At 45.6% G+C, this 72,089-nt stretch overlaps 1 long non-coding RNA gene across 1 annotated transcript; it reads left to right on the plus strand.

Annotated features, from left to right (window-relative positions):
• The first annotated feature begins 26,468 nt into the window (after positions 1-26,468).
• LOC146867752 (uncharacterized) lies at positions 26,469-34,349 on the plus strand. The gene is made up of 3 exons (XR_014962165.1): positions 26,469-26,626; positions 30,707-30,793; positions 34,108-34,349. It is a non-coding gene; the product is annotated as an uncharacterized LOC146867752 (long non-coding RNA).
• Positions 34,350-72,089: the final 37,740 nt, after the last annotated feature.

Here is a 72,089-nt window from a genome sequence, read left to right on the forward strand (position 1 = left end):
TATAAGGCTAATTGGCCTGTAATTAGAGGGTTGGAGCGGAGAGCCCTTTTTATATATTGGGATAATCTCCGCCCCAAGCCAAGTACTAGGCAATGGTAACCCCTGCAATATCGCATTAAATAGAGCCAAAAGGTAGGGGCCCCAAATTGTTGGTTCGTCTCTGAATAGATCACCCGGGATTCTGTCAAGACCCGGTGCTTTATTGGGCTGGATCTTAAGTATGGCTGACTTTACTTCCTCCAGTGTGTATAGTTGCACTGACCAAATAGGGATCGAGGGTAAAGGACTCAGAGGGACTTCACTAATACAGGAAGGAGAGAGAGAGTAAAGATCTTTGAAATAAATGGACCAGGCTTCCTCAGATATATTTGGGACAATTGCAGATTTTCCTTCTGAGTTCCCAGTATGGACAAGGATCCAGAAGGACCTTACATCCTTAGCGGCAAGTGCAGATGAAATAGCAACCCAGCGGTCAGCCTCCCATTCGGTTTTTGCACTGTGTGTCATTTTCTTGTAAACTTGTCTGGCCTCAATGATACAGTGCCTATTACCTTGGGTGATTGCCTGAAGTAGTGCGGATTTTGCATCTCTACATCCTCTATTAAACCATGGATTGTTACCATGGCATGATTTGGATTTAACTAAGCCATCTTTGTAAAAGGTGTCCTTTAATAGAGTAACCATTTCATTATGGATATCGCTGATTGCGATCACATCAATGGTAAGAGGATGGGTAAGGGCAGAGTTTGCCTTTTCAAGCAAGGGAATTACTTTTCTATATAGATTGGACATAGTTTCCATAGAGGATTTTGCTGCCGCCCATTGAATTCTTCTCCCACCTTGCTCTAATCTTAGATCGCAACTGGGGGTTGTGATTATAGCGCTATCCCCACAAGTTAGTTGGAGATCCATCTCTATTATCAAGGGATTGTGGTCACTTTCAGTACGGCGACAGACGGAAAAGTCTATAATTTTAGACCAAAAAACTAGACTCACCAAAAAATAATCTATCACCGATAAATGTCCCAAGCCACTATAGGTAAATTGGGCAGGGGTGTCGCTCTTAAAGCGACCATTGCAGGCTCTAAGAGAGAATGTGTAGGTAAGGGAGGTCAACTGAAGAACTAGGACTGACCATTTTTTTGCGGGGTATGCAATTGGGGGTGGGACTGACCATGTTTCATCTTCAGCCTTGGTGATTGAGGGGACCCCATGTAATGGTTCGAAGTGACAATTGAAGTCACCTCCTATCAGCAACACTGCGTCACCCCCTATCGTGTGCAGTAGAGCAGTTAACATATCCATGGTGTTGGATGTCCCCCCAAGTTTTACTGGCCGCGAATAGATATTAATTAGGGCCATCTTGGGTGTCTTATTATGGGACAACAGGATGCACGTGAGATCGGGACTGTTAGTCTCTATCCTTTTCGACGTGAATCCAAGGTGAATACCTACCCATATACACAACCCCCCTGAGGGTCTGCCTCTTAGTCCTTTTACTGCGGGTTCCGCAAAAGTTACATATCCTACTCTATGGGTGGGACCTGCTGCCCATGTTTCCTGGAATAAGCAGATCCCATGGGAATCCACAAATGTACACCAGTCCGGAATTTCTAAGTTAGATACGAGGCCCGTATTGTAATTGTACAAGAGCGGGAAAAGGAAACTGTGGTTTAACCTTGGACAAGGAGTCCACATTAATACATTTTGAACACAATGGAAAGGGCGATGTCCTAAATGAGATTCTTTTTGTGAACGATTTAGGGTTTGCAAACACTTTATGTCAACCTGAGGTTTCGTTCTCTGCTACCTTTTGTGGCAGGGGACTTTCCTCCGTAATTGACTATGTTTTGATCTCCTCGTGCTTTAGGGGAAGTGTTGGAAAATAGGAAGTATTAGATATATCACTCAGTAATCATTTCCCTATTAGGGTGGAAATTATCAACCCCCGTGTCATTCCCGATAGTGTCCCTAGGTTGCAATCTAGAGACATCACTATCTCTAGACAGAATGGATATGCCCTGAAGTGGTCTAAAATTGTACCCGCCGACTTTCTTTCGAACCTAATCAAGACTTGCAATTCATGTTTTAATACTTGTTTGGACATTGCGTCCAGGGATTTTGAAGCATTAATTAACTTCAGAACTATTATAACATGCAACAAGGAAAATCTGTAGGTCAGTTTGAAAAAGCATAATAATAATAAAAGCGGAAAGAAAGGATGGTTTGACCATGAGTGTACCTAGGCACACTCCAAACTTAAATTGACACTGAACGGGCATGTTAGAGATAAGAAGCAGATCGGGGAACTTCGGAAATCCTATAAATTGGCAATTAAGAATCGGAGGTCCAGAATAAAGAGGGAAGCATGGGAGGATGTATTAGGTGCTTCTGAGCGGAGAGACATGACAGCCTTCTGGAGGGCAGTTAATGCACCATATTTTAAAGACGACACCAAGGCGCGGATTGAGATTGCCATTGATGAGGATGAATGGGTAAGCTATTTTGAGTCCCTTTATAGTCCTGTTGCCCCTTCGAGCGAACTGAAGAAGCAGGATATGCCCAAGATAACCACAAACTTTAAGAGCTTGAATCTCTCTTTCACTCTGTGTGAGGTACTGAAGGGTATTAGCTCGAGTCAGGGGGGTAAGGCACCGGGTCCAGACGGCGTACCGGTTGATGTTTTTAAAAATAACTTAACATTATGGGCCCCCCTACTAACTAGATTCCTAAATGCTGCCTGTAAGTTTGGCACGAATCAATAATAGTACCTATTTATAAAAAGGGTGATAGGGCAAGTTGTAAATGTTACCGCCCTATATCCCTACTCGACTCAACTGTTAAAATCGTGGGTAGGGTTATTTTAGGTTGCAGTCATGGGCAGATGAGCATAAAATCATTAGCGACCTGCAATATGGATTTAGAGAAGGGGTAGGGACTGTTGATCAAGGACTCAACTTATCCATTTTATTGAAAAAGTATACCAAGGCTAAGGGTGGTAGATTGTTTTTAACTTTCGTGGACTTAACTTCCGCTTTCGACTGTGTAAATCACAGTAAACTATGGGTAATTTTAACACGATTGGGAGTTGAGGACAATATTATTAGTTTTTTAAGGGAGTTGTTTAATGGGGCTAGGGCTACAATTAGATATGGTTTAAAAGGTGAATGCACTAGAATGTTCAATATTGCAAGGGGAGTAAGACAGGGTTGTGTCCTTTCCCCGTTCTTATTTCTAATCTATATTAACGAACTTGAGGATATCCTGTTGAGGGATTGCACAGACATGCCTACGGCATCACAACGTCATATTCCGACATTAATTTATGCCGATGATGCCGTTTTGATGGCAAGGACCCCTATTGCTATGCAAACCAGGATTACTTCCTTTTGCACCTTCATGACCAGTTTGGATCTGAAGGTGAATTGCTCTAAAACCTTTTCCATGAATTGCGGCACCAAAACAAAACAGAGGAAAAAAGTTATGTTCATAGACTCCAAACCATTAGATTATATCTCTACCTTCCCTTATTTAGGAATTCTGTTTGACTGCTCAGGTCAGTGGAATCCTGCAGTTAAGGTGAGGAATATGTTATTTACTAAGTCTATAATGGCCCTTAACCTTTTTAGCAAAAAGATGGGCAAGAAACCAGTTAATGAGTTACTGTGTATTTATAAATCTAGCTGTGTGGCAGTGGCAACTTATGGTGCGGGAATTTGGGGCATCTCAAATGTAACTAGCTTACAGTTGACAGAGAATAGTTTTCTGAAATTTCTCTTAACTACGCCAGAGAGCACTTCCACTTATAACATCCATGCTGAGCTCGGTATGACATATATTGAGGACATTATTAGAATTCAGCCTGTCCTTTTGTGGTACAGGGTATGGACCGTAAATGACTGCCATTTGAATCGTCTTATATTGAGGGACGCTTTAAAATTGGAGGGCGTGTATCGAGTGAAATGGCTGAGGTACATTAAAAGTTTCTGTGACCTTATTAATCATCCAGAATTTTATGCTGGCCCTGAGTCTATGGTGAAGATCACAAGAAAAGATTTAAAGGTCTATGTATTATGTACCTTGTGAAACTAAGAGAATATACTGAACTGTCAAAAAAAACAGTGATGTCCCATCAACTGACTTTAACCTCGCAGACTATTCAACCATATTTAACCCTGCGGTTGACGGAGCATGAAAAGTTTCTACTGATACGTTTTAGACTTGGGTTTCTTTTTACGTCTGTGAGTTTTCCTGTTAATAATGATTGGTCAGCTGGAATAAGCAAATGCCCCTGCGACAACATATCCACCCAATCGGATATTCATATTTTATTTTTCTGTAAATATTATTCTATACCTAGGGAAAGGTGGATTAAGCCAATTTTAAAGTATTTGAAACTCAGACAGTGCCGACCTGCTTTTCTTATTATTAGGAAACTCGAAGATATCTTTACGGTGGCATCCGTCTCTGTATTTCTCAGAAATGTTTTTCACCTAAGAAAATCGATTATGTTTTAATGTTTTTGAGCTTATGTGCTTTTAAAATTTATATTTATTTTATATATTTGAAATCGTCTGAAATGTGTAATAACATGTTGTATGTACTTTTATGGTTATCATTGTTTTATAACCGAATAAAGTGTTTTGATTTGATTTGATTTGATTTGATTGACCAACCATGTGAGCTAACTAGATGCTCTCCCTAACGATGCATATCCTACCAGCCTATAAGTTTTCCTGCAATGTTGGACTACTTTCCTTTACAGAAACGTGATAATGTAAACTGGAAATGCTACTGACAACATAATTAAAAATGGTAACTATGAAATAAATGATCTGTATGATACATAGAATACTTAAAAATACCGTTGAATGCTTGAAACTTCCGTGATACATTGAACCTTTACATTGATAATACACATTACTAACAAAAAAAGGCTCAAGAATAAAAACACTCATCAAAAATAGTCAACATAATTTATAAGAAACACGCTATTTCTATTTTGTCATTCAGAATAAACGGTGTGAGTGTGTTAATTGTGCGTATCCAATATGTTTCCCTTTGTGCCAAATACTTGTGTGCGTCCATATGAGGTGCTTCTGCTATTTTCTCAAGTATGGTGTAACGCAACTGTAGTATGGTATATTTTTGTTCATTCCAATGAGTTGCAATACTTGATTTCACATTAGCAGTCCTGATTGTGGTTTTATGCTCAGTTAGCCTAATCTTTATTTTGCGTGAGGTGCACCCTACATAAACCAACCCACAGGGGCGGCATTTTATGGCATATACAATCATTTCTGAGTTACAGTCAGAAGTGTGTCTCAACCTTACAGCTTTACCCATATGTGGGTGAGCAAAATAATTCCCTGTGATCACATTCCCGTATGAAAACACAGTTATAGCACTTGCGCATCCCTAAATCTTCCATTTGCGGTTTAGCAATCCTACGTTTCTTCAATAATTCCCATACATTTTTTGATCTAGAGTAGGCAAACATTGGTTGAGCAACGAATACTTCCTTAAAATCATGTTCTTGTTCAATGATTTCCCATCTTCTCAGAATGCTTCTTTTAATGGCTGATTCTGCTGTAGACTATTTGATTACACACACTTCTCTTGTTGTCTTTGTTCTCATGGTTTTCTTTAACAAGTCATCCCATTTTAACTGCAATACTTTCTGTTTTGCTGTTGATAAGATTTCAGCTGGGTACCCCCTTTGTTCAAATTGTTGTGATATGTCCTCGATGTCTTGATTACATAATGCCTCGTCAGAAGTTATATGTTTAATTCTGATGAACTGTGACACTGGTAAATGATTTTTTTAAGAATGGTGAGTGAAAGCTTTTAAAATGCAACGTATTATTATGATGAGTAGGCTTCCTGTACACCCATGTCTTAAAACCTTCTTGTTGTAGTACAAAGTCAATGTCCAAATAGTTGATGCGCGAATTACTGATAGTGTGAGTAAATTTAATGCGGGAGTGATGAGTATTCAAAATCCTAATATTTTCTTTGAGATGTTCTTTTTGGCCCTTCCACAATAGTAAGATAACATCGATGTATCGAAGATATATATTTTAAATGACCAATCCTGGACAGGCCACCTAATGTTATGTGTCCTCATATTTAGCCATGAAGATATTTGCATAAGTGGGTGCCCCCGTAAAACCCATTGATGTGCCTGTACGTTGCAAAAAGAATTTGTCCTTCCATGAAAAGTAGCTATGGTAAAGGCTGAACTGTATCAATTCAAGCAAAAAGATTTTCTGGGATTCCTCATACTCACTCTTCAATAACATCCACTCTACTGCTTGCACACCTTCAGAGTGCGGTATCGATGTATACATCGCTACAACGTCAATCGTACATAGCCATAAGTCTTCTACATACTGAACTTCCACATTTCTCAACTTGTTGAGACAATCAGTAGTATCTTGCACGTAAGATACCCAACTCTGTACAAGAGGTTGCAAAAATTAATCGAAGTATCTCCCTATTGGTTCATGCATCGAACCGCATCCCGCCACAATAGGAAGGAAAGGTGGGTCATTTGGATTCTTGTGCATTTTAGGCAGCATGTAAATATACGGACGTGCTGGAAATTCCGATATTAAATATTGCCGAGTGCTATCATTTATCCTTCCTAGCTCCAAAGCTCTTTGAAGAATCTCTGCCAGTATTTTCTGGAATTCAGGCGTGTTATCAGAATCCAGTGTAATATAGGTGTCATTATCCATCACGTGTGCCTCTACTTTGTCTTCATAGTAAGTAGTATTCATTACAACGAGGGTTCCCCCCTTATCTGCAGATTGAAATGTAAGCTTCCCATTCTTTGCCAATTTTTGTAAAGCAGTTAACTCTGCTCTGGTTAAATTCTGCCGGGTGTTAGCTGTCATTTGTATATTTTCCAGATCTTTCTTGACTAAAAGTTCAAAGAGATCCAAAGGTATGTGTGAGATAGGGGCTAAAAACGTGCTCTTAGGTTTAAAGACCTTCTCCTCTGTTGTAGTTGGTGCAGCATTTTGCTTAGAAAGGTGGTGAAAAAACCATCTCAATCGTAGTTTGCGCATAAAGTTAAATAAGGCCACCTCGGAGGCATGGCTTAGCTGGCTACAAGATGGCCGTACTTTGAGTGGGCTCTGCCAGCCAAGCCGATAATCCACCAGTTATCCTGCAGACTTACCCAACACTGCTGCTTGACTCCATGCCATCTCGGCTCACCCTGTCCCGGGGCCTCCTGTGACGCCGCTGAGCCAAGTTCTGCTGCCGGGCATGGGCCTCGGATCCTGTGCCCTTCTGCCGCTGTGGCCTGGCCTTCCTGGTGCAGCCTTCGGCGACCTCCTGTGTCCGGATCTTCGCCCCATGTACTGCCCCCGCCTCTCCTCCATCGGATCCGGTAAGTGCCGCTGCTACGGGGGTGTCTTGTGGTGGGATTGGGAGCGCATGAGCCGCAACGTCTGGTCCCTGCCTTCTCGCTGTACGGGTGCCATTCACCAGCTACGGGAGCTTGCTGCGAAAGCCTATCTCCATCGGGCCTGGCGACAGGGGCAACACGCTCCCCGCGACTCCCCGCTACTCGCTGCCCCCCACTGCTGCGGCCTGCTGGCTCCCTGAGGTGCTTCGCTGCCGCCACTGGGGCAGTTCTTGCAGTCCTTCAATTCCGGCCTTCCCACTGCCTGCTTGCTGCCACCACCTGGGAATCGACCCTCTGCGGCCATCATCTCGCCTGCCCGGCCCTGGATCCTTCGCCTGCCACCATGCATCCTCTGTCTGCCAGTACCAGTTGCTGTGCCCGGAGCCCGCCTCGCCATTCCTGCTGGGCTCGGCGCCAGCCGGAGACCATCTCTGCGGGCGCCTCAGCCCCTTGCTGCCTGGACGCGGTGTCGGCGACCGCCTGCTTCTCCTTCTCTGGTCTTGTGGTGGCCCACTGGGGGCCTGTCCGCTGCCTGCCGCCCGGTGGTCCCAGTGGGCGCCAGTGCTGTGGGTGCTCCTGTGGTGGTCCAGGGGCTTGTGGGCCGTGCTGCTGGGCCATACCTACCTCCATTGCTGCTGGGACTTCCCAACGATACCTTCTCCCGTTGTCCTCGTTGCTGTGGCCCCGCGCCGGGGCTGAACGCCCCCCGTGTTCCCCCTCTGCCACCGCCCGTGCAGCTCCGCCGTCGTCTGTGGCACCTGTGCCTGAGGCTGGCACCGCTGCGACCATACTTCACCAGGCGTCCTCCTACTCCACTAACGTTTTGCGCTGCCTTGCCAGCTTAGTGGCTCTACCACGTCCCAGGCCTTGCCACTCCTCTCAGACGCCTGCCTCGGCCCGCCACCCTGACGGGTGTCACCTTCAGCTCTCTCACCACCCCCTCATCTGCCCTGGCCGCTACCTGCTGACTGTGCGACTGTATCTATGCCTACATGCCCTGACTGCCCGTTTTACCTCCTCTCACCGTGACGTATCTCACACATTTCCAGGTGCTGCCACCTTTTCCCCTAACCACAGCCTCCTCTCTGCTGCTTGGCTGCATCCCGCACCAACCTCTGTTCGACCATGAGGAAAACTGACCCTAAACAACCTAAGATCGCCTTCGACCAGCGCCGGCAAACATGTCAGGATGGTGCAGTCACTGATGGGGGCGACCCTGCTGCCCTGACAGATATGGCCTCAACACGGGAGGATGATCTTAAATCTTTCATGTTGGAAGTCAAATCCACAGTCACGGGCATAGCGGCCCAGCTTGACCAGCTGTCGGCCCGTCTGGACACAGTCAAGGCCCGAGTTGACTCTCACGACGCACGCCTTTTGCAGTTGAAACAAGTGTCTCTGATGCTGAAGATGCCGCCACACAGGATCACCAAAAATTACTACAGATGGACAAGATACTTGAACTCATTCGGAACAAAAATGAGGATTTGGAGGCGTGTTCATGTAGGAGCAACTTCCGCATTACAGGTGTACCCGAATCCACCAATATCTCTCGAATGGAGGACTTTGTAGAACAGCTCATTCGTAAACTCTTTGGTGATGTCCTCTCCTCTGTTTTCATTGATGAGCGGGCCCATTGCTCCCTCGGTCCTCGCCCCGGGCCCTGGCCTGCCGGCTCGCCCCATCATTGCCAAAATCCTGAACTTCAGGGACCGCGACACTATTATTCGAGCAGCCAGGGAGAAGGGCGAGATTCGCCATCAGGGCAACTCCCCGTCGTTCTACCCCAACTACACCATGGAGGTGCAGGCTGCTCACCATGAGTTTCTCCCGATGAAACGGATCCTTCAAAAGCATGAAGTCCCGCCAAACTGTGTTTCACGCAAGGCTCCAAGATGCTTGTCTTCCCGGATCCCAAGGACGCTCTGGCCTTCGCAAAGAAACTAGACCGGTCACATTGTTCTTCCCCTGCCAACTCTCAAGCCACTGCCGATTTCAACCTGAGCCAAAATTACTGATCTGCTGTGAACTCTTGACTGGTTAGCTGGTTGTACTTTATATTGCTGAGTCACCTGTTCTGAATGGTCCTCTTTGTTTCTACTGTTTCTGCAGGGCACTCCATTCCATAACTATGCTCCAGGCTTGGCGCCCTTGATCTCCAGGTGTCATTTTCTCTACTGTCTGCCACAACCTATGGCTTGGCCACCCTGCCTCTTCGGCAGGGGTGTATGCTGAGTGACGCCATGCCTCCACTGGATGATTCCCTCTTTGGACACAGACTTTTCTCTTCCCAGTTGCGGGTCCCTGGGGTGTGTATGGGTGGTATCTCAGCCTGATTGGGGGGTTGGAGTGGGTGGTTGGGGGGAGGGTCCCTTGGTTTTGTTGCCTCCTCCTGAGGCTCTATTGTTTGTCCTGATGTACGTTTTTCCTTTTTGTCTTTTAATGACATGTCATTCCCTGCGCACCGGCTATTCTAGTGCACACTTCTATTCCGCTGTACTGTGTCCTCATTGCTAAACTGTTGCTATTTGCCTTAATGGGGGCTTTTTGCTGCTTGGGTTGTTACCTCCTTATGAGGCTTATGTTGTGCGTTTGGCTTTGTTGTTTCACCACGCTTCCAATGTCATTGCTCTGGGCATTTTGCTATACTCCTTTTGGCACTGCTCCATCTGATTGCACGAGGTTTTACCCTTGCTTGTAGCCTCCCTCGACATTATTTTCATTGACAAGGATCCATGACTAACACAACGTTTTGGACCTGGAACGTCCATGGTCTTAACGACCACCGCAAGGAATGCCTGGTCCGCGCCCACCTCACCCGGCAAAAGGTAGATATTTGTTATATACAGGAGACCCACCTGCTACCTGCGATATCCTCCTGACTTTTGTCTAGGCAATGGGGCAAAATACACTCCTTCTTCTACTCTAACTACTCTCGGGGGTGTCTATCCTGCTGTGCAGAGGGCTCCGGAGGCAGCTTTCTCAGGTAATTATTGAACCCGGGGGACGCTTTGTGATCCTGCACGGCACCCTTCAGGCCCAACCTTTGACTCTGGCTGCACTTAACAGCCCCAACACAGACGATCCGGACTTTTTCGTGCTAGTTTGGCATCACATCTTGTCCCTTGGCCCTGCTGCACACCTCTGGGGGGTTGACTTTAATGTAACAGTGTCCCCAACATTTGATCACTCCGGTCCTTGTGCCCCCCACCCGCGCTCAGCTTCACTACTGAGTGCCATTCTTACTGACAACTCCTTATATGACGAGTGGTGCCACACTCACCCAAGGCACGCGAGGGCACTTGCGTAACTGGCTCCCACGGCTGCTGGACCCGCTTGGACCTCTGGATCGCCACCCCGGATGCCCTTGCTTGGCTCACCTCTGTTGAGCACATGGCGCGCACTCTCTCAGATCATGCTCCCGTCCGCCTCTGTCTGCGCCTCCCTCACTCTCCTAGACGTGCGTTCTCCTGGCGGCTCCCCCCAACGTGTTACCCGACTTGGTCTTCTGCGACGAGATACAAACCGTAATCTCAAATTATTTTGAGCTGAACGAGGGTTCTGTAGACTCCCCCTCCACACTTTGGGAGGGATTTAAGGCTCTTATCCATGGAGAATGTATCTCCAAACAGTCCACTGTCCTACGCTCCATCCTCGGCACTCTTGATAAGTTAGAATTGGAGATTAAGGCTCTGGATTCTTCCTACTCCCAAGACTCCAACCCTGACACGCTGGCTCAGATCCGGAGGAAGCTCTCCGACTTTGCTGACAAGGCCAACAGGTAGCTTGCTTTTCTCGGCAGGGAGGCATGGGCGCGCCGCTTTGGCGAGGGAAACCACCCTGGAAAAACCCTTGCCAACCTCCTCCGTCCGCCCCATGCTGCGTCCGACATAACCGCCCTCCAGGATGGAGGCCCTGATAGAACCAACTCCCCTGAGTAAATCAAAGCGCAATTCACTGAATTTTATACAAACTCTACACAGCCGGGAGTGTGCCCCCGTGCGAGGTTATCGATCAATATTTTGATACCCTGCAGCTTCTTTGGCTTGGTACCCCTCGTCGTGAATTTCTAGATGAGCCCTTCTCCAAAGATGAAATCCTTGTTGTGATTAACGGTATGCCCGGCCATAAGGCCCCAGGCTCGGACGGCTAGTGTCAATGCCGTGTACATGTCAAAGAACAACATCTCCCATAATGCTTAGGGTACACTTGCTTGTCCTACCTCTTTTGCCTGTTTAATCCCCTCCCACACTCAACCCGGTGCTTGTCACCTGATTTCAGTCGCTAGCCCCCGAAGGTTGTGGTGCCTTAGGACCCAGCTTCTGTCAAGATATTATTGACTACCCGTCTCCTCTCCGCCATTGCCGTTGTTTTCCTTTGATGCGGATGGAGAGAGAGACGGCTTCAAGCCGACTTCGTTCTGCCTTTGCTGGAGCGCGGTTCCGAGCCGCGCTGGGATCCGTACCTTTTTCTTCTGAGCAGTTTTGACATTGCCGCGCTGGAGCGCGTACCTGTGTGTCTCCGTCCAGTTCTTTGTTGAGCCGGGTTTGACTCACCGTGCTGGAGAGCGTACCGGTTGGGCTCAGAGTAACTCTCTATGGGCATTGTTGTCTCGCCTGTGCTGGAGCGCATGTACGTGTTCCCGTGGGCCAGGCCACGTTTTTGTTTTCCACGCTCTGGAGCGCGAGTGCCAGCCGAAATATCCTGCAAGGGCCGTTGTGTGGCGCAGAGCATCTTCTCCCTAGTGCCTTTTCCTTGGGTGTTGTTTTTTCACACACGCTAAACCGTGCACCTTTACTGGTAACCTTTTTGTTGAGCCTGGGACCTCATCTCTCAGATGCCAGAAGACCGCCTGCTCTAAACTAAGTACCTTACTATGTATCCTTGCAGAAGAATATGCCTGGACATTTATAGAGATTAGTGCTTCAAGCTTGGAAACCCCACAGAAGCCATGCTTTGATTTCTTTTTATTTTATTTTTGCATTTTATGCCTTTTTTACATCAGGAAACGTGCAGCAGTATTAGTTGGAAGTGCATACACATACTGCAGATATATATGTATATGGTGGGTGCTTAGGGAAGTGTCCTCATGTGTGTTGGGTTTTGTCTCACTTACAGGGAACACGGGGCTATCGTAAGAGTGAGGTCTTCAACTCCTGTACAGTACTCCAATGATTGGTTTCGCAGCTGCACCTTTATTGTTTTGTTTATCCCTTTTTTCCCTTTCCCCTGTGGTGGAGTTGCCTATGGAGTGGTTCTGTAATACTCACAGGTGATTCCAAACAAGGGGAAAAGGTTATCAAGCATCATCCATCGCTCCTGCTGTATCCGGCTTCCAAGGTTAGTGGTCAGCTAGTCTATGTTGTGACAGCCTGCCTGTCTCCTTCTATAAGGCCTTCGCGCCCCTTCTGGTTCCACACTTAGCTGCCATGTACAACGAATCTTACGAGAGCGGTCAGTTTCCCCTCTCGCTCCGCGAGGCTTTACTCACTTTACTCCTAAAGGCGGACAAACCCCCGGAGCTGCTGGACTCATATCGTCCCCTTTCACTAATAAATCCGGAAAACAAAATCTTCACTAAGGTCCTCACCTCCCGCCGTCTTCCCCTCATGCCGCTCATTGCCCGTCCGGACCAGTCCGGATTCATTCCCGTCGTGCAACCTCTCACAACCTCCGAACTATATCAAATTAACCCTGCACTCCCGGCCATGGCTGCCCTGCTCGACGCCACCAAAGCTTTCGATACTTTAGAGTGGCCCTTTCTCTTTTATCTCCTCCCTCGCTTGGGATACAGCCCGGTATTTATATGTAAAATATGTCTTCTCTATACCTTTAGCACTGCCTGCCTTTGGATCAATGGCCACATTTCTGAGCCTATTCCTATCGAGCAGGGTACCAGGCAGGGGTGCCTGCTGTCTCCCATGCTTTTTGCTATTGCAATGGAACCCCTCGCAGCTAGGCTTCGCCAGCATTACACCCAGAGGGGCATCGGTTTTTCAGCTCACGCCCTAGTGGTCCAGGTTAATTGGAATAAGTCCATACTTTTCCCCCTCACTGATGCCACGATGCCCTTTACTCCTGATCACCCTTTCGTGTGGGCATCGGGTTCAATGCGATACTTAGGCATCTGGCTGAGCAGGGACATGGACGGACTTTGGAGAGCTAACTTCGGCCGTACTGTAGACTGGTTTGAGTCCAAGATCCCCCTCTTTTTTTTTTTTTAAGTTTGAGTTTATTGAGGAAAAGAGAGGGGGAGGAGAAAGGGAAGGGGTACAAGGTAAATCATCATGATAAGCATATGCAAAGATTAAGCAATTCAATAGAAACTCTCATTAAAAACAAAAATTACAAGCATGCGGACTACATGAACAGAAACTATTATAAGAATGAAAATACTATAAAATATATTGTAAAGAATCGTAACAAAGAGGCAATAAAGAAACAAGAGTATCATGGTGGCTTACGCACCTCAACTGTGTCAGGGTCTGGAGAGGTAAGGGTTGGAGCAAAAGAGGAGAGATAGGATACTAGAGGGAGCCAAAGCATGTCACGCTTGACTGCTAGGGAGATGGGAGAGACATAATTAGTATCTAAGCGATGGTGGAAGCAAACTGCGTTCCACCACGAGTTGTAGGAGACATTTGCAGCCTGCTTCCAGTTAGAAGTAATGGTATGGAGAGCTACAGCAATTAGGAGGTCAAGTAATAAATAATGGGGAGGAGATTGCGAGAGGGACGGTGATAGGGAGCCCAGAAAAATTTGTACAGGAGAAGAGGGGATTTGAAAATGAAATATCTTTTGTAGGTGTGTCCAAACTAGGCGCCAAAATTTGGAAATGGGAGGACATTCAAACAACATGTGTTTGAGATCCGCAATGGGACAGGAACAGGACCAACAAGTGGGGGACGAGTCAGATGAAAAACGGGACAAAACATGTGGAGTACATAAAGTTCTGTTATAAATAAAGTATAAGGTTTGGGTAGTGTTAGCAGCTCTAGAGGTTTTATGAAGCTTGGCCCATATCTTGTCCCAAAAAGGTATTGGCCAGTCTTGAGAAAGATCCAATTCCCATGCAGTCTCGATTTTAGATTTTAGTCTGCCAGTGGAGTATCGAAAGGAGTTATAAAGAGCAGAGGCTGAGGGAGACTCCTCCAGTAGTAAAGAGGTGACTTTGCACTCTAGAGGAATGTCGGTAGATAATGCTAAAGAGCGAAGATATGAGATCAAGACTGGGAGAAGAGCATTATATTGCGATCGAGCAGAAGAGGGCAGTGAAAAAGAGGATTGGAGTTCTTGGAAAGAAAGGGGAGTATTTTGAGAAATTAGTTGAGAGATCCAACACAATCCTTGAGAATACCATGTCTTCCAAAATATGGTGCGATTACGAATTTTGATGAGAGAGTTGTGCCATATCGGTTGTTCATGAATGGAAAGGAGGGAAGGATAAGATGATGATAGGTAAGGGAAAAGAAGAGTACGAGAGTAAGAAATAACAGGTGTACGGAAGCGAATTAAAGAAGACGTGAAGAATAAAAACTCGCGAAAGGTAAAGGGAGACAGAAAGAAAGCTTCCATACTTAACCAGAGGGGAGGGTAAAGTGGACGAGAACCAGTGAGATGATTGTTTCAGGGAAAAAGCTCGATGATACTCTCTGAAATCTGGAAAACGCACACCAGATTGAGCCTTATCCTTACGCAACGAAGTCAAAGCTATCCGAGATCTCTTACCATTCCATAAGAATTTCAATAACAGGGAGTCAATCCGCTTGAAAAGGGAAACTGGAATGTGTACTGGGAGCATGGAAATGGTATAGAGAAGAAGAGGGGATAGCATAATTTTTATAGAATTGAGTCGACCCCACCAGGATAGAAAGAGCGGATGCCAGCGTTGAATAGCCGTATCCATTTTCTTGAAAACATAATCAAAATTAAGTTTAAGCGTATCTGACAGGAGAGGAGCAAACCAAACACCCAGATATTTAATCTTAGACGGCTGCCATGAGAAACCAGTTTGGGAAAAAATATGTTTTTGACAAGAGGGGTTTAAAGGTAAAATCTCGCACTTATCAGCATTTAGACGATAACCAGAGACCGAGGAAAAGGAAGACACCTGATTAAGAAAAGAGGGAAAAGAGGAAGCAGGATCAGAGCAATAAAAAAGAATATCGTCAGCATAGACCGAGAGTTTGACCTGACGTGAGCCAAATTGAAAACCAGAAATACTATTATCCAAACAAATTTTAGTAAGGAAGGGTTCCAGGGCTAGAACAAAAAGTAGGGGAGAGAGAGGACAGCCTTGTCGGACTCCTCTGCGCAATGAGAAATAATCCGAGGTCATCCCGTTAACAAAAATGGAAGCCTGAGGATGAGAGTAAGGAAATAATAGAGATGAATTTGGGAGAAAAACCGATCCAGCGCAGGGCTTGAAACAAAAAGTCCCACCCGATCCTGTCAAAGGCCTTCTCTGCGTCTAAAGAAATAGCCGCAAAGGGAAGTGGCAGAGAGGAAGCCTTGTTAAGTATATTGAGAAAAACACGAGAGTTGTCAGATGAGAGACGACCCTTGACAAAACCTGATTGTTCAGGGCCAATGAGATCGGGTAGAAGTGAACCCATGCGTAATTTTGTAGTCCGTATTAACCAGGGAAATTGGTCTATAGTTTTTGCATAGTGAGTGATCTTTATCTTCTTTGGGAATTAGACAGATTAAAGCCTGTTGGAAGGAGCCACTGGAAGAGCCCGCAGCATGAAATGATTGGAATAATAGTAATAGTTTGGGAAGAAGTAAAGAGGAGAAATGGCTGTAGAATTCAATAGTGAAACCATCAGGGCCTGGAGATTTACCGTGGCGTAATTTAGAGACAGCGTGGGAAATTTCAGAAAGTGAAATGTCCTGGTCCAGGGCAGCGAAGTCAACGTGAGAAGCCGGGGGAGAAGGAAGCGAATGGAAATATGAGATAAGATCCGCGGTCTCCGGGATGTGCTCAGGAGTATAAAGATTGTCATAGAATTTAACAAACTCAGAGAGAATGTCTTTATCTTTAAAGCATGAATTCCCAGTGGAAGTCTTGATGGATTCAATCTTTGTACGTTCCTTCCTTATCTTCAAGTAGTTAGCCAAAAGCTTCCCCATTTTGCTTTTACCCCCATAATACCTGGAATTACATTTCAGCAAAAGATTTGAGGCAGCATCAGTTGTAAACCTATTGAAAGAGATTTTCGCATCAATAACTTTTTTAAGGGAGACCTCAGAATTGGAAGCATGATAATCAAGCTCTAATGTCTTAATATTAGCTAGAATGCATTTGGACTTGGCTTCTCGAAGCTTCTTTCGCCGGGCTACAAAATTGATAATAAAACCCCTAGAGGCTGCCTTAAAAGAATCCCAAACAGTGACAAAAGAGGAGTCCGGGGTATGATTAAAAAGGAAAAATTCAGTGGCAAAGGCATTAAATTCGGAACAAAAAGTAGGTTCCAAAAGTAAGGCATTGTTGAAACGCCATCTGCCAGAGTGAGGGGAAAATAGGAGTAAGTCAAGGTCCACATAAATCGGAGCGTGATCTGAAATTAGGATGGAACCAATGTCAGAGCGTATAGCGTGCTGGGAAAGGGATTTGCTAAGGAAGAGGTGATCAATGCGGGATTGTGAGTGATGTGAAGGAGAATAAAAACTGTATTCCCTAAGGTCAGGGTTACACAATCGCCAAATATCCACCAAAGCATTATTTTGAAAAGTGCTAACAAATTGAGAATGCATCCTAGAGGGGACAAACTTAACATTGGAATGGCGGTCTAGAAAGGGATCAACAACTTGATTACAATCCCCCCCAAGAAGTATGTACTCTCCAGAAAGGGAAGATAACTTGGTTGAAATAGAGGGCCAAAATGATCTATCAATTCCAGTTGGGGCATACACATTAAAAAGAGTGATAGGAATATTATCTACAAGCAATGTAACAATAACCCACCTACCATCGACATCACATTCATGAGTAATAGATGAAACATTTAACTTTTTATGTAATAATATCACAACACCATTTTTCTTAGAAACTGTGGAAGAGCAAAAAACATGACCCACCCAACAACGCTTGAGCTTTAGAGCCTCCGTGTCAGAAAGATGGGTCTCCTGAAGGAGAGCAACATCCGACCCAAGTCTTGCTAAATGTGATAAAACCCTTTGCCTCTTAATGGGGTTATTTAAACCTTTAACATTCCAAGATGTAATACGGAATGGAACAACAAAAAGAAGCATCTAATAACAACATGCTTATTATTACAGAAAAAATAACTTAACAGAACTGAGGAAATTGTAATGAATTGAATAAGGAGAGAGGGCAAGAGGAGAAAAAGCAAAGAGGAAGGAAAGGAAAAGAAAAAACAAAGGGAATCAATGTGAATATAGTATTGAGTCCAGAGAAAGGAAGGGATAAAAAAGGGAAAAGGGAGGAAAGAGAAAGTAGTAGAAAAAAGGACAGGAATAAAAACCAACAAAAAGACAGTGCATGTTTGAAACGAACGACTGAAAACATACTTACGGAGTGAAAAACTCGAGAACGAGGATGGGGCGATGACGCCGGGAGACAGCGACGACAACATCCAAAACGAACAAAACAGACCTCAAATACCACGGCTCCAAAAACGCAGTATATTAAAGGTAGCATGGCACATCAGGGTAGAGGAATGGGAGAAGGTATCTGTAGAAACAAAAGAGATATAACAACTGAAGGGAAGACGTGTCACAGAGAAGCAGGAAAAAACAAGGACAGTTAAACTACAAAGGGGACATATGAGAATAAAACGGCCGGTGGAAGAAGAGAGAATGAGGGAATCACAACATCAGCGACACTTGCGAGACAACAAAATCATAGCACAATGAGACCCAAGAAGAAATAGCAGAACTTGTCAACCAGGTCTGGATACATCCATAACATCTGGGCCATGTCTCTGGAGAAACGCCTGTAAGGCCGCAGGATCCTCATACGTGGTTGTTCTGTCTTTATATGTGACTTTAAAAAGAGACAAGGATGTAGTAGTCCATATCTAGCATTCAGGGCCCTTAATTGAGGTCGCATGTCCAAAAACTTCTTCCTTCGATCTGCAGTGGCCTTGGAGACATCTTGTGAGAGATAAAGGCGATGACCTTCCCACAAAATTTGCTTCTTGAGCTTGGCAGCTGAAAGGACCTGTAGGAGGTCAGTGAATTGTAGAAATAACATAATGACACCTCTAGGCTTACTAGCGACCTTTGGACCAAGGCGGTGAGCCCTTTGGATGTTGACGGAAGTCAAAGCCGGAGCATCTAAGATCTTGGCCAGGAAAGATTGGAAGAAGACGGTGGGGTTCGATCCCTCTGTAAGTTCTGGAAGGCCATATAGGCGTAGGTTGTTTCTACGGTTCCTATTTTCCAAGTCCTCCGCCTGGCGTTTGAGTAGAAGTATCTCCGCCTCCATTGATGGGATATGTGAGCAAGAGGAGTGCAAGGAATCCGTGGAAGATTCTAAGTTCTGAACGCGTGACTCCAGAGATGACCATTTCTCCTGCATGGCATGCATGTTCTTAGTGGTAGCCTCCATAAAAGGTTTGAACGCACGCAGTTCTTCCAAGATGTGATCCATGGAAGCGGACGAAGAGGTATTCTCTGGGGATGGTGGATCCTTCTTCAGACGCTTAGAAGAAACCAATGGCTTCCCGTATTGGATCCGTTTTCGGTGATGCGGCATCTACCATGACTCGAGGAGAAGAATCTGAATCCGAGTCTGCAGGTAGTTGAGAAGGAGTAACCAGCTTTAAATTCCGGAGTTTCCCCATCCAACTTCTGTAAAATCGACGTGTTCTGTTCTGGTGAGCAGCAAACGAAGACACCTGGAGGTGTGCGATATGTCAGCAGGGCGGCCTCTTTTTTTTTTTTTTGGGAATCTACATATCAGAAAGCTGTGAATGCAAGCTCATCGTGCCATTCCTGGGAGCTTCACCCTGGCTCCGTCCTACTCCTTGGGCCTTGATCAGGTCCCCCCAGGATCACAATAGCAAAATGTCACAGGTACATGAACACGTGTCAACCTCTGCAGGGTCTAGTCACATTACAGTGGCAGTTCCTCAAGAAACGCTGACAATCAGGAAGCGCACATCATACGTAAAGAGAAAACTCTGCAGGCTATGCACATCAACTATGTAGATTAACAGAGATTATGTTGATGCCCCCACTCTTCATTTGCAAAAATCCACTGAATAAATATTTAGACCTTTTGGGATAGATAAGCAGGCCTAAACTTGAAGAAGTCCATGCGATTATTTGCGTCAAATACCAATACTTATGTGGAGGAGGAGTGGCACTTGGAGTATAAAGACGCTCTACATAGAGGAGGAGCAGTCTGTTAAAAGAGAGTACTGAAGTGAGTAGTTCGCCAGGGTACTGCTCTCTTTGGTGTATCCCCTAGTTTATAGAGCTAATATATGAGGTAATAATCTGTTGTGGTAGCTCCCCCTTGGCAGTAAAGCAACATTTCTCCGTCAGAGGAATAAAGCATTACGTTCCACAATTATCACAACACTCCTTTGTTTCTAAATTGCTGTCGTTCCTTGTGGGGCAAGTTGGCAGTAGATGTTAGCATTCACACATGAACGAGAAAGGAAGTGCAAAAATGAGATTTCTGGAGGTCGTTTAAGCTGTTACAAAGTTCCAGGAAAAACACATTATGTGAATAAAACATCCTCATCCTTGTAGATAAAGCATACACCTCTCAAAAGAAGCCAGGCATAAGCAAGAAATGAACTATTTCATTGTGGCATGCAGGTGATATGAGGAGAGATCAGTTGAAGCAAAGCGCGGTAAAAATCCTCACAGAAACGCTAATTAAAATGGCGGCCATCACTGTGACGGGACCGCTCCGGCATATGAACAGGGAAAGCTTTGCTTACATAGCAATATCGCCGCTCAACAACACCTCGTCGTGCGGAGCTCCCCTTCCGACGCATGCAACGCGTTTCTGGAAGTCCGTATAAGTGTTCAGCTTCGCGGCAAAACAAACATTCTCTCCCACGTCTCGCGAGCGTTCGAGACAGTCCGCCATCTTCGTCAGGCGTTAGCCACGCCCCCCCAAGATCTCCCTCTTGCTCCAGTTGCCTCTGTCTCTGGCCGGCAGTATAGCCATCGTCAAGATGGTAGTGCTCCCAAAGTTTTTATATTTATTTGTTAATATCCCCATCCCTCTCACTGCCCACTTTTTTCGCAAAATCCGCTCGTTGCTCATTACTCTGATCTGGGCTGGTCGACAACCCAGAATTGCATATAATATTCTTACCCTCCCGATGTCATGTGGCAGTCTTGGAGCCCCTGATTTTAAACTCTATGCCCTTAGCGCTCAGCCCTTTCAGCCCCATGTCGTGGTGGAGGCTGACCTCACTGTCCGTGGCTGCTCACGGCCGCCTTGTTCGCTCCAGCGAAGCACTCACGCTCTGAGATAGACACGGTGGAGACTCTGCGTTGGGCCTAGGATGGGCTCCGTAATTTCTCCGGCTCCGATATGCTCTCCGCGAATGCCATGCCAATCGTTCGTCATCTGGCTTATCCTCCCTTCCAATGTTCTGGGATGGTTAAACATGCCACCCGCTTAGGGCTTTCCATAGTGTTGGATCTCTACCCTGGGGACACATTCTTCTCACTCGCAGCCTACTCCGGCCCTCTGGACACACTGCTTTACTACCAACTCAGGGCTTTTTTCAAGGAACTTCACTCCTCGTTCCCTCAGCCTCCTCCCTCGATGGCCACTCTTGACTTCCTTTACATGTACCCCTCCCCTCTGAAACTGGTCACCAAAATTTATGCCCTTACACTGGCAGCATCACTCATCTTCACGGAACGGGCACGTGTGGCGTGGGGTAAGGAACTAGGCATTGAAATTTCTCAAGTTGACTGGCTCTACTGTTGCAACCAGATCAAACGTCTGACCCCAAATTACCGCCTGCGCCTCATTCACTTTAAGTATTTACATAGGCTCTACCGGACTCCTGCTCAGTTGCATAAGATGGGGCTCATCCCCAGTGACAGATGTCAGCGCTGCTCAGCCCCTGATGCAGACTTTTCCCACCTCGCCTGGCTGTGCCCTCAGATCTCCGCATACTGGTGCGAGGTCTGTGCCGCTATTTCTGAGATCACTTCGTCACTGGTCCAGCCGGATCCTCTGCTTTTCCTCCTCTGCTTTGCTAAATTTTGCCCAGATGCCACACGCCGCTTGACTGTGATGCTTCTTGTCCTTGCGCGGCGCAGGATCTCCATGTGCTGGGGCTGCGGTCAGACACTCCTGTCCGAATTCTGGGACCTGATGCCAGCCAAATTCCGCCCACTTGACATATGGGGTCTACCTGTGTCTTACCTCTTAAGCCGCAACTCTCAGAGCCATGCGACCTCTCCCGCGCACCCCGCTGGTGCTCCGCCCGCGGCGGCTGCGGGTGATGGTCTATGAGTAGCCTGCTTCTTGTTCACACTCCCCTCTGCTCCACTAGCCTCTTTCCCCAATCTGATGTGCCTCCTTCTGTGGTTCTCTTTACTATCCTAGAGTTCCCTGACAGTTCTCCTCTGTATTGATTTCATATACTGTGCTTTCGAGGTAACCTTTGCTGCAATGTAATGTACTGTATGTCTCCATATGATGTCTTGACACGTTGCAATCTTGTAACCTTACTGTGCTATATTGTGCAATAAAGGTTTTTAAAAATTAAAAAACAAAATAAATAAATAACACCACCTCTGTTTCAAAGTGCGTAGTTGTGTAGGTTGAAATAAATGACATGCCTTTATTCAAAACAGACACTTCCAGTAGTGACAAAGAAACATCAGATATATTCATTACTAAGTTCTTTTCGGGTTCCGCCTGAGGTTTTCCGGATTATTTCTTCTGTCCACTCCTTGATCGCTTTTGCTTTCGCTCCAACTTGTTCTTCTGGTGGGTGATTGGAGGATTGGCCTACCTCCAAAAAAGACTTGTTGTTCTGCTCGGTCCTGGTGTTTCAGAAGAAGATTCCGCTGCATAGACGACACTCGTCACTGGTGGACAAGTTACTGTAGTGTCCCGTTCTGTAGCTATGCTCTCCTCCAATATAGATGCGTCAGGTTTCTTGTAGGTGCGACGTTGGGCGTACATGTCAGCCCATGTATATACCTCATCGAGTTTATAGTCTGTAGAATCATGTTTAAATTTCCGCAGTTTGCGTTCATATACCTCTTTTGCGTGCTCGTCAATGATCTCATTAATCTCATTCAATGTTTTCGTGAATGTATCTGCCGTCATCATTTGTTCTAGACTCGTTTTTAAATCATGGATCTCTGTTGCCAATTCCTTTGAAATGCTTGATAGTTCTTCAATGTTCAAAAGAATAAGATCTAATGAACACTTGTTCAATATGGCGAACCACCTCAGCATGAAAGGTTTATTGACTTTAAAAAGCATTGGGTGCAAAGATAACCTCAGCCCTCTAGGTATCCGTTTGACCTTTTGATATTGAATCAGTGTCGTGGCATGAAGCCTCTGATTCACTTCTTTTTGCAATGTGTACTCAAGCTGTTTTAAAACCTGGTTTACTGACCTGGGTTTTGCCTGAAAGGCCCTTGTGTCATTTATCAATGATTATGTAGACTCAGCCTCTTCAGTTGTATAACCTTAACTAGAATTCTTAAAAATACCGTACAATGCTTGAAACTTCCATGATACATTGATCTTTTACATTGATAATATACATTACTAATTTCTCAAGTATGGTGTAACGCAACTGTGGTATGGTATGTTTTTGTTCATTCCAATGAGCTGCAAGACTTGATTTCACATTAGCAGTCCTGATAGTGCTTTTATGCTCAGTTAGCCTAATCTTTATTTTGCGTGAGGTGCGCCCTACATAAACTATTCCTGCAGTGACCACAGTTATAGCACTTGCGCATCCCTAAGTGCTATAACTGTGGTCACTGCGGGAATGTGATCACAAGAATTCTTTTGCTCACCCACATACGGGTAAAGCTGTAAGGTTGAGACACACTTCTGATTGTAACTCAGAAATGGTTGTATATGCCATAAAATGCCCCCGAGGGTTGGTTTATGTAGGGCGCACCTCACACAAAATAAAGACGGTAGCTGCAACATTGCGGTAGCTGCCATTAAGAAAACGGATTGCCCGCAGTAACGGAATCATCTCGTTTCATGTGAGTTAAATTGCAGCAGATATAAAAGTAAACAGGAGTCATGAACAACAGTGTGAAGCCATTAATGAGATAGACTCATTTAGGTGTTTTTCTATTCTTTGTGTTTATTTATGCAGCAAGGATAACCATATGAGTATTTCATGTGTAAGTAGGTGAGTCATCGTAGCATTGGGTGTGGCACCCAGTATGCCTCGGGTTATAAGGTGCTTTCTACGCATTACAATAGCGATCACAGCAGTTGATCTGGTTTTGACACATCCAGCTGGTACTCTTTATAGACATAATCTGATTTACATTTTGCACTCTTTTCTTTCTTTTTTCTTAGTAATAATCACACCGGTGACAAGCTTGAATTCCCGCATGCATTTTTCTTTCTCATTGTCATCCTCATAACCTGCAAGACGCGGGTCACGCTTGATAAGCCTTTTTTGTTACATTATGGTATACTGAAATTAATATTGCTAAAAAGCAAAGTTGTTTAAGAAAATGTATTTTTGTTATCTCCAGTGGTCCCCTGATGAAGGGGTTTCCCGAAATGCATTTGGAGCTGTAAAACTACACGGAACATGTAACACCATTTGGAGTTTGGATTTGAAGATTGCATGTGTATATACATTGATAGGAGAATAATTAAAAAAAAGAAGATTATGTATCTTTAATTTTGAGAATTTTGGTGAATATGATTTTCCTTGAGAAATTGTCAGAGAAATGTTTTTGAAAGTTTGTCAAAAAGATTTGATTTGTGTAAACCACGCATGATATTAATAACGGTTTGTTAAATTTAAAAAAAATAAATGCAACTAATGGGCGTGTGAAAGTGCACCTTGCATTCAAGCGACAGTCTTTTGTCTCATGTCATTGTGATTATTTGTAAGGGTGGGCGGACAACTCCGTTCCGCCCACGGAATGTGAGGAGATTTGCCCTTCTGCCTTCTGCTATAATAGGCGGAGAAACAAGGCAAATCTCCGCACACTCGGGCATAACGGAAGTTGGCCGCCCTCCTCCCGCCCTCAGTATTAAATATATTAAAAAATCAATTTTTAAATAACCTTACCTTATCGGCGGCATCCCCGGGCTTCCATCCTTCTCCAGGGCGTCTTCTTCTGGGAACTGCGCAGGAATGCGCATGCGCGGGAGACGCACTGGAGAAGGATGGAAGCCCGGGGACGCCGCCGATAAGGTAAGGTTATTTAAAAATTGTTTTTTTAATGTATTAAATACTGAGGGCGGGAGGCAGGCGGGAGGCCAGATGTGCGTAACGGAACTATGCGGAGAGTGCAGAGATTGGTTCCATCTCCGTGCCTCTCTGCGTAGGTCCCTTGCGCACATTACGCCCACCCTTAATTATTTGTGCCTGATAGGAGCTGGTCAGGATAACAAGGGCACACCATAAGATTTAATGTTGAGTATATAAAAAAGTATAAGTAGAAAGATTTATTTAGTCAAGGTGTGCAGGTTATAATTCTGTCATTTTGTATACTTTTTCAGGGGGCATTAACCCATAGAGAAGCATTTGGCTACAAAACTGTTCGAGAACCTCCTGCCTCGGACTGTAGATGTGGATGGAATTGTGGGGAGAGAGGCCTGATCCATGACCTTTCTCCTTTGCAGATGCCTGCCACCACTGGTGGAGGGCATGCCATATGATGGTAAAGGCATGGTTCAGAAGTTCCCTACTACCGGTGATGGATTTGGTGGCAGGCCCTAGAAACATTGGGTTCCTCTTTCCCCTAGTAATGGAGGGTGTGTCTGGTGAATACAAAGGGCTTCTCTGGTGATCTCCTCCTGCAATTATAAAAGTAAGGTTGGGTGGGTGCCAGTCCTAATGAGGACTAAGAGTTGGAAGGTGGATTGTGTCGGGTAAGGACATTAACCATTATTCTTGCTATCCTCTCCATGGACTAAACACATACTGCTAATCTCTAATACCAACATAGCCAGGAAGCATGCTCCCAATAGAAGAAGATTTTTTTTTTCAAGCTCTATTTATTGCCCAGAAGTGGGTCCCATCCTGGATCTTGAGGCTATCTTTATGTGTAGAGTTAGGAGATGCCATCTCAGAACAGGGTGACTTGGGCCAGCTTGGTGAACAAAGATGAAAGTGTTGAAGATAGAATGACTGTTGATTTAGGATTCACACCCCTGTGGCATAAAGGCTGAGCACAGGGAAGCAGAGGGTTTTGATTTTTCCTCGTAGTTTGAGGATCACTACACGGGGAGCCCATTGGGACTAGGAAAACCATTAGGAAGAGTGCATTAAAGTGGGAAAGAACAACAATCTGAGAGGAGACTACTGCCCAATCACTCACTGGAAAATATTGCCACATAGCTAAGTGGAGAAATAATTTTAGTTCAGGGGAAATACCACAGCCAACTGACAGGTCAGAAAGTCATCTACAGTTCTTCTCACATAGCTAAACAATGCATTCCACGGGCTTCAAAGGTTAGTGTGCCAGTTGTGTTAAACTAAAGGAATTTCACACTCAAAGAGGAAGTAAGGAAAGAGTAATGAGATTAGAGGTCAAATAAGTAACACTCTCCTAGATGTGCTTGGTATGCAAATTCTGAATAGTCTTTTGCCCAATGGTATGTATCCAAATAATTAACATATACTAGTAATGATTCATCAGCAAACCTTAAATGACACACCTCAAAAAATAAGAGCAGTGCGGCATAATTGTGAAATATCTTGCGAGATTAGAAAGCCCAACACTCTGCCCTCATGCAAGAAAACAAACCAATTAATCATGATCTTCCTCAGGAGATATGCTAAAAATTATGGGTGTGAAAATATGACTGATAATTTTGCTCAACAGGCAGAAGGGGCAGCTTACCTGTGTATATAAGTCTCATCTTCGATTAGGCTGGGCACAGCTCAAAGTGACTCTTCCAATATTTTCCCTTGTGGCTGAGTTTGACGCCAGTGCAAGAAACGACCATGTCTGCCAAGGGAGGATGCAGGGAAACTCAGAAGACACAGTGCCAAGATGTTAAAGTCGTGGAGAAATGCCAAGACCGTAAGTAGTTATTTCTTACTTAGACAAAAGATATAAAAGGGTAGATTAAATGGGAGGAAGATGCGAACATGATCTAGCTCCAGGCAAGCACAATCTGGCCAACCTAACTTTGTAAATTTTGTGATCCTCTATTTTCTGCGATGAACTCAGTTTGCTAGTTGCCATCCTATGTGATCCACTTGAGATTGCATAAAAATGGTGATTAAATGTGAGATGAAACATGAGATGGGGCCTGCTTGTAAAAATACAAACAAATGGCAAGGTCGTAAAATTTTTACTGTAACAATTGCAAAACCTTAGGTAAAATCTGTGCAGGACTTGCAGACTTGAAGTCACTGGTGGTCGTTTTTACCGTCATGTTTCCGTTTAGTAGCTTTACTAGGATCATGCTATAATTGTAAAATCAATTTATCATGCAATCACCGCTCTTGAGTGCTTACAACCCTTTCTTCCAACTGTTCACTCACAATGCGCAACAAACGTTTTAAAATCAGAGGATAACATACTTTTAAAAAAGTTACAGGAGATTGATTAAGGATGAGGGCAATGTTTTAGGTCTTCCAAAATTACAATTCAGGTGGAATTGTGATTAGCTGGGCATTACCCATGTCTTTCATACTTTGAAAAGTTTCCAGTTAAGCTGATGTGGAAAGAGGAATGGACTAAGCGCCCAAGCCAAAGGGTTCTGTTAAGCTGTCTTCTGTGGCAAAGCTGTGGGCAATGTGTGTAGCAGTGGGTGTTCCACTGCAACACCCATTGCTTTTTGACGCTGCCCCATATTTACAAGGATGGGGCAGCACCAAAATCTAAGGGCATGTAAAACCTGGTCTTATGGTGCCGATACAAGGAGAAATTATTACTGTCTCCTAGTACTTCGCTCTTTCTATGTGTGCTGCATAGAAACAGCAAATTACCTTTAAACATTGTTTATGTGCTGGAAGATGTCCCTTCTTGCATGTAAACAATCACCCCTGCAGTGCAGGCGGACCTAGCAACATGACGCAAGGGTGCCTGCTCTGGCACTAAGCAGCTTTTTTAGAGCCAGTACTAGGGGAAACACAAGGGTGCGCCATATTTTTGTAAATACGGCACATTCTGTATTTTGAAAATGTTGGAGCGCAGCGTTGTCAAATTTGGCATTACACCGCGCTCCGACATTTTCTTGTACATTTCCCCAGCTGTCTCTTTTTTCTGGTTCTTTATTATCAATGCTTGATGCAAGGGATCAAAGACCATATTGTATATCAATTCAAAATGCAACGATATTCATCTTTAAAAATCAATGTTAATATCCTCACTCCAGTCTCACCATTCAACTCTCTCTTTAATTTATGATTACACATGGCAATCCCTCTACTTGAGCTCTTTTTTAACTTTGTGTCAAAGTGTTCGGGTTTCCAGCTCCCCTATCATCATGTTGAATTCAATAACATTCCTGTACACTTACTTCTGTTGTTTATTTTACAGTGTGTCATTATTAAAATCTCAATTTTCCCAACCAAAACTAAATTTTTGCAAAATGTTGCAGAAAGCTAGAGGAAGTGATTGTACTCTCACATACCAATCAACTTTTTTGATGCTATTTGATACTCACATATCATTAAAATGGCAAGATCTGTAGGCAGCGTGCTTATTTATTTCATTGTGATAATCACAAGGTTAATCTACAGGGATCAAAATTAGCATTAAGAAGCTTGACAGTAAAAATAGAGGAGACTCTGGTGTGTTCAGTAAGACTAGTGAAGTTTGTGTTTGATCTTTTTAAAACTGTGCCAGAATCAAAAACCTAGGGGCATATTATCAAGCCAGGCGATAAAATTATCGCCGGTTTAGCGGCAGAAAACTGCCACTAAAACAGCGATAATGGGCTTGATAATTAGCTTTATGGAATTCCAATAGAAGCCCATGTTAGATGTGAAGGACATCTAACATGGGCTTCAATTGGAATTCCATAGAGCATATTATCAAGCCCATTATCACCGTTTTAGCGGCAGTTTTTCTGCCGCTAAAGCAGCGATAAATTTATCGCCTGGCTTGATAATATGCCCCCAAGTTACCAGATGATCTAATAGCCAGCCTACAGGGAACTAGTTGTAATCAAGGCAAAGCCAAGGATTTGTGTTCAAAGCCATGGTCAATGTGATACTACGCAAAATGCCTTTCCGTGTCACAGTAAAAACATTAGGGTTGTAGGTTTACTGTTCACCTGCCAAAGCATATTGGGCAATACTGAAATCAGGGGAATTTCTGAAACCGCACCTCCTCTTTAAGTCCTTTAAGACTGGAACAGAGTCCATAATATGGCAGGTTCACCTAACAAGTGATTGACATTTTCCCAATTGTTCATGCTTTTCAGCCACACTAGTCTTTTAGGAGCCTCGCATATTTCCCAGTTTGGTACCATTACTGTCCTTCAAGCTCACAACCTATAGATCAAAATCATTTTGACAATTTTAATTTCTGAAATATCTGCCTACGAGATGAGTGAAAGATACACTGGAACTAGGATCTGGACCTGGAAACGATGGGGCCACCAACTGCTTCACAATGGAGGTTTATATTCAGTAAAAATGTCCTATATTGTCCTACTTGGTGTAGCCCAGCCACAATCTGCCATCAAAACCAGCAATAACAGCAATACTGTGATTATCAGGAGACCTTCCGGGCCTCTACAACATTGACTCTTTCAGCAGTAGCGCTTCCGGTTGGAACCTGTTCCACAGTTGATGACAACAGAAAATCTGTTCATACTAGTTTTGCGAATATCATGTCCCACTCCCATTCAGACATAAAATATGTAAATACCAAAGTGTCAGTGCTGACAAAGAATTGCATGAATTAAACATGCAGTGGAATAGAATTTGGTTGTTTCATAAACAGTCGATGTCTGTGCAGGTGTAAACTGTGCATATATGTGCTTAAGTGCATTGAACTGACAGTAATAGCCGAAATACTCTTGTTTTCACCAATAATTATGTGTCCATGCGTTTCTTTGACCATTTCAACACGGCATTTGAGTTATTTTAATAATAACTTTTTTGAAACATTTCTATCAAAGTCACTCCTGCCTTCAAACCCTTTGATATTTTCTTCACCTCTTTTTCTGTTCAGGCATGAATCAGCCATACATACAAGTGACCAATCCTATGCCTGAAAAAATCTATGTAAATCACTCTGCAGACTGCGGTCGAACTCATCTTCGAGTTATTATTATTTTGAAAAATTACCCCTTTTTTAGCTCCTTATCTTGAATAAAATGACTTTTGCTCACTTGGCCATCTTTAGTCAATTGTTTTCCAAACCACTAATAGTCTTTATTCAGTGTGTGCCAGTAGAGGGTATACTAGTTCTATATCACATGCTTTATATCACATGACAACAATATCACATCCACTACATTTATTTATTTATTTTCAAGATTTATAAAGCGCACAGCCACCTAACAGGGTTTCCCGGCGCTGAGCAGGATGAGTGAGGTTGTGGGAGGATTGGAGGAGGGAGTTAAACCTGACTATAAAGGAAGGTCTTTAGCTTTTTACGGAAGGCTAAGAGAGACTGACAGATCCTAAGTTCTACAGGAAGAGAATTCCATGATTTAGGTCCAAGGTAAGAGAACGAGCGACCTCCCATACGGGTCAGCAGTACTCTAGGAACTGAAAAAAGAGATAGGCTGGCCAATCTCAATTGGCGGCAGGATAGGTAAGGCTTGACAAGGCTTTGAATGTATGAGGGTGCCAAGCCATGCTGAACTCGAAACATAGAACAAAGGGCCTTGAACTCAAAACGTTTGTTAACCCTGAGTCAGTGGAGTTGAAGCATTACATCTCAAAGTAAGTTAATGAAGAGATCAAAATAGTAACTATATAATAGTGATATAGCAGATGCGATATTTTTGTAGGTCGATATTATGGACTTCTATCTTGATGTATACAACCAAGAATGGGCTTGTAAAGCAGGCCCCTGTGTGACAGTAGCCTCTATCTAATGTAAGACTTCTAGGTGTGTCTATATAGATCAGATGTGCACTCTACCGTATGCTATGTATGAGTTGGTAATATGCACCCTTGTCTTCCTTTTCAGCATGTGCCCCAGTGGTGCTGTGCCAGGACCCAGTCCCTCAATGTGAGCCTCAGTGTAAGCCTCAGTGTGAGCCCCAGTGTGAGCCAGGTAAGAGACGTAATTCCTATATTGAATTAAAAGCATCGTTATTTAGCAAAAGGTGTCTACTTTCATAATGTTTGTTATTTTTATAGGGTGGTTCTATTTTTTTTAAAGATCTCTTTTCAGTTTCCAAAAGCATAAGATGGTGGTAAGACCAATTCCAAAGGCATGCTGAGGTTCTAAGATGGACGCTGTCAAACACGACTAAGGCAGTATCTGTTGTTTTAGCGACACTACTGTAGATCTGGAGCACCGTAGAAGTAAGTAGAATTGTCTTCCAGTGAGAAATAAAAGCTACCCACATGTGGCCCACACCCTTGCAGTAAAGGGACTGTTGTGGTTGGAAAAGTGCAATCACTTCCTGTGTGATCCATCAGTGCAGGAATGCATTGAAAGAGCCTCTTCCTGTGAAGCGACTGATGGCTGGTTGTGGAGGCTTGTTCCAGCACCAAGCTGTCGCTTCAGAGTGTGCGCCTTTTTCACAACACGTAGGTCCAGGTTCTGCCTTAAGAGTTCTTATGGATTATTCTTGACCTCACTCCACAGTATGGAATGGCCATGAGCGTAGGCAGGATTTCTTAGTGGGATCCTTCAGCTCTAGTTCTTCCCTAAAAGAGCAGATGTAGGTGTCACAGTTCTGTCGTACAGGATGGACTTTGGTGGCTGATCCTGTCTGGCTCTTTCCAGTATTACAATGGACTACACTTAACAACTTCAGCGCATGGCGTCTTGCTTTTGAAAAAGGTCAGCCAAGCACATCAAGCCTCAGGTTTATTGAGACTTAAGGCAAGCTCTAGCATGACGCAAAGCTGTGACTACAGCTTTCTATCCCTTAGAAAAGGTGTTTTGTGCTGGAAAGGTGCACTTTTTATTGGGCAAACATCTACTTTGTGTGGTTTTGTGTCAAGTAGATGTTACTGGGTCAGATCAACATAAGCACTCATAGGTTTTGATGCAAAGGTCAGTCTACTGAAATAACCAGAATGGGCATTTTGTAAAAATTAATATCTACTTCACGCAAGTGCAAATATGGAAAAATGTGTCCATTGCTCAAAAGAGGCGCATTGCATGTGTGCTGCAGTGCACACCACGCATCCATTGTGTGAGTACTGTCTGAGTTTGTCGATGACAGAGTCATTTTAAAGCATGGGCAAAAAGGGCGCTGTCCCAGGGTCCCCATCTTTCAGGAGCCCCCTGATAGAGATAGCTCTGTTCTGCAGTTAGTCTTGCCCTGATGACCTTGAATAATTATTTAACAAATTCTTTTAAATACCATTTTCCTTTAATTTATTTCCAATGTGGGTGATCTGTCGGAGTCCATCATAGACATTTTTCAGAGAAATGATGTGTTGATGTTTCCTACAAAATTTTTCTTTTAGAGCAAAACAGGTCCTCGTGTATGAAAAATGGGAGAGGTCACTGATATTATTTGCAATATTATTAGTGAGCTGCTGCTATTACAGGATTGAAAATCCACATCACTATCCCTGAATATTAAATGGAAACACATTCAGAATATACACTGTCAGTGACCTATCAAAAGACGACTCGAAAAAGCTGAAATTTGATTGTAAATTCAAAGTTGTTCAGAACAGGCCACCCAAAATATGTTTGGCCCTGGACCCCCAAAATCCTTAAGATGTCCCTCGTCTAGGTATAGGAATTTGTACAGGAAATATTTGTCTTCATAACAGATCCTTTGCTGGACAGTGCACACTCACCTCTGCACCTGTGCGAAGCTGTGCATCGATCAAGGCAGCCTCATTTGAGCCCAGCACAGGAGATGACACAAGCAGCAGACTGATCTCTATAGATATGGCACTGCCCTGTGTTTTCCCTCTTATGCAATGTGGCGGAGCACATTTGGATGCTGGTCTCCTTTGCATAAAAAATGTGTGATTCTGAGTCTTAATTCCCCTATTTGCTCTAATTCAGAGCCTTGTCCCTATAGATGGAGGTAGAATCACTTTGGAAAAAATATCATTAAAACATTGTTACACACATCTTATATTTGGCAAAAGCCTTTTGTGAATAATTTGTCCACATCACACATTTTTTTTAAATGACTCTAACTTTGGCCCATGGGTATTCTGATACTTAATCAGTTTCCACTCTCCATTTTGATGTATTGTGTGTGGCTCTAATTTACAGCCATTATCACAAACAATAGTTTTGAAAACTGGTTCTTCACTGCTCTGACATCAGAGCAACAGGACATTGGGTCCCAAAACTAGAACTCTGGTGGGCGTTAGTCTGCTGTCAGTCCTGGATCTCTGAAGACCCATGATAGGTAGGCAATCAAGGTAGATTTGTGTGCCTTAACAACTGTGATTTCCCCTGCCAGTAACTAGTCAGTGCTGACCAATGCTGACAGGGTAAGCAGGCTAATCTAAGCTGACCTGTGAGTACACATGTTCAGCCTGGATGAATGAGCCCAGAGGTTTGAACCAAGAGACTGCATTCAGTAAAACAGACTCAAAGTTCAAAGCATGTGAGCCAGAGAGGGTAAGAAGACACCATAAGGATAAAAAGCTCCAGTAGGGAGAAGTCTTTGGTTGGCAGAACTATGATAGAAGGTTATCAAATTACATTGAAACCTCTTGCCTGGCTCACCTTTTGCAGGGTTTTGGTGCCTTTGATAATTCATCAGATGCTGCTGTTGAGATATGCTACACAAGGATGGTCTACGAGCTGGGTTTATTTTGTGGATCAGCAACATGACTGATTTGAAAGTTTTGACCTGAAATACACACACCTCTCAAATATCCTGTTTTTGGTCACCACCTTTTAATAGTACAATGTAACTTAGAAGATGAGCAGCCGTAGGTGATATTGTCAGTACTGGCTCAATGATTCATAAAGCCTCATGAAAAATGCAGAAGGAACTATCTAATATTCAATATCCACAAAAGTACACACATGAATATATGGGGATGCCATGTTTGACTATGGTAATCCTATTGCACTTTAAACATTATAATTTGGAACCTCAAATTGTTATTTTAGTGGTCTCGCAATCCATGTTGAAAGATGATACACAAGCTATAACGGGAGCACCATTTTTGCACAGCATTTTGTGGATGAGGCTGGGGTTAGCTGCCTTCTATAACAGCACAGGTCCATGAGCCTTAGTGTTCTGCAGAACACCTTAGCCAAATATTCTCCATTTATCATTTTCCTTTGAAGAGAAAAATACCCTCTCCCCACTCATATAGATGCGTCAGAAAATCTTTTTATTCTATTTATTGCTCTGAAACCAAATTTATGCACATGATATGTTATAAAAATCACTCATTAATGTTCACTTTCTTCTTCAACAGCCCCATGTGCTCCTGTTTGCCAGGACCAGCAGTCAGTAAAAGGTGGCAGGAAGTGCTGACCTGAGAATACAAGCCCCAGCTCCCATGTTATCCGTCCACCTTCCGTTCCCTGTGATTCAACATCGAAATGAAAATTGATTCTGACTGCACTACAAGCCTTCACATTCCATTATGTAAAAGGATGTACACAGAATAATGACATTTGAATAAGACTGCAGTAAAATATTAAATTATTAAAAGTTGTTTTGTCTGTCGTGGTCTCTCATAAATAATCTGATAATTCATTGAGTAGTATGTGAAACTTGGGTGCTAAAGGTAATAAAAGTGATTAACTCAGAGTCGTGTGATAGCTGAGCCAGTGAACTAGCATGGATGGCAGAAATCTCTGGTTCCACCAAGGTCATAGTAGTCCTGAAGAAGAGACCTGGGCCAGAGGAACAATAACACTTTGAGGCATATAATTTAGTGCCACCCCCCAGAGAAGTCTGCGTGCCTTATTGAGAGTTTGGTGAAACTGTAGTTGCATTCTCTTATGAGAAACACCATCACCCTACCACCCCCTTTATTTTATCAATAAATACCTTCAGTAAGTGAGAATGGGGAAAGTCTGGATAAATATCAGTTAAGCATTTTAAGACCAGTGCTTTAGTTCATGGCATGTGTGGTAAAACTGTGATCTGCACTAGTTAGATGGCCCACCTCATGACAAGGTCCTTAGATTCTGACATCTATCTGGAGTTGTGTGAATCACAACTTGGATTTGTGTATTTCTACCCAACTTCTCATACATACATTACAATGCAACAGAATTGTGTAAGGTTCATCCTATTCAAATGGAATTTTATAAAAAGCCCATTCAACTTCTCATACACACATTACATTGCGACAGAATTGTGTAAGGTTTATCCAATTCCAATAGAATTTTGTATGGTCCTTGCAACTTCCCATAGTCCATGCAACTTCCCATACAAACATTGCATTGCAACAGGGATACTGAAGTCCATAAGCTTTGTGGGTTCTGAATGTTGAAGATGGTGTTCTCAGGAACATCCATTCATCTTTCCTATTACAATCAATGAAGTAGAGGAAGGAGCTCTGGTAGATGTCTACCAGTATTGCCACCCAATGAACATGGAGCAACCAAAGATGGATGGTCCTGTGTGGTAAATAAAAATTCCTTTACCGGGACTGAATTTGATACAGAAACATTATAAAATAGCTCAGTAAAATGAGAGGCAGAATCCGTGATATTAGAGTTTCGGAATGGGCTTTATTCCAATAATCGATTATAATCGGATGCCTCAAGTTCCATCACCACGGGGGTTCAGGAAGTGAAGTACATACTTTATTGACAAGAAGTAACTTTTATAGTACATACATTATAATGAAGTGAATACAGTAGGCGTAACAATTGATAAGGACATTGACGTTTGGTCTGCGTAACCGAAAATGGGTGTAATAATGAGTAAAAAGGAACATGATTGGTTATGATGTAATACATAGGTGGATCTATAAGATAATACTTGGCATAGATGCGCGCGCAGCAGTATGACGTGTAATTGACGTGTAACTAGGGGGTGACGGGGACTTGACATTTAGCTCTATATGTGGAGACGAGAAGTCTGGGGGGTCAAGTCAACCTAATCCCAAATCATATCTAACATCCTATGTTTAAAGAACTATGTTATCCATAAAAGAGGGACTCTCGGACAGAATCTATTCTATACTGACTGTGCGTGCGTGTACAAGCGTCTAAGTGTCTACACTGAATGCGAGGGGGTAGGAATATTCCATGGTAACAGGGCTATGAATTACTTGCATGAGGACAGAGAAGATGGGCCTTTTTGCTTGGTAACTGGAAGAATGTTTACTTAAACTACTAGGCAGGAATGCATCGGCTGAGGGGGAGGCAGATAATTCGAAGGTGAAATACAGTTCTTGGCAGAGAGTAGGCTGATGTCAGGCTTCGTGAGCCGCGCAGAGAATGAGACAAAGTTCATGGTCACAGATGCAGGCTCGGACTGGAGCTTTCAGAGGCAGAAGGCAAGAGGAGTTTTGATGACAGAATCAGGGCCTACTTGCCTGGACTGTAAAGTGGCATAAGTGAACCATATAAAGCCGATGGCCTTTCATATTTAGGAATGGGATATCCGGCCTATACATGGCGGATCTGTCAAAGGACATGTTGACGGTGGACGCACATGTATTTGCGTCTTCATAACTGGAACTGGAGGGAACATACATGTACTTGTGACATGCACATGGAACCGTTGGGGTCCAAGATAGGGGACATAACTGACCAGAAAAATCCATATTTCCACATTCCCTCCTTGTCCCCTACTTGCCCTTCAAGAGATATCAATCTTCATCAATCCATTGATCTGTTCATATAGCATCATTTGTTCTTCTTTCTTCTTCCGGGATCTTGAATGAAAATCTTGATGTGGAATGCACGATGTGGCACACAGACCACAAATTGCTGGTCCACATTGTAGACATAGACAGCAACTGAATAGTATGAGAAGGCCAATACCTAGGAAGGATAAAACTCTCCATCCCCAGGCTGATACCGCATTCCAAAACCAACTGGACCAAGTCCAAGTGCCTGGGTTCTGGTGTATCTGGCTTACAATCTTATGAAGGCGAGTGATGGCTTTATATACAGATGGCGAATTTTCTGGTATGAATACGCAGCAGCTTGATCCGATGACCCTACAAGCTCCGCCCCTATCAGCCAGGATGACGTCAAGGACAAGACGATTTTGAAGCACAACAATCCGCATAGCAGACTGCTCTTCCGTTAAATTGCCTAAGGCGGAAATAGTCTCATTCACTACTGCTTCAAGGGTTCTAGTTAATCTACGTATCAGCTTACTATTAGTAACAGTACCTATATAGGGAAAGATGCCTTTATTAAAATCTACATACTTGTCCCATGCCGTCTCAGTGTAATCGACAATGGGGAGATCTCTCCGTTCTCTGTTGTGTACTAAATGAATATTTCTGTAATAATCAGGAGGAGCTAGGAAAACAGGTGGCAAAAGGAATGCAATGTAGCAGGTACCATCCCAATCTAGAGGTAGACGCATATATGCAGTCTGACCACATATAAAGTAGGAGTGGCGAGAAGCTCTAAATGAAGATTTTCCTTGATCACTGAATTCTACTATAGTAGTGCATTTACTATGGCCCATATGTATGGAACCAACCTTTCTTACACATAATTCACCCCTCGCTGGGAATACTGACATGGTGGGTAAGACTAGTTCAATTTCAGATACGACATTTAGAATCATGAGATTAGGTGTAAAATTACCTAATCCATATACTTCATTTTCTAGATCAGTTCCTGTTCTTTTGGGGCGACCCTCCTTGTCAGGGTAACAGACCTTGAGTAAAGCTAGGTTCAGATTTCCCCATACCCAATGATCTTGGTAAACTGCTGTGTCTGAGTCTATGGAATTAATTAAGCTAAACCATGCTCCACAGGAGCCATTATGTGTAAATGGATGTGGAAAGAAAGGCAGGACTCCTTCATAATTCTGATAGGGAGGGAGTCGGCCACACACCCAACAATTGGTGGCATTACTAGTCTGATGGGAATGATGTAACATACTAATGAAAGTGTTATTGCGCAGCGCAAGTCTATAAGACAATTCATGCGGAGGTAAGTCACTAAAAGAATGTTCAGCAGCAACATTATAAACATGTCTAGAAAGAGGGTAATATATGTGCAACAACATACTTGTAATAATTATTAAAAGACTCAATAAAAACAAAATTAATAATGTCACTATGCAGTGGCTACGCAGTGATTTACAATACGCCTGTCGTTTCAACATTTTTCGGGTATTTTCTCTACTCAGGTCCAAGGGATACATGTCAGAGACAATTCAACCGCTTCACCTTGGAGAGGACTTAAACAATCAAATTGCTCGACTGGTTGGGCCTAAGCTTTAGTTTGTAATTTTCAGATTTGTTAGGTTCAACAAAAGGGAGTTTTGTATCAGTCTGTGAGGGAGTGCAGGGCACAATGTCTATATCCGAAGATAGTCCATGAAATTTCTTGATGTGGCTTGAATGAATCCAGCCCTTGCGGCCCTCGATCTTCACGGCTGTTCTTGTGGTCAACAGGACCAACTTGGGTGCTTTCCACCTGGGCTCCAGCTGAGTCTTTCGGTCGAAATTCCTCACAAAGACAAGATTACCCGGAACAACGTCATGGGGTTTCACCTCAGTGTTGTCGGGAAAGGCTGCAGCTACCTGTGAACGAGAAGATTGTAGTGCAGACATCAAGGAAGCCAAGTAATCTGTCAGCATATTACAGTCAATATCAGTTATTTTGCGTGGTATAGGCGTCCCCCACATATTCGGTGGTCTACCGAAGATCACCTCATACGGGGATAGCCCTGTTCGAGAGTGTGCTACCATTCTCATGTAAAAGAGTGCAACTGGTAACGCTACTACCCAGTCGACACCTTTCTCTCTGCATATTTTGGACATTCTAATTTTCAGTATCTGGTTATGTCTTTCTACGAGACCTGCTGCCTCGGGATGTCGGACACAGTGGAATTTCCACTGATATCCTAACAGAAGTGAAACGTGTTTTATTAATTCGGATGAGAACGGCTGGCCGTTATCTGAGTAAACAGCACGTGGTAAACCGTATCGTGGGAAGAATTCTCGAACCAACTGTTTGGCAGTAGTCGGGGCAGTGTAATCTGAAACCGGGTATGCCTCCGTCCAACGGGACAGAGCGCAAACAACTACGAGAACATATTTGAATCCTCTGCATCGTTCCATCTGGATATAATCCATCTGGAGTACTTCAAAAGGATGATTAGGGGTATGAAATCCACCCTGTTCTACGGGAACGATTTTTCCTGGGTTGAACTGACAACAGATCATACAGGTACGGACCTTTTGTTTTGCTGCTGCTCGTAAATGTTTATTGAACCAAATGTGTTGAATGCTGTCTAGCATAGCTTTTTCTCCTAAATGTGCTGGACTATGTATAGTGTTAATTATGACTTGGACCATTGAATCAGGAAGGAACCATACAGACCTTTCCTTCATCATCCATCCTTGGTCCGTTTGGATCCCTCCTAATTCAGTCCATTTCTTTATTTCGTCTGGTGTAGCATGTGTCTGTATGTCAATTACGTCAAGAGTAGGATCTTTAACTGTCATACAATGTGTCGGTGTCGGGACTATTGTCTTTGTCATATCGGGGGTTTGAGTTTGAGCAATCAGTTTAGCTGTTCTGTCGGCTAGATCATTGCCTTGGGAAATGATATCAGTAACCTTTGTATGGGCCTTACATTTCATAATTGATATTTCAGTGGGTAGATGTATTGCATCTAATAATGCATGAATGAGGGGTCCGTGCTGAATGTGGGCACCGTGGGAAGTTAAATAACCTCTCTCTCGCCACAGCACGCCGAAGTCATGTACAACTCCGAATGCATAACGTGAGTCAGTGTATATGTTGACTTTTTTATTCATGGCTTGAATACAGGCTTGTGTCAGAGCGATAAGTTCTGCGGCTTGAGCTGACAAAGTAGTTATACGATTAGTTTCAATGACCTCAGTATCTGTTGTGACTGCGTAGGCGGCTACTAACTCTCCTGTACTTGTTCTCATGCATGAACCATCTACATACAAGGTCAGGTCTGGATCTGACAATGGGACATCGGTTAAGTCTTGTCTGGGTTTTGTTGTTATTGTAATAACTTCAATACAGTCATGGGCTAGTGGGTCTGTTCCGACTACTGGTAAAAGTGTGGCAGGATTCAATGTGTTACAGCGTCTGATTTCTATATGTGGCTGAAACAATGTAAGCTCGTATCCTGTAAGTCGCGCTACAGTCAAGTGTTGTGTTTGCGTTCTATTTACAAGAACCTCTACTGCATGTGGTACTTGAACTGTCAATGGATGTCCTAACACTATGGCATCGCTTTGTCTGATTGCTAAAGCTGTTGCTGCTACTGATTTTAGGCATGCAGGCAAAGCCTGAGCTACGGGATCTAATGTACTAGAAAAATAAGCACATGGTTTGTGTGCTCCTGCTTGTTCCTGTGTGAGTACTGACAAGGCCGTACCTTCGCGTTCTGTAACAAAGAGTGTAAACTGTTTTCTGTAACATGGCGTTGCTAAAACGGGTGCTTGACATAAAGCTTTCTTTAAGCTTTCAAAAGCTTGTGTGTGTTCCTGAGTCCAAGGGAGAACAGTCGGTGTGGCTGCCTCCTGTGTTGTCAATAGAATGAGTGTTTTTGCTAGAAATGCATACTGAGGGATCCACTGTCTACAATATGAAGTGAGGCCTATGAAAGCCCGCACCTCCTTTTGTGTCTTGGGTATTGACATGTTAGCAATTAACTGAATGCGGTCGGGTGTAAGCTGCCTTCCCTCCTTGGACAGCGAGTGACCAAGATAAACAACTCGCTGGACACAGAATTGCAGCTTAGAAGGGGACACCTTGTGCCCCTTTTCGGCTAGAAATTGTAAAACTGTCAGTGATGCTTTCTCACATTCGGGTTCGCTTCTAGCGGTGATCAGCAGATCATCGACATATTGAAGCAGGGCAGTGTTAACCGGCATGTGGATACTGTCAAGTTCTCGTTTCAGTGCTTGGCTATAGATGCTGGGGCTTTCTGTAAATCCTTGAGGTGCGCGGGTGAATTTAAAGCTACGCCCGTTTAAACTAAATCCGAACAAATATTGGCTTTCCGGATCTATTGGGACGCTGAAAAAGGCATTTTTGAGATCAATTACAGTAAAGAATGTTGCTTCGGAATCAATAGCTGTCAATAATGACGAGATATCTGGGACCACAGGAAATTGTGGCACAATACATTTGTTTAACTCGCGCAGATCAATAACCAATCGATATACTGGCGGAGCTGTAGGATCTGTTCGTTTAAGAATCGGAATTATCGGTGAATTACATACATTGGAGTCTGTTTCTACAACTACTCCTTGGGCAATAAGCTCGTCAATGATTTGTAGTAAAGCCGTTACAGCATCTGGTGGTAACTTGTATTGTCGCATTCGTGGTAGCACCACTCCTGCCTTTAGTGTGACTCGATATGGTGTAATATTCATGCAACCAACATCAGTAGGGCCTTGTGCCCATAGATGTGTAGGTAAAGTCTGCAGTCGGGGATCCATGTCTCTAGATACATAGTGACCTTTAAAATCACGTAAAAACAACCTTACTCCTTCCGGAGAACAACATATTATGGCTCCTAGGGCTTTCAACGTTTTTATTCCTAACAAGTTTTCTGGACATGATTTAGTAAGCAATAAATCTGTAGTTCGGGTCAGAGGTCCTATCGTAAGTGGAAGAGGCTGTGACACTTCATTAACAATAGGTTTTCCTGAAAAACCAAGGGAAATATTCTGTGAGCCTGAGAGGGGTGCCCCTGGGACTTCACTTCGTTTTATAGTTGTTCGACTTGCCCCTGTATCGAGTAAAAATTTTCTATCTTGACCTAATAATTCACTATGTACATAAGGTCCTTCTTGATCTACAGGAATCTCGATAAGGGGTAAGTCAACTTCCCTCTCTAGGCTAGTTCATGCGTAACGTTGATACTCCGGATATTCATACTGTGCAGTCTGATACATTTGTCGTGTTGTTGTCTGTGTGGCAGCAACAGGCAACGGTGGTGCAGCTGGCACAAACTGTATTGGCTGTTGTGCGGCTGGCATGGCCTGGGCATGCTGCGTAGCTCCTTGTTCATTCTGATCTTGTCTTAGTGGCCGTGATCTTTCTTGTGTTTTACCTATGGCGATATTATGTTTTAGCACTGGACAATCGTGTACGTAATGACCTGGCTTTTTACAATAATTGCATGTCCCTTTTACAGGTCCTGCTGAATCGGAATGTGTCATACCCTTTTTATGTCCTTCAGCTGGAACTGTCTGGGAAACTAGCATTTTCATTTTCGTGTCTTTCATGCGTCTGTGTTCATGTTCTTGTTCCTCTTTAATTCTATTGTGGTGGTACTGTAACATTTGTAACATTTGTGTTGGAGTGTTACCTTGCCAGGTACTCTCGAATTTTAATACTCTATTCTTTACTGGGGGCAGGGCATTTTCCACTAATTTTGTTACAAACAGATGCGGGTATGATTCGCTACTTGCTTTTATGCCACTATTTATACCAAAACATTTCTCGAATCGGGCATAGTAATCGCTAGTGTCTTCATCTTGCTTCTGTTTACAGGCTGAAATTGTACCCCAATCTTCCTTTTTCGTAGTTAATAAACGTGGCAGTACCTGTACTAGTAGACCTGGTAGTGCTTTAGTTTTGTCCCCAAGCCCCGAACCTGGACCTCGGGCCCTTTCTTCTGCTTCTAATGCTGACCATTCTATCTTTTGATCACCTACCTCCCACTCTTTTTCCTTGAGTTTCTCATAAATGCCAGCAGGCATCAACACCTTTAATATTGTCATAATGTCGGGGTAGGTATACTCTCCCATGAGTAACATGTCTTTAATTTCTCGGTGAAAACCCGCTGGGTCCTTGTCATGACTGGGTACTACTTTCTTCATTTCTAACAATTCTATTTTCGATATAGGCGTATATACAAATACACGTTTAAACTGATTGTCCTCGCCTTTTATTGGGTGTACTTCTCGTAAGGGATTCTGTCTATCCAGGTGATACGTCGTTCTTTCCTTGACAGGCAATGAGACATGCTCTGAGCATACAAAAAGAATATACTGCTTTCTAGATACTAGAATTTCTTTAATTAATTTGGTACCTGGACCTCTCCATTTATTCATAAGCAATTCAGTCAATATGTCAGGTAAGGGACCAGGGTCCGAATGCTGACTCTGATATAGTATAATGAGTTGTTGAATCATATAAATCCCAGCTAACTTCTGCTCATCTGGGGTGAGATTCAAAAATGTGCGTACTACTGTCTCATCACTATATTTTCCGGGACTGTCCACCCAATGAACAGCTGCCCTCGCTAAATCTTGTTCATCCATAGAATCGAGAAAATGATAACCCCTTCGTTCTCGGAGTAGTTTGTCGGCGGTTTGGAACGAATGCTCGTTAGGCCTTATGTTAATTATAGGTATTTGGAAATTCCTGTCATTATCTGGACATATTGGACGTATTGGGTCAGTATGACATCTAGTCTGATTCCTATTACAAGATCTTCCTCTACCTACATAGGCTATGGTGTCTGACTGTCCGGCGGGCAGTCCTGACCCTTCTTCCTCGCTTTGCTCGAACTCGTCTGTCTCTAATCTCTCTTCGTGTAGGCGTTCTATTTCTTTACGGATCTTTCGGCACATGGCTATTATACAATTTTGCTTATCGTGTCTCCCTTCTGATATATTCTGGCTCCATTTTGTAAGAATTTTCATTGCTTCCGGATCTACCCCCGGTCGGTCTTGATTTCTGATCACACAGTTTATGAGGAAACGCAACAGTTCCCCCTGTATCTCTACTTTCTGGTATTCCATAGCTCTGTTAATACATTCTGGATCTCGCCCTGTTTGAACAAAATGATATATTTTATCTAGATACGCAGTCATTCCTGGTAGCTTCGCTAAATACCCTGCGGCTCGTCTGATACGTAATGATGCCAGGATCATTTCGTCCTCTTTACCGAGCACCGGGTCATATCTACAATCTATAAGAAGTTCCTTAAGCGTACGATCACTTACGAATTTGGGTGTACGTGAATGCGCTGACTCTTGGAAAATAAGTTTATTTATTCTAGGTGGCGTAGAAAAAATATTGGTAGCACCTCCCGTGGCCCCGTCTGGGGCGTCGGGTGTGAAAGGATTCGTCGAACGTGACACAGCAACTATAGGTGTGGACTCAGCTATAGAAGTACCTGTAGGAACAGATGCAGAAACAGATGTGCTTGCCGGAACTTGTGACTCGATTTGTTGCTGCAGGGATACGGGTGCTGGATCTTGGCGTTGGACCTCCCTGGTATGCGGTCTACGTGGGGCGGAATTAGCATACTCGGGAGCTGCGTCATCTAAATATGAGGAAAGAAAAACATCTTCTGCGGTTCTAGGATGCCCCTTAGGATGTACCTTGATTGGGAATAATGGGGGTGGCAAGTCTTTCGGTATCTCTGGAGTAGCCTTAGGTAATCCTTCGGCCAGAAGGGGATACATACCATTCATAAGGGCATTTCTTTGTTTGTCTACTTGTTCTGATTTCACTCGGATACCTTCCTCAATTAATAGATTTTCTTGAATTTTGTTTGAACTCTCTTTACTCTTCTCTTCCTGTCTACGTGCTTTTTCCGTACGTCTATGAGATTCTTTACGCCATAACTCAACGGCGTCTTTCTGTGACTGTCTGACTTTCCTTTTCCATAACTCTTCCTCGACCTTCATGATGCACTCTGCATCCCAGGTTCCCGCTGCGGGCCATCTCGGACTTTCTGGTAATCCCTTGGTGTAGTCTACCCATAAATCAAGAAATAATATAGCGTCTAAGCCATGTTTGTGATACATGAAGTGCCCTGGAGTATCCCTAGGAGGAATAGGGACGGCTTCTTCAAGTACCCCTTTTCTAGTAGTGATCTGTCTTAATTTCGAGAAGAGCGGCATATTGACAATCTGATCTGATACTTAATCTTGAACACACTAAATACAAAAGCACAATAATGGACAACCATTCATACCACAATATGCAGGACGTTTAACACATTAAACATTAAAACATTAAACCTTTAACTGAAACAACAATGATGATCGTCTGCATAACTAATCACCATGCTTAATTCTTGACACTTACTAGATACTTCGGAATACTTGATATACTGCTAAACAGTACAGATACACTGCTAAAACAGTGCAGACCGGATTTGTGTACCCAAACCCGTCTTGACCGGCACAACCTATGTGCACGTCAGAAATGCCTCCCCAGTAATGGTACTCACCGGGTAGCTTCGGAAACGGAAGGCCTCGGTAACTTGAACTTGAACCGGACTGGACTCGACTCGCCTCGTCGGAAACTGGGCTTGACTTCGAACTGGTGGGTCTCTGTGTACCTCGGATCTTGCTCTCTCAGCTAGGCTCTGGTCGGGATACTTCGCACTTCTCACCGCCTCGTCTGGGTGTTGTTCGCAGTCTCAGTCGCCCCCGCTTGACCGGAGGGAGATACAGGAAATCCTGCTGGTACGCGTTATTGTCCGTCCAGCTGTGGCAGGAGACCGGGCCTGCTACTCACCGCCGGCGCGTGGGATGAGAAAGTGTCCCTGTTCGGGCGCCATCATGTGGTAAATAAAAATTCCTTTACCGGGACTGAATTTGATACAGAAACATTATAAAATAGCTCAGTAAAATGAGAGGCAGAATCCGTGATATTAGAGTTTCGGAATGGGCTTTATTCCAATAATCGATTATAATCGGATGCCTCAAGTTCCATCACCACGGGGGTTCAGGAAGTGAAGTACATACTTTATTGACAAGAAGTAACTTTTATAGTACATACATTATAATGAAGTGAATACAGTAGGCGTAACAATTGATAAGGACATTGACGTTTGGTCTGCGTAACCGAAAATGGGTGTAATAATGAGTAAAAAGGAACATGATTGGTTATGATGTAATACATAGGTGGATCTATAAGATAATACTTGGCATAGATGCGCGCGCAGCAGTATGACGTGTAATTGACGTGTAACTAGGGGGTGACGGGGACTTGACATTTAGCTCTATATGTGGAGACGAGAAGTCTGGGGGGTCAAGTCAACCTAATCCCAAATCATATCTAACATCCTATGTTTAAAGAACTATGTTATCCATAAAAGAGGGACTCTCGGACAGAATCTATTCTATACTGACTGTGCGTGCGTGTACAAGCGTCTAAGTGTCTACACTGAATGCGAGGGGGTAGGAATATTCCATGGTAACAGGGCTATGAATTACTTGCATGAGGACAGAGAAGATGGGCCTTTTTGCTTGGTAACTGGAAGAATGTTTACTTAAACTACTAGGCAGGAATGCATCGGCTGAGGGGGAGGCAGATAATTCGAAGGTGAAATACAGTTCTTGGCAGAGAGTAGGCTGATGTCAGGCTTCGTGAGCCGCGCAGAGAATGAGACAAAGTTCATGGTCACAGATGCAGGCTCGGACTGGAGCTTTCAGAGGCAGAAGGCAAGAGGAGTTTTGATGACAGAATCAGGGCCTACTTGCCTGGACTGTAAAGTGGCATAAGTGAACCATATAAAGCCGATGGCCTTTCATATTTAGGAATGGGATATCCGGCCTATACATGGCGGATCTGTCAAAGGACATGTTGACGGTGGACGCACATGTATTTGCGTCTTCATAACTGGAACTGGAGGGAACATACATGTACTTGTGACATGCACATGGAACCGTTGGGGTCCAAGATAGGGGACATAACTGACCAGAAAAATCCATATTTCCACACCTGACTGGTTGACAGCAGTTATTTTGCAGCACTTCACACAGAGTTTGTTGAAATACTGCTGCAGGGCTGCCTGTTGCTAGGTCTTTCAGAGCCCTAATATGTGATGCCACTTTCTCATGAGGTGTCTTGGGTCAGGTTGGAGGGCTGCTCACGTTGAAGAAGTTAACAGAAGAGGATGCATTTTCTGGCCCATTGGTTATCTCACCAGGGAAACACGATCCGAGTATCATGTTAAACAGCTTCACTACAACCACCTGCCCAAGAAGCTGTCTCAGAAGTCCCACTGTGTTAGAGGTGGACCACAAAGTCCCCGGTAAGATAGAGACTTTAATGACACTTGTAAAGGAGGTGCATCGATTTGTGACTTGGTAAACAAACAGGTTCTGTGAAACATACATCATATCCTATGAGGACACAGGGAAAGAATAATGAATTTGAACATTGTATCATCTGTGCTTCTGTTAGAAGGAAAACAATTGTGTGTGTGTGTAATAACACCACCATTGTATACAAACAAACCCCCTTGATTCTTAAACTGTGGTTGGCATACCATCTTTTCATTAGGAGGCAAGGTATGGAGAAGCATTGGGTTAGTATGCATCCATAAAATGTTGAAATTTGGTGGCACTCAAGTAAATTCAGAATCGACATTCGCATTGATATCAGATTAAAAATTTGCAGCACTTTGAATTGAGTCTCCTAGCATTCAACTCATCTTGGAAAAGCAGAAGTAACTGTGACACCTAATGGAAGCCACACTGTCTGTTGAGGTGCTGTCATGGGATATAAAAGAATGGTCTATGAATAGTAAAATACAAATTGTACCAGAATAAAGAAATAGAAAATGCTAAAACATCAGTTGAGGGTATTGTTCCTGGTTGCATAAGAGCAGCTCAGTGCTGGACATTACAGAATTAAAGCGTACTAGAAAGAACCTGTAGGACTGAGTATGGCAAAGACTGGACACCCAGAGTTGGAGCAGGCAGGTCGGGCAATCTACGAGTAGAGAATGTGATGAAAAGGTGAGCAAAATGATGGAGTTTTACTCATTGATGCACTTTGCAAAGACAACTTGTGTGGAGATGGATTTCTTTGGACTGAAAAGGGAAGGCCACCGGAGATCGGTGATAAGTGGAGGCAAAACAGCCAATGTTTGTCAGCAATTAGAGCTTGACAAGAATTTAAGAGCAGCCCCAGAACATTCTTTACGAAATTATCCAAGAATCTTTAGGTGTCCCACCAGTGTCATAGGATGGGTTCATAGGAGGGTGAATTCAAATGTAGGTGCATTAAGGGCTATTTTATTATCCATATGAAATGCTTCCGAATACTGTTTTAACATAGACTATGTATTAGATAATTCAATTATTCAAGACTTTTGCATGAAACATTAAAGCAGAAAAGAAGTGAGGGGTACATAGTGTGAAAATTAATTTAGGAGCATCTTCTTCCAACCCCTTGATTCTGCCAGGAAATCCCTGCGTACAAATAAAAAATTAAAATAAATGTTGAACAGCAATGTAATTGTGTGCTACATGTTTACTATACATTCAACATTCAATTGTCTTTTTTACAACTTGTAGGAACCCAAGTAAATAAACATTGTTGACCTAGATTGCTACTCTGAATATGTTCTATCATTTGTTTACGTCTTGCAAGGGTACACCTACAATACTGACTTAACAGAATAATTGTGAGCTGACAGTCAGTCATAATTTTTTATTGCAAAACCGAATATATATTTAACGAACATGTAGAAAACTAAACTACAATAAGGAACTTCTAGATTTTTACATATCTGAATATTTGTTTTTCCTATGTATTTGCATGGTTTCTATTGTTGAAAGTCCGCTATATGGTTTATTTTACGATAAAGGATTCAGAGTGCCCATTTGCCAAGATGTGGCAGATGTCCAAACAGCCGTATTTAAAGTACAACCGACATCAGTGCACTCTTAATATAGCGACAGCACATTAGCCAATTTTTGGCAATTGTGCTTCAACCGCCCAACTCTAAATAGTGCCAGACCATCCTCAAATAGAATCCGTATTGATTATGGTCAATTCCATGGATCGTCTTTCCTTGCCAGCTATGAATTTGATGGACCTTTGATTTACTCACTGTATGCCATCTCCAAACTATCCATGCATTATCTGCAAGTAGAGTTTTCCCAGTGCCTAATTTGAGCCGCTGATTGCCACCGGGAGCCATCAGCACTCAGTTATGGGAACCAGCCCTTATTTGTATTCTTTAAACATTTCTGGAGAGCAAGACAGAGAAGAAGACATAAAGGGGAAAGAAGGAAGTGAAAGACAAAATACCCGCCACAAAGGGAGAAAACAGGAAACTACAGTAGAGATATAAAAGTGCAGGGAATATTTGGCTGTTGATTAAAGAGGCCTGTGGTGGATTTAAGACTATGCAGCCTTGGTATTAGGTGCCCTGCGAGCCGCAGGATTCAACACAGCGATAGGCACGGGTACTCATTATTTACAGACTAAGCAGAAGCTCCTCTCCATTTCACTGTTCTACTTGTGGTGTGTTACAGAAGGCCACACACAACACATTTTGTATTTGGATACTTTGAGGCAGTCCTCAGACTTTCCTACCATTCACAACCCTGTCTGTCAGACTCTATCCTCTAACTTGTGAACTACCCACTCTAAGAGGCACAAAACAGATTCTTGTCACCACACGCCCAAACACAGTACACACTACACTCAATGTGCTTAATACTTCGGTGCAAGCGTAAGTGTGGCCTTCCATGCCCACATATGAATAAAGCAAAGGACCACGTTGAAATTAACTGGTAGACCTTTGAAAACTGGAGATGCCTGTTGACAACTCTCCCATGTAAGGTAGCAGATAAATACTGCTTACTCACAAAAAATAATTTTCAGGCACTGCTGCCATTTCTCCTCAACACAGTGAGACAATAGTAGTTATTCTGAGAAAGAGAAGATGAATATTAAGTGTGAAGCTTTGGACAACAGAGCCCTGCTCTGGGTTTCAGTCTGTGACTTACTGGAGCTCGGCATGATGGATGATTGCGTTAATGAGGGTTCAATACCCTTTCTGTTGTTTCCCATCATCTGACGTGAAGGCGGCCACCAACATTGCTGTTGTAATGCAAAGATCAGATCTGCTGATGCTTGAGTGTGGTTCAAACATAAATTTGAACAACCCAAAGTAGTTAATGTAGTATGCTGAAAGGAACACCAAGGTAATTGACTGGCTCTGGGATCATCTAATAATTCATGAAGGGCTGGTTTTCATGTTCCATGAGCTTGTGAACTCTCTAGTTTTAACCAGTAGAACAAAAGCTTAAATCTTATGTCAAATAAGAGGATGTGGAGGCACACATTTACATGAATTGGCAAAAGTAGATCTGTCCTTGTTGTTTTATGAAGTTCAAAGGAGCCATCTTAGAAATACGTTTTTATTGGTAGCTAATTCAGTATAATCAGTATGTTCCCAATGTTTAGCACCAGAAATAGCAATGGTTACTGGTTTGAATTTTTTGTAATATTGCTCTTCCCCCAGACATTATGGAAAATCTCCTAGGGCCCCACCTCTAAACACAAGTGTGGTCAAGTTTCAAGTTCTTGGCCAGTTGTGTATCATGTCGAATGGGTTATTTAAGGTTGCATATGTTCTTTAAAACAACAGTCTTCAAACTTGCTTTGTCAACACATTGAATGGGTCATCGTATTGAATGGGTTATTGGGGGTTGCATATGCTCCCTAAAACAATAGCCTTCAAACTTGCTATTTCACCACATGTCAACCTCTGAGCAAAACGCTTTTAAGTCAGTCACCCATTACCAAACATTTGGAAGGTGAAGTTAAATGTGAGGGTGGGAGGTGTTGTGGGGCACAATAGGGATTGCACTGGAATGTGAGAAGTTAGCCTGATATATGCTGTCCACTAATTATAGTGGGCACCTTGTATCAGTCCAAACAACCCCTTATGGTGAATAGGTTAAAGACAACCTTTATTGAAAGCTATGGAGAGCAGCCTTCAGGCTAAGTCTTGGAGGAATGTAAAACAGCTTGTTTTACCAGTCTCTAATCTCTTGAATGACCAAATGAAAGGACAACCACACCAGGTATATATTTAAAATATATGTATTTAAGCTAAAACACACCCCTCTAGTCTCTTTATAAGACTGGAGTTCAAAGGACTTAATTTACAAGTTAGCAATCAACAGTAATAGCACAAATAAACGTTTGGGCGTACCAAACCATATACCAATAAAGTGGTATAAGAACCACGACTGAACTAGACACAAGGCCTAGAGCCTGTAGAATCGCTGGGATCCCAAGGAACCGTCCAAGGTAGTGACACAGGACACCCACAGGGACCTTGTGCAGTGTGTAAACACAGCTGCGGGTTCCCGTTAGCTTGTATGGGCAATGTCACGGTTGCAAATTTGAAGATTAGGGACACTTAGAATTGAGTCAGGACCGTACCCTTTTGGACTTAGGAAGTTCTAGGGCTAGCACCCATGGGAGCACCGGAGTACTCGTGTTACCTCACCCAGGGAAGCCGGGTGCATAGGTGTCTTTTGGTGTCGGGTCGTGTCGTCGATTTCAATGGAAGCGGGTGAAGAAGTGCTGCTGCCGTGAAGAGGAGAAGTGTCCGAAGCAATCCAAGCCTGGATCTAGGATGGAAGGAACATGAAAGCAGAGGGGACAGAGTCTGGGTCACTTACCAGTGACCAAGGGCGGGATGGACCAATGCCCACAGATGTCGGGTGCTTCAGGTGAGTTGATGGTGTGTCTTGAGTCTTCAGCCACAAGGTCAAGGAGGTGCCGATGACAACAAGGAGCTGGATTGGAGCTGTCCCACAAAGTCTGTCGAGTGCTGCGGTGTCGGCGACTAGATTGGACCCAACAAGCCTTGGCAACGGCAAGTCACTTGGAATCAGAGAAAGGACGTCGGTGCAGACCAGCAAGGTCTGGGGGACTCACCCAACAAGGGTAAGTTGGGGCACGCCTGGAGCAACCAGGAAAACCCAATAAAAAGAGCAGTTGCCTTCGTGGGGACCTACTAGCCAATGGGCTAGCGATCGCGAAGGAGCCTCGAGCAGTCGCACTGGAAACTGGCCCACGGGTCACTCATGGAGTGGAGGCCAGAAATCTTCAGTGCAGGAGGTGCTCAAGGCAGAGGCTACTGGGAGCCCAAAGCACAACTTCGAGGAAGACCAGGAAGATGATGTTGCTGCAAAAGTTCAGGGTGTCCAGGGGTCAAGGTGCCACGTCGCCCACAATAGCCATGGGCCTCAGCTTTGCGGTGGACTCAGGGTAGCCTCGGGGAAGACTGGAAATCTACCTCTGGGGATGCAAAGACTTCGGCATCCGGCAGGAGCTTCAGCGATGCAGACAGGTCAGTTGCTTATTTGGTGTCACTCCTTGACCCCAAGGGAGATTTCTTCAGTCTACTAAGCAAAGTAGAACATCGAAGGTCCAGAATATATATTGCAGAGTCTCACCCAGGGTAATCAAAAGTCGCAAGGACTGGGTTCCCATACTTACACAAAGTTTAGGGGTTGGACATACTCTAGGGACTCACCTATGGGAGGGTTTGGAAAGAGGAGTGGTTGCACCCATTTCCTTTGTCCAGTTTCACACCAGAGCAGGGGCAGGTAGTCCCTGCAACCGGTTTGAACTGGACTATGCACAGGGACACCAAGTGTGCCCTCAGTGCAGGACTTCAAAGCACCAGAGAGTGCTCCCGCCCAGCCCCAATACACATCTGCCTGTCTGGGGAGGTGGTTACACCTCCCTGGGACAGGAAACCTATTGTCCAGGCCTCCCCTGCCGCAGTTTCGGTCAGCAGCAGGAGGCCAGACCCGTGTCTGTGGCAGCGGCATCCATTTTGTGATGCCAGGGCTGTAGAAAGTCCTACCGGGTTAGACCAGTGTGAACATGTCTCTCCCTCTAGAAGGGTGGAATGCTACCCCCCGCCACCAGAACTGGTGGGGGGGTAGTATTCCAAAGCGTTTGACACCAAACACGACATGTTTCCGTGTAGCCATCCCAAAGTTGGTATTTACCGCGAGGTTATAATGCACTTAAGAGTATATGGTCAGGCTGCACCACAAACAGCATCAGAGGAGGTACTCCGAACACTGAAGAGGGGCTCTGCTCATGCAGGGGCACCCTCTCACATAAAAACCAAGCACTCTGCCTTCAGGATTGTTAAGGCCTGCCATAGGAGTGACTTATAGGTTTTATATGTGTGTGCAATGGTAGTGATATAGGTAGCCTTTACCACTGTAAGGGGCGCAAGCACCACCTTACCCAGGCTGCAGTAGCAGACCTCTGGTGTCATTTTGGAGTGCTTCCCAGGGGTGGCATAATACATGCTTCAGCCCCTGGTAGGCCTCTGAGGTACCTTTGCACTAGGTACATAGTATACCATATACTAGGGGCTTATAGGGCACTCCAGAATCCAATTAGAAATGTACCTAATGTACATGGAAACCATTTTAGAGAGGAAGCAGCTAGGCTGGGGTCCTGATTAGCAGAGCCACAGCCAGACTAAGGTCGAAAATCAGTGAACCACCAGCAAAAAGTGGGGGTACCCATGTGAAGCAGATCCTACTCTCCTACACAACCCTCCCCAAATGCAGGGACATTAAACTAACCATGACCAGTTGAGTCTTCATGTTCTAAGTGGAAATACCTAGAGAGCCCATCTGCATTGGCATGGTTACTCCCAGGTCTATGTTCCACTGTAAAGTCCATCCCCTGTAGGGAAATGGACCACCTAAGCAGTTTGGGGTTTTCACCCTTCATTTGTTTTAGCCATAAGAGGGGCTTACGGTCTGTCTGAACAAGGAAGTGAGTGCCAAACATGTATTACAAAATTCCCTAACAGGTCAACATTCTACATAAAACAAAATTAGAAAAAAGAAAAAGAAAGAAGAAAAATGCCCATATGTAAAAGACAATTTTAAACAAATTATTACAAATGTATTACATATTATAAAACATGAAAAACAGTAGCGCTCAATATAGTATTATGGAATGTTTTATGTAGAATGTTGACCTGTTAGGGAATTTTGACAGCTAGCTATCCACTGAACCTTTTGGGGCATCTTTTTGGAGGTTAAGTCATTCAGGGGTGTCACTATAGATCCATACCCCTTGACAAATCTCCTATAGTACCCAGTCAGGCATAAGATGGCTCTCACCTGAGTCTGGGTAGTTGGAGCAACCCAGTCCATTATGGTCTGGATTTTGCTCTGTAATGGTTGAACCTGGCATCCACCTACAAGGTGGCCCAGGTATCGACAACACGATCCGTCAAAACAAGAATTGGAGAACACAAAAGTAACATCAGGTGTAAAAGAGGTGCTACAAAAATGGCAGCACATTTCATTGATCTTGCCCACACACCAGAAGACATATCATGGACAGTCATTGAACAAGTTCCAAATGAAAAGTATCTCTTTGAAAAGGAACAAAGATGAGTACACCGCTTAAAGACAAATATCACAGGCCTGAACGACGACATTCCATGGAGTCAGTTGTAATTACATTAAGAATCTCTTTTCCTAGCTATGGAACAAATGCCTTCCCTTTTGAAATTTTCAGAACTTATATATAATTTATTATATTATTTTTTTTCACTCATTTTTTGTCTATTACGTTTCAACTCCTGACAAAGGGAGTTCAATGATTCAAGAATTAATATGGTACTATAATTAAATTTTGATAAAACCATATCTTTTTTATAAACGATAAATCGGTTTATAATCCGATAGAATCTAAAGTTGAATACCACTTTTTTCCTTTTTCAACTTTTAAGAGACATAACAATTATTACCATCTCTTTTCAAAACAATCGTTTTTCAAATGCTGCTTTCCACTAATTGTGACAAACCACGAAGTGAAATATCTAGTACTTCATAGACCCATCCCGGGCAGCCATTTTTGCAAGCCCTTTCACATTCTAGCGTTGCGAATTGATGACCTTTCCCGCCCGATCTCGCAACTTGCCTCAACCTTTTATTTTTATTCTTATACACATATTCTTGACTAAAAACAAGACACCGCTCAATTTTTGGACAACCCTCAATAAATACGATGAGTTTACAAACGTTTATTTCCACTTTCACAAAACCAGGAAGCAAACGATAAGTTAAATACCATTTTTTCCTTTTTGAACTAATATTCTATCAATCTTAAGAGACATAACAACTATTACTATCTCCCCCTTCAGAACGATCGTTTTCTAACGTTCATTTCCACTAACTGTGACAAACCAGGAAGTGATATATCTAGTACTTCATAGACCCATTCCGGGCGGCCATTTTTTCAAGTCCTTCACGTTCTAGCGTTGAAAACTGGTGACTATATCTCGCAACTTTTTTTTCAACCCTTATTCCTTTTTATATATATTTTTCTGACTAGGAAAAGACACCGCTCATTTTTTGGACAACCCTCAAAAAAAACGATGTGTTCACAAACGTCTATTTCCATGTTCTCAAAAACCAGGAAGCAAATTATTTAGTACTCCGTAAGCCCATTCCGGGCGGCCATTTTTTGAAGCCTTTTACGCTCTAGTTTTACACTTGAAGCTTTTCCCGCCTGTTCCCTCCCGATAAAAGCTTTGACATACACTTCCGTGTTGACATCCACGGAGCAACACGGAGGTACATGGAAGCGAGGAATGATCCTGCAAATCGTAAGTTTAGACTTGGCTAAGTCTTTAAACCAGGCCAGTGTGACTGCTAGATTGCCGACCCACGGCGGTCCCTTTCTAAAGCTAATGCGATGTTTATTCCCCCGCAGTGACTAATCCAGGCACCCTCCCCTCCAGTGTGTGCTCATGAAGCCTGAACATTACGCCTAATTAATGTATGTACATAGTGAATTTACACAGCAAACGATATTGGGCAATTGATTAACGGGAAAATTCTTTTAAAGACAACGGATGGTTGATTATTATACTATATCAATAACATCAGTGTTTTGTCTCGTCTCCTGACATCTATTTTTGCCGTAAATTTTGTCTTAAATATGTGTACAGTTTGTCTTTTGTCTAACTACCATATCCTTTCCATTTCTACAAACAAACATGGGTAGTGGGTAATAAATACCACACCCACTCTGATATAGAAAGAAAAATATATATTGAGAAAAATATATTACGAAAACACAATGAATTCTAATTAGATAATCCAAAGTATGGTGATGTGTTAATCTAACAGCGATAAACTCGTTTGTATTGTTGTTTTCCTCCCCTTTTTTCCTTACAGATACCAATTTGGTCTTAAATCACTGGGGTCAATGTACCCTTGTTCACTGATCTACAAACTTTGAAAGGTCTGGTTTATTAGAACAATAGGCATACAAACAAAATTAATAATTCTATATTGAGTGCAATAGGGATCACTAATTGTCGGTCCTGATGAGTAAAGCAGTGGGGACTGCTTACGAAACATGTTGACCCAGTAGGCAGCCACACATTTGTGACACCTCCTACACTCTTCCCCATTTTTAATGTTCCCAGCTAGAGAACTGAATAAAATTGTTTTTTCTACTAGCCAGGGTCCTTTTAATTTTTGTATCTTACACTAAACCCTAGCACTTACATCCCTTCACTACACATAGCCTATCTATTCATAACAACAGTGCTCCCACGCATTCGTAGGTAGTAGCACGCCCCGCCCCGTAGAGGGACGGGAAGACCCCCATGATGAAGCATGACACTATGAGACTCATAGTGTGTGAGGGGTATTTTAAAAACACATAGTGACTTCCGTGACACCTCATGGATCACTCATATTCACCTTACTTATCATCACTTAAAAATAAATAAATATTATTAACTTTCATATCTAGATAGGGTAGAACCACTTTTGTTTATAATATAATCGTATAGGAGGTAGGTTCTATCCAATTACCTCTTCACTCCCCCTCTTTGAAATTGTTTTTGACCTTTGACAGCGTGCAGCTGTGGGAGTTTCTTTCCCATGACTTAACCATATTCCGGTTAAGACATTCCTAACCTTTTTTGAGTATATCTTTGTAGTTAGACTAGGCATCCTGTTACACCTTAATACATCATGGCGGAAAACACAGGTTTGACATTTACCGACGAAGAAATAGAGAACATTTTGTCATCATTGGGAACCTTTGAAGGACTGAATACAGCAGAACCCTCATTTGGCAACAATGCCTGGGACGAGATAAAGGAATTAAGGCGCACTCAAATAAGAACTGCCCTCCATGGTCTACTCATGTCAGAATCCCTGAAATCAAATGCAGCACCACAGGGCTTGATTGTTCGCAATGAACCATATATCTTTCAACATGATATGAGGTTCAAAAAAGACTGGTCACAAATATCGTGGCATTGCACAAGAGACTGGATTGTCCTAATAATAAAAACAGCAAGCAGATTGGCATTAGAATTGAAAACGGAAATCCAAACCATAGAAATAAGACTAAAGAGCTATGAATCTCCCAGTAGCCTGAAGAAACATCTAGAAGTACGCAATAAAACTTTGAACGATTTTGAGGCTACTCTAAAACAGAGCAAATATAACAAACTAAAAAAGGATACCAGTAGATTCAGTCATGAAAAAATATATCCATATATCAGAGAAGACTACAAACCTCAACAAGAAGTGACTACAGACGATGATTCATCCGATACCGGTTCCAATAGCTCAGGGTCCAACCACGGGAGAAGTCCTAGATACCCAAGCATGAGGAACAAGTATAGACGCCCTAATCAACAAGGACCAAGAGGATGGGGCAATTTTCAAGAGCCAACTATGTATCCTCCGCAATTCTTCGGACCACCCCCATTCCCACATCCTCAAGGGACATATCCACCATGGCACTATCCACCCCAAGAATACTCCTACTTTGATAAAGTTCCTTTTTTAGGAACACGCCAAGGAAGAAACAGAGGAAGGAATCGGAAAGGCAACAACGTCCATTGGACACCCAGAGAAGAAGAACAAGTGAAAGTATCAACCAGGAGCACGACAAAGGCATCAACAAGCAAGAAATGAACCTGGTAGTGAATCTTACCAATGATCCATTAACAGTAGCACAGATCTCAGTCCTAGAAAAAAGACTAGGTTTTGTGCCAACAGCAAATATGGATAGTTTCCTACTATGTAAAGAAATACAAGAATTTATGAGGAGACTTAAATTACAAGTCTTTTTCAAAGATAAAGAACCAAGAGAAACACAAGAGGGTGACACTGGTTTAAAACCTAAATCCACCTTTACACCACCGGACATCACTCTTCCCATAGAACTGCTCACTTTTGAGAAAGCTGTAATGAAAGATTTGGAGAACCTGCACCCAACCACCAATCAAGTTTTCCAGAACACAAACAAAAATGAAAGACAAGCAATACGAGAACTCAATGGTAATCCCAATCTGGTGATAAAACCTGCTGATAAAGGAGGGGCCATAGTTATACAATCTAAAGATCAGTATGACAACGAATGTAAACGTCTACTTCAAGATCCTAGAAATTATGAAATCCTGGATCATGATCCAACAGAAAGGGTAAAAATAAAAATTATGAGCATGGTAGAAGAAGCACTTGCTCACGGATGGATAACAAAAAAAGAAGGAGACTTCCTGATTCAAGATTCGCCCAGAAAACCTTATCTATATACTCTTCCCAAAATACATAAAAAACTAAAAGATCCTCCAGGTCGTCCCATCGTATCTGGTATAGGATCCATTCTAGAACCAGTTTCAAAATTTGCAGATGCATATTTGAGACCCATGGTTCAAAAAACATCAACTTACCTGAGAGACACCAAAGACGTTCTTGTGTTATTAGAAGATCTTCCTTTTGACCCCGAACACCAACTGTTAATAAGTTGTGATGTTGAAATTCTGTATACCAGTCTACCGCATACAGAGACTCTAAACATCATTGAAGAAGTCCTCTTTGATACTGAATGGGAGTATCAAACACCCAGAAACATCATCATGGAATGTTGCAATTTAGCACTGAGAGAGAACTTCTTTAAATACAACGATACCATCTATCTTCAGAAGCACGAGACCAGCATGGGGAGCACCTTCGCTCCCAGTATAGCTGGTCTCTATGTACATCACCTGGAAACAACGAAGATTCTACATCCCAACAACCCTTTCCATAACCACATTAGTATCTGGAAAAGATACATATATGATATACTGATCATCTGGGACGGCGATGAAGATACCGCTAATCGATTCATTAATTGGCTTAACTACCAAGATGAATTTCTGAATTTCACCAGCACAATTTCAAACAAGGAGTTGATCTTTCTTGACTTGAATATATCACCTAAAGATGGGAGACTGTTGACTACGACACATTTCAAAACCACAGCAAAAAATTGTCTTACACTATATCAGAGTTTTCACCCTAAACATCTGCGAGACAATCTTCCTTATGGACAATTTTTGCGTTTAAGACGTAATTGCACAGAAGTCGATGATTTCAAAATCCAATCGGAAGATCTCAAAGTCAAACTTGCAAAAAGACAATACCCCAAACGGATCATAGACAAAGGTGCCGATCACGATCCGGCAAAAAATTCCCCCGTGCGACTCGTATCGGGTCTTTTTACCGTACGAATCGTACAAGTGCCGTACGAACTGGCAATCACGATTCGCATGGTAAAAAGTCCATACGAACCGCACTGGGAATCATTCCCCACACGTCCTTGGGTCGGAAAATGTGTCCGACACGTCCTCGGACGATTTACCTTACAAACGTGAAAATCCAAGTCCGACCGAGGAATCACGATCCATCCCGTGCGTCCGAGCGTACAACCGTATGGAAAAAACACCGTCCGCACCGAACACCTATAGCAACCATGGAGACATGTGCCCGCATACGCGCCCAACACTCCCCCCAGCCCCCGTACGTCCGACACGTACCCCCCGTATATGTATACCCCCACCCGTCTAGGTACACCCCAGTACGTTCCAGTCGTACCCCCACCCCAGTACGTGTCGTACCACCGTCAATGTACACCCCCCCACCCCTGTACGTGTCGTACCACCGTCTATGTACACCCCAGTATGTTCCAGTCGCACCCCCACCCCAGTACGTGTCGTACCCCCCGTGTACCTACACCCCAGTACGTTCGAGCCCCACCCCCACCCCAGTACGTGTCATAGCCCCGTCTACCTACACCCCAGTACGTTCCAGTCGTACCCCCACCCCAGTACGTGTCGTACCCCCCGTGTACCTACACCCCAGTACGTTCGAGCCACACCCCCACCCCAGTACGTGTCATAGCCCCGTCTACCCACACCCCAGTACGTTCCAGTCGTACCCCCACCCCAGTACGTGTCGTACCCCCGTGTACCTACACCCCAGTATGTTCGAGCCACACCCCCACCCCAGTACGTGTCATAGCCCCGTCTACCCACACCCCAGTACGTTCCAGTCGTACCCCCACCCCAGTACGTGTCGTACCCCCCGTGTACCTACACCCCAGTACGTTCGAGCCACACCCCCACCCCAGTACGTGTCATAGCCCCGTCTACCCACACCCCAGTACGTTCCAGTCGTACACCCACCCCAGTACGTGTCGTACCCCCCGTGTACCTACACCCCAGTACGTTCGAGCCACACCCCCACCCCAGTACGTGTCATAGCCCCGTCTACCCACACCCCAGTACGTTCCAGTCGTACCCCCACCACAGTACGTGTCGTACCACCGTGTACCTACACCCCAGTACGTTCCAGTCGTACCCCCACCCCAGTACGTGTCGTACCCCCTGTGTACCTACACCCCAGTACGTTCGAGCCACACCCCCACCCCAGTACGTGTCATAGCCCCGTCTACCCACACCCCAGTACGTTCCAGTCGTGCCCCCACCCCAGTACGTGTCGTACCCCCGTGTACCTACACCCCAGTACGTTCGAGCCACACCCCCACCCCAGTACGTGTCATAGCCCCGTCTACCCACACCCCAGTACGTTCCAGTCGTACCCCCACCACAGTACATGTCGTACCACCGTGTACCTACACCCCAGTACGTTCCAGTCGTACCCCCACCCCAGTACGTGTCGTACCACCGTCAATGTACACCCCCCAACCCCTGTACGTGTCGTACCACCGTCAATGTACACCCCCCCACCCCTGTATGTGTCGTACCACCGTCTATGTACACCCCAGTACGTTCCAGTCGTACCCCCACCCCAGTACGTGTCGTACCACCGTGAACCTACACCCCAGTACGTTCGAGCCCCACCCCCACCCCAGTACGTGTCATACCCCCCGTGTACCTACACCCCAGTACGTTCCAGTCGTACCCCCACCCCAGTACGTGTCGTACCACCGTCAATGTACACCCCCCCACCCCTGTACGTGTCGTACCACCGTCTATGTACACCCCAGTACGTTCCAGTCGTACCCCCACCCCAGTACGTGTCGTACCACCGTGTACCTACACCCCAGTACGTTCCAGTCGTACCCCCACCCCAGTACGTGTCGTACCCCCCGTGTACCTACACCCCAGTACGTTCGAGCCACACCCCCACCCCAGTACGTGTCATAGCCCCGTCTACCCACACCCCAGTACGTTCCAGTCGTACCCCCACCCCAGTACGTGTCGTACCCCCCGTGTACCTACACCCCAGTACGTTCGAGCCACACCCCCACCCTAGTACGTGTCATAGCCCCGTCTACCCACACCCCAGTACGTTCCAGTCGTACCCCCACCACAGTACGTGTCGTACCACCGTGTACCTACACCCCAGTACATTCCAGTCGTACCCCCACCCCAGTACGTGTCGTACCACCGTCAATGTACACCCCCCCACCCCTGTACGTGTCGTACCACCGTCAATGTACACCCCCCCACCCCTGTACGTGTCGTACCACCGTCTATGTACACCCCAGTACGTTCCAGTCGTACCCCCACCCCAGTACGTGTCGTACCACCGTGAACCTACACCCCAGTACGTTCGAGCCCCACCCCCACCCCAGTACGTGTCGTACCACCGTCAATGTACACCCCCCCACCCCTGTACGTGTCGTACCACCGTCTATGTACACCCCAGTACGTTCCAGTCGTACCCCCACCCCAGTACGTGTCGTACCAATGTCAATGTACACCCCCCCACCCCTGTACGTGTCGTACCACCGTCCATGTACACCCCAGTAGTTCCTGGCGCACCCCCAACACAACCTCCTAAGTACGGAGCGCACCCCATGCCCCAACATCACAACCGCATGTACGAGTCGTACAAAGCCACACACAAGGACATAATCGTACAACCAAATGGCCCATGTACACACCGTACACACGCTCAAAACGCACGTACACAACAAGGACAAAACAAAACAACACAAGAATACACCATTCGAAAGGCACACAGCCACTAAACATGGCCAACAACCACTAAAATAACACAATCACTGACCTGCAACTGTCAAAAACAAACAGAGGCCCAATACACCACCACTCCTTATAACACACCCACCCAAAATTCAAACACTGCCACACCCACCCATGGACCAATAAAAAGGGCCCACACACACAAACCATGAGCCTTTGCAACAGACTCACTGCTGCCAGACACCACAGAACCAGACTACAAGCTACACCACACCTTACACTTGCACACCTTCACACGACCACCCTCACAAACACCCTCTCATCACATTCACACACACACACAATCATCCACACCCCCCCCCAACATCCACACACCCCCCACACCCACACCATCCCCACCCACACCCCTCACCATGCCCACTACCAAGAATCCAAAGTTCAGTCACCGAGAGTTGGAGGTCCTTGTTGATCAAATCCTCAGAGTTGAGCCACAGATCTTTGGAACATTGGTCAGAAGCACCAGCCAGGCAGCCAAAACAGCCATGTGGCAGACCATCGTCGATGCTGTGAATGCCGTTGCGGACACCAGGAGGACCAAGCAGGATTGCCAGAACAGGTGGTACGATCTGCGGAGGAGGGTCAGAGCCAAGAGGCAGGAGGAACACGACCAGGCCAACGCCACCGGAGGAGGGCCCTCCCGCAGAGCCGTACAGTACCATCCCTGGGAGGAGAGGGTGATGGCCATACTGCCGGTGGAGGCAGTTGAAGGAGTAGAAGGACTCCGAGACCCGGGTGAGTACACAAACAACGCACCTCACATGGGGGGGAACTGCAACCACAACCAAAATTACTAACAGGCACGCAACCACCACAAGCTATCGCATGACTCAACCACACTCCATGAGCAGGCACATGCCACTGCTGCCACCATGCCCCATGCACCCAGCTGGACAATGTCAAGTCACAGGCCACAGAAGACAACAACACATGACACGGTAACCCGGATGGCGGGAGGCTGGGCACCAAAAATCACATAGTGCGACTCCAAAGCAGACAACAATGCCCTCTGCCCATATGGCCTAGGTCACAGCCAGACAAACACTGTGTCCCAACACAGGAATGACTTGCCAGCAAATGGCGGACGCCTTGCATCAACACATGGGGGTGAAGGCACTGTTTTGCACATGACAGCAGCTAATGAACAGCCAACATTGTGAAAGAGTGGCAGCACACACCAACACAGCAGCAGCGCACAGACACACATCACACCAAATGGGTGCCTGGAGATCAGAAACAAACTCACATCAACAGGCCAAGGGCCACTCAAAGATCTGCTAACAGTGTGTGCCCAGGAAGCTGGGCCAAGGTGACAGAGGGTGACACACGGAGGGAGGGAGAGGGGGACACAGATGGAGGGAGAGGGGGACTGAGAGGGAGGGAGACGGACAGAGGGAGGAGGCTGACACACGGAGGGAGGGAGGAGGCTGACACACAGAGGGAGGGAGGAGGCTGACACACAGAGGGAGGGAGAGGGGGACAGAGAGGGAGGGAGAGGGGGACAGAGAGGGAGGGAGACACAGGAAGACGGACAGAGGGAGGAGGCTGACACACAGAGGGAGGGAGAGGGGGACAGAGAGGGAGGGTGACACAGGAAGACGGACAGAGGGAGGAGGCTGACACACAGAGGGAGGGAGAGGGGGACAGAGAGGGAGGGAGAGGGGGACAGAGAGGGAGGGAGAGGGGGACAGAGAGGGAGGGAGAGGGGGACAGAGAGGGAGGGAGAGGGGGACAGAGAAGGAGGGAGACACAGGGAGAGCAAATCAGTCCTTTGGTGTGTGGGAATGTCTGCTCGTCAGCAGGTGGACTGCGTGCATGTAGACAAGGGTGGCCAGTGCCAGAACCCCCCCTCTTCATCATGGCAAAACGCAGGGCCATGTCACAACCTGTACACGAGCACAAGGACAGCCACCTGCATCATATAAGTGTGTGGATCCACTCCATGTGCACATGTACAGTGCTACAAGGAAGGCGCAAATGCATGGCTCGCCACACCTGCACACTCCACTGCTGACTGCAGTCACACTTGACGCAGCAAGTAAGACTGTGCCACACATAGTTAAAGGGGCCAAATTGGTGCCCAAGGGACACACCCATGCACAAGTGCACTGTGAGTGGAATGCAAGACAGATCCTAATTCCAAGAGGAAATGTGCCAACTTTGAAACCGATGAAACATGGATGTTGCATGGACCAAAATTAACATTTTCTCTCTCACACACAGGTCAACGTCGTGCTGCACCCCCCAACACTGGGGGGGAACACTCACAGGACCCGGATCTGCAGGAGACCGATCCCACCGGCAGCGACCACTCTCACCACTCTGCGGACGACCCCGACCGACCTGGCCCCTCTGGTGTCCAACCACCTGCAGCACCTGCGTCAGGTACAACCGTGCCAACCACCACCCCCACTCCTGCCACATCCCAGGAGACACCCAGGATCCCTGCCCCAACACCACAATGCAGCCAGGCTCGCCAGGAGGGACACGGTGTCCCGGGCACCCAGGAGGAGGCAGGCGACAACGCCAATGCCACCCCTCAGGGGTCCCGGAGACCCGATGTGCCCACAAGTGCAGGCCAGGCGCAAGTGGGCAGGGGTGGTGGGAGTGGAGGACGGCGGAGGCGCGAGCCTGACCAGTTGGCTGGGGATCTGGTATTTTCCCATGTCCGTAACATCCTGGACTCATACCGGCAGGACACCACGGGCATGGCCCAGGTTGTGTCCGTCCTCGAGGGGATCAAGGTCCAGCAGGCCCAGCAACATGCGGAGCTAATAGCCTGTCTACAGGTACACCAACGGAGGATGGAGGACAGACAGGCTGAGCAAGTGACGGCGTCCCAGGGGATTCACGCTACACTCCGTCGGATGGCCGACACCATGGCCGACCCTCCCTGTGCCAGAAGGCGGAGAACATCACCACCCACAGGGAGGGATCAGGAGGAGGAGGAGGAAACATCCGACGGAGCATCCCAGACGTCGTCACGGCCTGCTGCTGAGGTTCCCCGCAGGAAGCCGGGTCGTCCACGGAAAGGACCGTGAGGGTGGCTGCTACATCACCATCTCCCAGGACACCTGGCCTGGCACCTGGCCCACTGGAGCAACAGCATCACAGCATCAAGAGACATTCTCTGCCACATGGCCCTGCTGGTCACTGGCTGACCAATGTTGACAAAGACTGTGGCATGGACTCTGAGGATTTCCAATGGCAAGGACACCAACTCCCCTACTGAACTTTGGATTCCCTAATCCCGGAAAGCCCCTCACTTTGTCCCCCCCCCCCCAATAATAAATCACACTATTAAGAGTAGATGCCTGCTGGTAGCATTATTACCTAACATGTGTCTTGTACAGTCTAAACATGCCTGAGTCATCTGTTCACTTCAACCATCCACACCCTGGGGCCTGAGTCTGGCACAGGACACATGGGTCACAGTTTATTAGGCAAGACAGACATGGAGCACCATACACACCTGTGATGGTCAGAACCAGCTGAGGGGGTGGCCGAACAACCGTGCGGACAGACACATTGAGTACAGCAACAGTCATGCGCAGAGGTCAGGGATCCTGGCCAGTGTCCTGGGGGGCACCCAGGTATGTGTAGACAGGTGGCAGAACCATGTCCTGCAAGCTTGAGTCCGGTGGATGCAGAGAATGGGGTCATGGACAACGTTGGATGCATGGGGATGGCACATGTCACAATACCCACACAGTCATGGACATCATGCCCAATACACAGTCTAAGCACACACACACAACTTGCATCTTGCCACTCGACACATTGACACATAGCCACAATCAGGGAATACCATGCCAGACATGCAGGATGCACCGTGCCAACACACCAGCATTGACTGAGAAGAGGCACCTTGGAGGCATAGGGACACCTTTATTAGTCATGTTTTTGGGATTGCAGAGGCAACTTGAAGTACACATGAACACATCATGTGGAGTAACATGTGGGTCCAACACTGGCACCCCCCTTCTGCAGCACAAATGCGTGATAGCCATGGAACTGGCACACAAGCGTCGGCTAACAGCTAAACACCCACAGCTGCTCACGGAGAGCCTGCCATACACCATAGATCCGCTGATGTGGAAGTCCCACGCCATGTCAAGACAATGTTAACCGTATGTGTCCGAGGGCAGTGTCACACACATTGATGCCATCATCACAATCCACTATCCCATCACTGATGACTGACAACCAGGCAGCCCATCTATTCAGGTGTACCCAGCTGCATGTCGTGTCCCATGGGGATGCCACATGTCTGCAGAGGAACCAAACCCCGACCGGGGCAGTGTGCACACATCGTGAAAAACTGCCACACCCAATACACCCCAGATGCATCCCTTACCCCATGGAGACTTCCAAACGTGTCCGTGCCTGTAACGCTGAGTCAGCCCACGATGTCATGTCCATGAGGAATAGCAGTGCCACAACAATGCAACCAGCAAACGGCATGCGCAGGTACCTGGGGAAGAGAGACACACAAGAAGTCAGCCACAAAAAGCACAGCCACTTGCATGTGCATTTACTCGACACATGTATGGATGACAACATGCTAGGTCACAATTATGACTGGGGAAATACTACCATCACTGCCACCATCACTCCAGTGACACACCTACACACACCTCTGACCCACGTGCCATACATGCAGGTGGAGACACACATCACAACGCATGCCACACGGGGACCAATGCGTGCACACTCAGACCCTGGTACTCACCACTAAGCAAAGAAGTCGCGTATGAGCCGAGTCCGGATGTCCTCTTGCGGCTCCACATCCTCCACATCACTAGCCCCATTGCCAAGCCCTTCGTCCTCCACGGGTGGATGGTCCTCGTCATGTTGATTCAGGATGAGTGGCACAGCTCTTTCAACTGCCATGTTGTGCAGCATGCAGCAGACCATGAAGATCTTGCAGACCTTCGCCGGGGCATAAGGGAGTGCACCGCCGGTCTTGTGGAGGCAGCGGAATCGGCTCTTCAGCATGCCAAACGTCCTCTCTATCACTCGCCTTGTCCGGCCATGGGCGGTGTTATAGCGGAGCTGGGCCGGCGTGATGGGGTTGCGGAGAGGTGTCAGCAGCCAAGGCATGTTGGGATAGCCAGCGTCCCCTACATGGGAAGCACATGGACATCGTTAGAACTGGTGAAGCGGTCGTGCTGGTCGGCTATACAGAATACAGGACAGACAGACTGTACCCACCAACAACACATGCCCGTTCGTTGCGCAGCTGCATCATCATATCAGGCATCCCGCTACGCCTCATGATGTAGGCATCGTGTGCTGATCCTGGGAAACGAGCACAGACATGTGAAATCACCATATTGGACAGACACACCACAAGGGCATTGATGGAGTGGTAGTGCTTCCGATTGCGGTACGCCACCTCCCGTGCGTGTGGTGGTACCAAACCTACATGTGTCCCATCTATGGACCCAATGACATGGGGCATCCCTCCCAGGGCATAGAATCCACGCTTGACCTCAGTCATCTGTTCAGGGGTTGGGAACTTGATGAAGTCATCCAGGTGAATCAACATGGCCTCCAAGAAATCATGCAGCACACCGCTGAACATGCTCTGGGACATGCCACCAACATGAGCTATGGTATTTTGGAAGGTACCCGTGGCAAGAAAATGTAGGGCAGCCATTACCTTCAGCTGGGGTGTCAGTGCCGTAGGATACCTGTGCTGCGGTTGCAGGTGTGGTGCCAGTCTCGCCGTCAACTCCAGAATCAACGGTTGGGTGAAGCGGTAGAGCCGGATCCTGTCATTCTCCTGCATGGTAGCCAAGTCTGGAATTCTTCGGGCAAGAGGAGGCGCTCTGCAGTAATTTGGAAGTGACAAGGAAGAGTGAGTGCACTACGAGAACAACTCATGTCTACTGAGCACATGTAAATCTGGCAATACACACATGCTACATAGGGAGTCAGGCATGTGCTACATGCCCAGGACACGTATGGATGCAAGGTGACACTCCTTCCAAGACCCAGCTACACACGGTGATTGAGAACCTCCCCATGCCACGCCATGGAAATAGCTGTGTCCCAGTGCAAGTGCACAGCCCGACGCAAGACAGGAGTGACATACGCCCACACATCAGCAGAAGTAGGATGCCGATTGCAGAGACTGGTAGCGGAACACTGGAGCCACAGGTCACATGACATTACACTAGTCCAGCCCACACACCTTGCCATGAAGGTGCACATGTCATGACTCACCACACATTCCTTGTGAGGATGCTGACATGGCCTTGTCACGCTACTCCGTGTCCCATGCATACATGTGCACCTCACATCCGATAACACATGTGGCATGGTGTGCGGAACAGTGTGCAATGACAATCTACACACAGCCACATGTTGGTTGCTGCAACGGCTGCAGCTTTTGAGGGTGCTACAACATCAACCTGATGTAAATCCCGGACACATATATGACATAGTCACATTGTGCACTGTGGGTAGTGACAAGTCATGTGTCATGACCCCTGTACCGGGCATCATGGGACACTTCCGTGTGTTGGTGTCCGTGCCATGCCAGTGACGCTCACCCCAAGTGCACAGTCCCACATGCACACATGTCAAAGGAGTCAAGGGCATGCCTGGCACACATTGCACCCTCACACAGTACACATGTACACATCTCATCATACATCTGGTGCCTTCTCCACTCAGGAGGCATGTTCCACATCACAGCCTGTGACACCTGTGCCCCACACATGTAGTAATGCACAGACGATGCCTTGATGTCCATTCCTGGACAAGTATGTCCATCCATGGACAAGTATGTCCGCCCTATTCCTACCTGTGTGTCGCCTATCACCACAGTGATGTGTAAAAACCGCCGTACTGCTGCTGAGAGGGCCTGTGCATGTTCCCAAATCACTGTGGGAGTGCTGCCGTATGTGTACCCATCGTGATGGCGAGCGTACAGGCATTTGTACGGTCCGTAGCACTACGAGTACGCATACGCGTGCAGACCCATAGTGATAGGGCCGTACACACGCATGTACGCTCACTATCACTATGGGTCTGCACGCGTATGCGTACCCGTAGTGGTACGGACCGTACACTCGCATGTACGCTCACTATCACTACGAGTATGCATACGCGTGCAGACCCATAGTGATAGTGAGCGTAGATGCGTGTGTACGGTCCGTACCACTACGGGTACGCATACGCGTGCAGACCCATAGTGATAGTGAGCGTAGATGCGTGTGTACGGCCCTATCACTATGGGTCTGCACGCGTATGCGTACCCGTAGTGGTACGGACCGTACACTCGCATGTACGCTCACTATCACTATGGGTCTGCACGCGTATGCGTACTCGTAGTGGTACGGACCGTACACTCGCATGTACGCTCACTATCACTACGAGTACGCATACGTGTGCAGACCCATAGTGATAGAGAGCGTACATGCGTGTGTACGGTCCGTAACACTACGGGTACGCATACGCGTGCAGACCCATAGTGATAGTGAACGTAGGCATGCATGTACGGGCCGTTGCCATGCATTTGGGGTGCCCTAGGGCCCCGAAACGCACCGTACCTGTGTGTGATGCTCCAAATTACATAGGGTACAAGTATTAAGGCCTACATGCATGCTGGTTGTCATGGAGACCAAGTTCAAATTTCGAAATTGTTCTGGAAGGTGCACAGCAGAAGTCAGTTGGAATTCTTCTACTTTGTTGCAATGTGTTTGTGGGGCTGACATCATGCAGGAGAATGAAACCGATAGAGAACCCACAGACTGCTAGGTTTGAAGGGATTGGTGGAAACATAGGATGCAAATGTGAGTGACCAATCACTCTGTACTCCTGTGCATGAGACTGGGCAGAAGGGCACATATAAGGCAGCCAGGTCCCATGAGGGAGCACTTGCCTGCACATCTTTGCATTCGTCGACCCAGCTGCTGCTACTGATTCCCTGGAACCATGTCAAGGGCTGTGGAGAGGACACAGCCATTCACCCTGGAGGAGAACATGGCTCTGCTGGATGTGATCCTCCCACAGTACTCCATGCTGTATGGGCGACCAGGGTATCAGGTGAGTGCATAGGCCACTGCCACAGACTGTCCCTATGTTGTGACTGTGACTTCTGCCATTGCGTCCAGGTGTAACACACATGCCATGTACTGTCGGGGGGGTCCCAGGGGGGGGTGCCAGATGTCTCCCAGCAGTGCCCTGAGACAGGAGGGGTGGGGGCCTATCACTCACAGCAGTGCCCTGAGCCAGGAGGGGTGTGTGCAGAGTCCTCCCAGCAGTGCCCTGACACAGGAGGGGTGGGGGACTATCACTCACAGCAGTGCCCTGAGACAGGAGGGGTGGGGGCCTATCACTCACAGCAGTGCCCTGAGACAGGAGGGGTGGGGGACTATCACTCACAGCAGTGCCCTGAGACAGGAGGGGTGGGGGCCTATCACTCACAGCAGTGCCCTGAGACAGGAGGGGTGGGGGCCTATCACTCACCGCAGTGCCCTGAGACAGGAGGGGTGGGTGTGATGCACAGTGTGAGCCTTGATCATTGATTGTGACATTGCCATCATTCCACCTGTGTACCCACTGTGGCACGTAATGCTTTTTCCCTCACCAGGGGATGATGTCCCTATGACAAAGGTGCAATGCGTTGGCTGCATGACATGCCTTGTTGTAACCAGCTAATTTGTACCCATATGTCTCTCTGTGACATGTGGCTGGTGTATTGATGTGGTGTCACTTGTTCCTCCTCACAGGTAGGCGCCACTGCCAAGGAGCAGATCTGGCTGACCGCCGTCAGTGCCGTGAGGGGTGTGGATGGTCGGAGGCGGAGCCTGCCCCAGGTGAGGAAACGCTGGCAGGATATCCGGTGCTGGACGCGGAGGATTGCACGGCTCCTGCTGGGGGACTCACCTGAGAGCCACAAGAACCGCGGCCGCCGCCGTCTGAGCCACCTCCACAGGCGTGTGCTGCCGGTGGTCTTTCCAGACCTGGAGAGGCGCTTACAGGCGATGCAGCAGCCGGAAGGGGGTAGGTACATGTGTGTTTGTTGTGTGTCACCGGCATTTGTAAGGGCACAGTAGCATGAATTCACTGGCAGGGTTTAAAGGTGCTGTGCAGATCCTGTTTGCCCCAGTATAGCGCTGCGCCCCTGCCACCCTTCCCCTCCTTGCAATGTGTTCCCTGGTCTGTGTGTAGTCACTCCTTCACAAGGTAATGTAGGCTGGCGCTTTGTCCACGAGAACAATGACTGTAGCATCATGTGTGGGGGTGGTGTGTAACAGGTTGTGGGACCTTGCCTGTGCACTGTCAAGTTCACTGCATGTGGGTTCCATGTCAGTTGGCACTGATGCTGACTCCAGACATGGGAGTTGGTCTCTCATGTGTCATGCCTTACAGCACGCATGTCCTATGTAGTGGCCTGTGACATGATGTGCATGAGTGTGCGATACACATAGTGCAGGGATGGTGACGTGTGTTGCAGTCATTACCATTCAGTAGCATGTAGTTGCGTGCCCACTACTGTCCCCTGGGGCACCTTTTCCTCAGTGGTGTATGTGTCATCATTAACGTGGCCAATCTCAGTGTCTACAGCGTAGGTTGTGCTCTGTGCCATTGTCCCCTGTCACCATGTATATAGACGTGCTATTTTGTACAGGTGTCCACTGTGCAGCCTGACCTGATTGTCCTTCTTCATACTCACAGTTGCCAGTGCCTGTGTGTCTTGTTATACTCATCTGAGGATGGGCACTGGTACCTCATTATTTGTACAGGCGCACCTTGGCTGTTTGGCGTACACTCTTGCTTTTTGCCTGCCCCTGTGTGTATCACCCAGACTATGAGATGTTGGTGCCACCTGTGTCTCAACAATTTGCCTCGTGTAGGGTCTTGTTGGGGCGGGCAATGCCTATGTGTCAAATCCTGATTTCTACTTGCTGGGTCTGGGCAGTGTGTGATGTGTCTGGACACACACGCAATGTGCAGTGACCGAGTCATGTTGGGCATGTTTTCAGCATTACCTATGCAGCATGTGTCTCAAGTTCATGGATATGGTCCCTGGTCATCGGTATTTTCGCCAACGCTGTGTGGTGCAGATGCAGTGCTGGATTGTCCCCAGGGCCTGGGTGCTATGTCAGACTCCGTTTCCTGTGTTTACCTATTGTCTCATGC

The sequence above is a fragment of the Triturus cristatus genome, chromosome 1_2 (assembly GCF_964204655.1).
Source record: "Triturus cristatus chromosome 1_2, aTriCri1.1, whole genome shotgun sequence".
NCBI lineage: Eukaryota > Metazoa > Chordata > Amphibia > Caudata > Salamandridae > Triturus > Triturus cristatus.